The sequence below is a fragment of the Amblyomma mixtum genome, chromosome 7, assembly GCF_055824585.1.
Source record: "Amblyomma mixtum isolate Tamu chromosome 7, ASM5582458v1, whole genome shotgun sequence".
Classification (NCBI taxonomy): Eukaryota; Metazoa; Arthropoda; class Arachnida; order Ixodida; family Ixodidae; genus Amblyomma; species Amblyomma mixtum.
Genome location: NC_143018.1, coordinates 112,952,994 through 113,013,941, shown reverse-complemented (window position 1 = coordinate 113,013,941; position 60,948 = coordinate 112,952,994). Strand labels below are relative to the sequence as shown.

Below are 60,948 nucleotides of genomic sequence, written 5' to 3'. Positions count from 1 at the left end.
ATTCATGGCCCCCCCACACACCGAAATTTGACACTTGCACTATTCCAGTACTTTCAGACTTCACCCACACATTTACTCTAGTAAGCCAGTCACTTCTGGCTACGTGTGTGGCGACATTCAGTACATCAGAAAGCAATTTCACTCTACTGGCCAAACCACTATAGCAATCATCACGAGGGTACTTTGCAGCGGTTTACCTCTAGTCCGCAGTTCAGGAGCGTGATGCCAGAAGACGAACCACGCAGTTCTTTCCATGATGCTTGCAATAATGAGAACGCACACCAAATGGCAAAACGCCAACACAAGGCTGCCGTGGTGGTCGGCACCCACGTGTGGATCATCAACCAACAAGACCAGTGTTGACATTCATACTTTTACTGGCGCCAAAAAAAAAAAAAGTTTCTTTCGGGTCTAAATCTTGAGTTCACATAGATCAAAGAAGCACACACAAGTGACCTATTCAAACTTTACACAAGGGAAAGAAAAATAAAGAGGCAAGAGGACCAGATGTCAGTTTCCCGAAGGCAGAAATACTTTGCACTGGTTCTTTGGGCCACTCTCCTCTTTTTTCCCAAGCGTCGGATGAGACACAGACCGTGCTCGGCTTGTGCTCGGACCGCCTTCACACGACACACCAGCCTTCACCAAACCAGACCCAAGTCCAAGAAGGAATGTTTTTTTTTTAGCTTTTGCTTAACAGTTTGTTCCGCTGCCTCCAAAAAAAAATAAATCTTGCTCCATAGGCTTATGCCCACGCCAAGACATTTTAACATAGGAACTACAATCACAGGATACAGAGGAGGTAATAATAAACGGGGAGCAGGGTCGGGGCTTGGGGAAGTAAAAACAATACAGAAATACTTAAATTACATCAAGAAACATGCTTGCCACTGGCAGAAGAAAAAAAGGAAATAAAAATAAAACAAAACAGACAAGGCCCACCTTTGCGCAAGATGAGAACATTAGCGAGTGGCCAGTGAGCAAAAAGGACACATGCGGAGGGGGAAAAAAAAAAAACGCCGTCAAACCAGCGCACAAGTTAACACCTCCTAAACCACCCAAACCCTAATATCTCGGAGGAGTGCACACACAATGATGTGCACCTGGCTTTTTCAGAAACAAGTATAGGTTTAAAAAAAAAGAAAATGCGGGAGTCAGGCCGGCAGTGAATGTCAATCATTTGTGGTGTAAGCTATGTTCATTTCTCTCTCTCTCTCTCATTGCTTATGGTAAACGAGCGAGCCAGCTGCAAGCGCACGAGTGAGCCTACTCCTCGGACTGGGGCGAGAGCAGAGAGGCACGGGGGGGGGACCGTCCACTAAAGATGCACAAACAAGGCAGCGTGGGTCGACTCTCGCACCAAACACAGCAAAAAAACCGAGTGAAACGTAGCCCCTCGCCTTCCCTTGGGGGAAGGGGCTCCACTTTCACCCAACAAACAACAAAGTGGCGAACATGGTGCTCCAAGCACCCTCGCCAAAAGAACTAGACGCGGCGGTGGTGGTGGCCAAAGATAATAGTTCACAATCATGCCTGCAGAGGAGCTGCACGTGTGCCACTCTTTCAGATTCGAAAACCAGCACAACGGAAGGTGGTTCGTATAAGCGGGGGGGGAGGGGGGCGGAACTAAACGGACAAACAGCGGAGGAGGAAGCGCCCAACCGGGAACAAACGAGTCCAAGCGGTGACGACTGCAGTGGCGCAAACGGAGAAGGGGGGCAACAGTCTCCTTCCATCGGTGGTGCACTGCCCTACTACTCCTGCTCGTCGCCAAGGTCGTGCTTCACCTTGGAGAAGTCAAAGTCCTCGCCCGTGCCCCGGCGGAAGATGTCCAGCACATCCAGGCAGGTCGTCTCGAAGTGGGTCGTCGCATCGTACGACTGGGAGATGAAAATCTGGAACCAAAGGGCAGACAGGCACCGCTCTGCTGACAAACCCTGGCACACTACCAGTCGCACATGGATACGATTCATATTTCATCGAGAGCTGTTCCAACACGCCCTCTTTTTGCTCATAACCTCTGGCAGCCACACCCAGCCAAATTGGTGTGGCAGATAAAAAGTGCAGCACAATGGAAATAACCGAGGAGGGGTCTCACCTGGCTCTCAGCACCCAGATCCACCGGCCTGTACACGTCACTGACACTGCAGAACCTGCAAAGGGGAGGGAGGTCGCCACTTAGCCACACTGCACACGTCAAGCCTGTGCCCAGTATGCCTACCAAGACCGCATTTACAAATCAGGCACAGTGGTGGGCACATGAAGAAAGCAAGCACCTTGTGCATAGTGTCTATTGGTTCATGCGAGGTTAGGGATATGTAAAATACCGCAAGTGTTCTTCCCCACGTAACAATGTTGACCAAGACAATATGGCGGAGTTAGGTGTAAAAGAACTGTGAAGGCTAAGGGGTGTGGATGGAATGTACAACGCATATTTTGCGATAACCAAACAGAAAACTAGTCCCTCTTGCATGTTTTTCAGCTGGAAATGCAAGGCCTTGGGTGATGTTATGTGAAAAAGCACACTTGCGGAATTTTGCGTATTCCCTACTGCCACTGCAGCTAAGAAAGCCATACTCTCAGCATACCATACAGCAGCTCTCCTTCCTAGGATACTCAGTGAGAGCTGCGTGCCACCGCTAGTCACTTGGAACAGGTCTGTTCCAAGTTGCAAATTCAGCAAGTTTTCGATTTGTCCACTGACTACTGAATCTAAAGCAATACTGCCAAGAAAGCCATCACTCTCTCAAAACATGCAGATCTTGAAATACAGTAAAAGCTTGTTGATTTGAACGCCAAGACATCAGAAAAAATGTGCAAATTATACGCGTTTTGAATTACCGAACGACTCCGGAAAAACTGCCAACAATTGCTGGCAGCACTGTACACTTATTTGCTGAAAAACTGGGCGCGGATACTGTCGGGAGCATTGAACCAGAACTGCTCCAAGACCACATGGGCCTCCTGTATCCTTCCCAACGTGACGCAGTAGAGCTCTACTATTCCCGCGTCACACCCATAATCAGCGCATTGTGCGTGTGGGGAGGCATCATTGCATGAACAGTGAACAGCATTCTACAAGCGTGCAGTTTCAGTGCAGTTTCAGTGCAGTTTCAGTGCAGTTTCAGTGCAGTTTCAGTGCAGTGAAAGAACAAAACCACGCGCGGCCGCAAGCAGAGGAAACTGCGCCGAAGCGGCGAGGAAGGGGGTGGGGGATACAACAGAGACTAACACAAAGTACGCTGCAATCAGCCTCCAAAAACAGTGCTTAGCTGGGTTATGTTGGCTGGCTGATGAGCCGCCGTCACAGTGGCTTGATGTGAAGCTGAGAAAAGCAAAATCAAAACTAAACAGGCAGAGTGTTCTCGGATATGCGGCCACCTGTTCGTTGTCATGCCTGCCAACACGCATGTCACAAGAGTGTGAGTGATGTGCAGCGTGGAATTCAGGCTGTGAGTGGCACTATTACCATTTCTCTTGCTGTGCCGGTTATATGTTGGCCGGGGCTGAGCCCATACTTCGAATTATATCCGAATTTTTCAATTAACGGGGGCCGAATTAACGAGATTTTTCTTTACTGGTAAAGCCGGAAATGTGCACACCTTGAAATATTTGTACCTGCCAACCTGAAGGCTCTCAAATCTGCAAAACCTTCGCGACCGGAGTACAAGGGGGGGAGGCAGCCAGCACTATTTTAATGTCGCGTTGAGTCACTTCTTTCAGTATAAAATGAGATCACTGAATCTTCCTCACACGTGTCAGCGCAAGTAAGGAAACGCACAATCAACTAACAGCTCGTGACAGCACGGAATTGCAGCGTGCTGGACAAACCGATAATACAGACAGAATCCAAGGAGTGCGCATTGGATGAGATCCTTGAAAAAAAAAAAAGAAGTCCGTGGTTGGTTACGGTTTATGGGGTTTTACGTCCCAAAGCGACTCAGGCTATGTATGAGGGACGCCGTAGTGAAGGGCTCCAGAAATTTCGACCACCTGGGGTTCTTTAACGTGCACTGACATCGCACAGTAGACAGGCCTCTAGAATTTCTCTTCAACCGCTGCGGCCGGGATCGAACCCGCATCGTTCGGGCCAGCAGTAGTGATGCAAAACTATAGAAAAATTGACTATCGATAGTATCGATAGATTTTTTTAAACTATCGATAGTGCTACTAGCGATAGTACCGCTATCGATAGCAAGACAATCGATAGTGAAACTGCCGATGGTAAGACTATTGCGTAGGCCACGAAAACGGGCGAGTCCTGTCGTTACTCAGACCATCACCTCCATACCACACACTCAGGAAACCAAGTTTAGGATGCAGTGGGTACGCATGGTTGATTTTATAGAATAGATAGTACTATAAATAACAAGTAGTATTGACACGGCTATCGATAGTACTATCAACAGAATTATCGATAGTAATAACTATCGATAGTACTATTGATAGTTTTGCATCACCAGTCAGCAGCCGAGCACCATAACCACTGAGCCACCGCGGCGGCGTGAAGACACAATTTGTTCCAAACGGTGTGTAGCTTGACTGGGTGACTGAGAAGTGCAGCTGATAGCCGTCACCGCTCCAGATGGTGGCGAAGCTCAGAGAAAGAAACTACACAGTCAGACTATGGGCCTATTGCCTGTCAATTGTCACAACACCTGTAGTTGTGTGTGTTTGTCGGAGGGGCGACAGAAGCAATGTAACACGCAGTTCAGGCCTGGGGACCAATATTTGGGCGATCGAGAGCAGTGCACTCTCACCCGGTGGGCTGTACACTGCTGCAGAAAGCATGCCGCTGGCGATAACCACATTTTATTTTCTCCTTTGCGATGCAAATTCCTAGCACAGACATTGCTGCCTATTGCTACGGACTGACAGTGGTTCTAGAGAGGTCTAAACAGAAAGACGTGTCGCTGGCATAGCCGTACTGCGCACCGCAAAACATCTTTGAAGAGTCGGAGCAGCCAAATTTCTGGCGCATCGTGCAAATCGTTTTTTAGCTGCACATGACCTTTACTCTTCACGCAAGCGCACCTCATCTAAAGCCACCTCCTTTGATGCCGAAAAGCCTGGCTGCGTGCAGTCTCAGAACTAAGCTTCTCCGAATGCAAACAGGCGCTTTTATAACGCGTGGAGAAGAGAACCAAGTTTTGAAAGCTAGAGTAGCGGACGCGTTTATTAAGCAAACGCGCCAGTTGTGAGAGACTCAGTTACACGATGCCCTAATTACACAACAGTTTCACGCGATCCGCTGAAAGTCATATAATAGAGGTTCTACTGTACTCTTCTCTCATGGTGGTACAAAGTAGCAACGGCAACTGTGGTTTTTTTTCATACAAGTTATTTTCATGCAAGTAATATGAATCCAAATTTTTACATTTTACGGATAATTTGGGAGAGTTGGCAGGTATGAATATTGGTAAAGGTGAAAAGTCACCACATAAGCTACAACAGGCACTCCTGTGTGACCCTGTCGCAGGCATGCCAGCCACATTCGCCAGCCGCAAAGCTAGAATTCGCGGCAGGCACATGAGGTGAGGACAGAGTACAAGTCTCGGCGTCAACAGCCATGCACACTGAGAAGTAACATACGGAAAGGAGCGAGCATCGCCGACCTGTGCCCGATGCTACCCTATGCGGGCAGGGATGTAGTTCAAGGCAGGGCAGAGACTGTAGCAATGATTTATAGGAGGAGATCGGTAACAGCAACCAGGTAATAGTGGCAGGTGTGAAGGTGTAACTGTGCTAAAGAGCCAAAGGATGGAGGTGGTCCCCCGTGACACTGCATTCGAAGCATCCCTTAGCATGGAGAACGAGCCTAGCTGGGGTGATTCTGCAAGCATTCTATTTCCCTCACTGACAACGATAAGGACTGGTATTCCGTCAAAGTTCTCAGCTGACAGACAGACTGGGGCATACTATGCGTAAGCAGGGAAGGAATCCCCCACACTCACTTCTGGGTAATGGGTCCGAGCAGGTCGAGTCCCGGCTTGATCTCGGCCTCCGGGTTGTCTGTCTCCACGGTGGTGCTCACCATGGCGATGAACCAGCCCTTGGCCGCCACCTGGTGCGTGTGGGACACCAGGGACACATAGATGTCTGCACACAGGGGAGGGACACCGCTTTTATTCACGGGGACACACAAGAGAGCACACTGCACCCACACCCAAAAGAGTGTGTACTACAATGGGCAAAACGCGACCCAATGAGCCGGCAGCATTATCAAAGACCAACACATCCAGTGGTAGGTCCGACCTGCACCTCGCAAACCACAGCATACAAGAGATGCAACAGCCCCGAGCAACAGCCTACAACCCTTTGCAAGAAACAGCCCGAACAGTTCCCACAAAGGACGTCACCAAAGCACTGAGCAGCTAAGCCGACGGCTTGTTCTTCCCTTCGGCTGCCACTGCTTGGCTCTCTAGAGCTGCGGAAACAGGCTATCAGGGCAATGATTTCCCCACTGCTGCAGCTTGTGGGGATACACACGAATCCCCTGTCCCACAGTAACGGCCTCGCGAAATATTACCAGGCAACGTTATGCGTGTGCCGTTCAGCTTTGCAGAGGAGGGGCACACACACGCCATCCCCGCTGCCTTTCACGCCCCCACAGACCTTCCCTCTCTGAACTGGACACTTCCGCCCACAGCCTGAGATGAGCCCACTTCTCTAGACACTGTCTAGTCTTTTTGATCGGAGCCAATAGCACGCACGAATCAGATATTTATTTATTTATTTGAACATACTGCTAGCCTCACATTTGAGGCCGTCGCAGGAGTGGGACATCACATACACTAAAATAACACAGGTCAAGTAAGTGTCAACACAAAGGCGATCGTAGTCCAACAAGGCAATATGCAATATACAAAAGGTAAAAGAAAGTAGCAAAACAGGAGCAAGTAGCATATTTGAGGACTTCAGCACAGTAAAGAAAAAAAAAAAACTAAACAAGAAAAATAACACAGTAACAAAAATGCAGACAAGTTTTTAGGGAGCAAGAATTGAAACAATAGCTGCTGAAGAATGATACTGTCATGAGAAACGAGCAATAAGGTTAAAAAATAATAAGCGAGAGTCAGATAAGAAAGTCGGGATGTCATCGTCAGCAAGGAAAAAAAAAAAGAGTGCAAGAGTACAGCAAGAGTATATGCCCACTGCAGCACAATCGGGCAGGCAGGCAGGCATACAAAGACGCAGCGAGAGGCACGCCTGTCTTACGCCTAGACCGTGTCGATGCTCATGCCCATTAGTGGATTTACTCAACATGATGTCCGCTCGACTCTCCTCCTAGCTACCCTGGCTGGAGCAGCAGGCGGCATGCTTACCACCCCAAACGTCACTTTTCCACTTGCCTATGTGCTCCTGGCTCGGTCAGGTTCACTACCACAGCTGCGTCTAGCCCATTTTCTACGCTCCGCTCTCCACTCCGAATTCACTGCATACTTTCATCCCATTTTGTTGTTTAACTCTTTCCTTACCACGGGGAAATTGGCTGTTTTTTGTATGGTTTAGTTACGAATTCTTTGTGCAACAGCTACTAAATGTACAGTGCCATGCGGTACATAAAAGTGAAGGTAAATGAACGTGCTTTCAGGCAGTATTTATTTTTAAAAAATACAAAAATTGATTTCCATAAAAAAATATTCATGAACAAAAAAAATGCAAAAAGTTTGAGTAAAGAGTAATATCTCTGGCAAAAAATTTTTTACCGAAATTCCAAAATATACGAATTGTGGGTATATTAGTAGGCAACATTTCTTTATAAAATGATACCTATACACTTTGAGTTAGGAAAAATTACAAGACGCATAGTGAAATATTAAAGTTCTTGATTGGTCCTACTTAAATTTTTTTTTTCATGGAAAAGATTAACTTATAGCACAATACTATATACCAAAACGCGCGTGTTAAATGCACAGTACAAAAGCACATTACGAAAGAAATATAGTAATAACAAAATGGGTAATAAAAATTACCAACCACAAATAATTAATGAAATTAGAGGTCCCGGCTGATCGGCTGCGTCTTCCTCATCTGAGCTGAACTCAGACGACGCGACATCGATGTCCGAGTCATCTGTGCTCGATGAGTCTAAAAGATCACTTGCCGGGTCGTCGGGATCGATTAAAACTGCGATCTTTCGAGCGCGCGCGGTTTTGGATGTCGACGCCATCACTCCGCTCAAGTGCGCGTCAACCTTCGCACCCGCGCACCCTTTAAAAATCGCCGCCACGCGGTAAAAATGTGAACCGTGCAGAAATGGAAACTCTACTTTGTATACAATCACCGAGATGGCGCCACAAGTCCAGGGCGCAGTGGTATTTTTAAAATTCGCGCTCAAAAACTTCGCTCGCCGGCGATCGACACCTAGTGCCGTGGTAAGGAAAGAGTTAAGGGGGGAAACTGGTCTTGAAAAGAAAATTTTATTAATTTAGTCAGTTATGAAATTTTCAGGGCACATGCATTTTTGTGCACTGATTCTAGGTATGTCATTTAATTTCCTGTAAAACAATTCCTTGGGCACTAGTGGAATTTTTATGCAAGCATTTTGAGGAGTTTTGAAGAAAATTTGCTGCAGGAAACTTGCTGAAATGCATGCCATTGGGTTCTCTTGACACCAAGGAATACAATAAGGGTGAAATTGTCTTCCTGCCTATCATAGAACTTGAGTAATAGGGTACTGAAGCTGCCACTTCAAAAACAGGAATACACTCTTTCTCATTTCTGTAGCGACAACTTCAAAGCTCTATAACTCAAGTTCTATGATAGGCAGGAAGACAATTTCACCCTTATTGTATTCCTTGGTGTCAAGAGAACCCAATGGCCAACATTTCAGCGAGTTTCCTGCTGCAAATTTTCTTCAAAACTCTCCACAAAATACTAGTACAAAAATGTGTGTAAGTGCTCAAGGAATTGTCTTACATAAAATTAAATGAGATATTTAGAATCGGCACGCAAAAATACATATTCCCTGAGGATTTCGCAACTGACTTCATTAATAAAGTTTTTTTTTTAAGGGGAGACACTGCTCTTTAAACTAACTTTGACAATTTTTATCATACATTGATGAAATTAGCATATCTAATGTATTTTTATGTTGTGAACACAAATATGCAATCTATTTTTACCTATCTTTTTTAGATTTTGAAATACTCATTAATTTAGGACTAATTATTCTGCCCAGGTTTTGATTAAGTTCCTCATAAAATATTTATTAAAATTTGATGTCTATATGTTCTACAAAAGCCAGAGTGTGCAACCATAGCATAATTTAAATTTTTGGTTCACTGACATAGAAGTTACAGACCTGTGAAATACACCCATTAAAAATTTTGAATTTTTGAAAAATAGCCCCTCCATTTTAATTAAATTTGGAAAGAGAAATGTTACATTGTTTTTATTTTATTGCAGAGAGTAATTCAAAAGCTTTAAAATGCAACAAGAATTGTCCAAATCTGACCACCACATCTGGAGATATCTTGGGCAACAGTGTGTGCAGTGGTTAAAAAATCAGTTTTGAGAAAACAAGGAAAGAAGTTTGAAAACAGGTCCAGAGTTTATTTTCTGTAAATTCAGACTTGTAGTTCAAAGGATCTTATGCTAGAAGCCTCCAGGCACATAGTCTTCATCAATCTCTTTCCCTCGTTTTCTTTTCATTGCCTGCCGAAAGTTTTCAGCATCTGCATGCTTCCTGTCAGATGCTACTAGCCGACGCTGGTCCTTCTCGGCGCATCTTTGGCGCATCACACTGCTTCTGTTCACGTGCAGTTCCCTGAGGATGGCCTCACTGGCACGCTCTTTGCCAGCGTTAAACCTTGTGACAGCTTCTGCCACTGCACTCTCAACAGTATAAAGAGAGGCATGCCTGTGTTTTGGTACGAGTGACCATATCACCGAGTGTAGGCACTCGTTTGAGTTCTGCGTTTTGCCTCTCTGGCAGCGTTCAAGCAATTTCTCGTCAGAGAGGCGCGTATATATAGGCAGCAGTGCCTCTGCAACATAATCTGGCAGGCTGTATCTGTGCTTGGGTGGAGGTTCCTTCTTTGCCACGGCCTTATTGTAAGTGCACCAGCTTTCTTCACCTTTTGGGCAGAGCGAATGATTTGGCTTTGCGTCCGTGGAGGCTATGTGAAAGTAAGTTGCGAGGACAGCATTTTTCATAGCTTCAATGTTGCCCTGGTTTGCTTTCAATGCCCGTCCATAGTAAGTGGACAGTTTCGTGACAAGCTCACCTGTGAGCTTGCCCTTTCCACCAAGGCTCCTCTTGCCGTCTCCCTTGTTTTTTTGCAGTAGACTTCTCAGGGCAGTACCCATGCGTTTGTGAATATGGTTAATACAGTCTTCCTTCTCGATTTCCACAAAGCCATAAATTTGTTCTTCATGCAGGGTATTGAATGCACGACTATCACCATCGCACAACATGGTTGTGTACCGTAGTCCATGCTTATCCAGTGATCGGCCAAACAGTACTTTCGCAGCCTCCACTTCCATTTGGCCGGGCTTGCTCGAGCTGTTTTTTTGACACAGGTGGCCAGCTCGCCATGCTTCATAGCGAGGGTCACCTTCTTTCGGGCCCAGTTCGCATCCTAAACAAAAGTTCGAAAGAACTACAAAATCGAGCACATACCCGGTAAAGAGTTCAATAACTGTTCCCACACAGATGTGCGAGGAATGGCCTCTCGTTAGCCATGTTCCATCATAGGAAACTGCAATATTGCCGGGATTTCCGAAGTTTAGCTGACCGTACAAGGATTTCACGGCATCCGCACATTCGCTCATCACATGCGTGGCAGCATTCAGGGAGGCAGGGTTCAGCTTTCTCTTCACGTATTTTTGATACGTTTTTTGGTGCAAACCACGTCGCGAAATGTTTAGCGCCGAAAATATGTCATTGAGGACGGTTTGACCGTTTCCTGTGCTCGTAACGGCACGGGTCGCGAGCACGTTCACTTCAAACGGGTTGCACGTCGCGTTCCCACCTGCTCTCGGCGAGCTCCACCCGGCCTTGAGCTCTCCGCAAGAATCGCACTCGACAACGAGTTTGACTGCAATTCCGTACTCACGGCCCTTCTTTGACAGCGTCACAGGACTACGGCACACAGTGCACTGCACGCATTTGAGAAGCTCGTTCACGGCTGCGAGGCTTAGAACGGTGAACGCCGTCCCGTCTCCCGGCGCCTCGTCGATGCCTCCCAAAATAGATTGCTTGCGGCGGGTAGCGGACATCGCAGAAAGCCGTCGCTCTTCTTCTTGTGCGTGGAGATCAATTGCCATTTTTTCGGCTTCGGAAAGCATTGGCGTGTCGACGCGCACTGTTTTCGGCACCGCAACGGGCGCCGATGCAGCGCTTGCTCCCGCCGTCACCGCTCCCTCCGTAGCTGCGTCGCACTGACTCGTGGGAATCGTCGCTGCTGCTGGCGGGTCTGATGGCTCCTCGCGTGTCCGCGGCCGCCGTTTGCGCTTTTTGCCAAAGGCATGAGCGGTTCGAAACTTCCGTTTTCCTCCAGCCATCGCGAGGTAGACACGGCAGTAGCGCGGTGCTCCGCTCGAAATGGCGAACGACGCTTCTTTGTCCAGCAGACGCCGCTTCCCGGCGTCCAATCGGGAGGCAGGATTTGCTACACGTGATGCAAAAGCACCAATGGCGCTCGCTTGCTTGTATTTTTTTGCGGCGGGCTAGCTCCACTGTTGCCAGACGGAGAACTGTTTCCCGCTAAAAAATGGATAGCAGAAGAACGCAGCTTCAAAACGAAACCAAAATGGCCGCGCTCCGTTGAGCCGTTGCGACGGGGCGCGAGTTTGAATTTGTCCAATTTTGAGGGCTTTTTATGAGCGAACACTGTCGTTGTACTGACTTTAAAATTTAATAACATGATAAATACTTGTCAGAGGACCATAATATTTGAGAAACAGGCTCTTCAGAACCTGAAGATTCCGAAAAAAAATATTTCAGAAAACCGATTTTTTCGCGATTTTTCGATCTTAAAGAGCCGCGTCTCCCCTTAAGACCAGTGTCCCCCCTTAAAGGTGCACTGAAAAGGAATCTGAACTTGTCTTTTTGCCACGGGAACTCAATCTACACGTTCCGAGCATTCTTAGAAACTCCCGATTTATTGCCCTGTGTGGCCGATTTCCCTAATTAAATCGAATTAACGTCCGGCTCCTGCCTTTTTTTTTTAAATTCTCCCTCGTACGGTGGGCGGAGTCGACCAACGCGCGGAGTGCCTTTCACCCAGTCCCGCGGCGGCTTGCCGCTCTGCTATTGGCGGAGTAATACGTAGTAGTCCGTGGAAGCAAATAGTCCACTCGTATTTTATTTCTGCGGGCTTATTTTGCAGTTATATTATCTGCAAATGAAACTATCTATTCACGGAAACCTAAAAAACAAAATGAAGCGAAAGCAAAGCCTCCACGGAGCTGGCCAATGGGCACTCCATGCGTTGGTCGACTGTCACAAAATTCGGCGCATTTTAGGAACAAACAAAGAAAAACCGCCGCGCGCACGGCGTCTCGCCTGCGCGAGCCCAACGGGGGAGAGGGAAAGCCCCGCCGAGCGCGTGCCTCCCTCTCCACCGCCGCGTCGTGCGCCGAGGAAATGAGTCATCCCCGCCGAATTCTCTGGAACAGACGAGTCGGTTCTACGGCTGACGGGGGGAAAGGGCGTAGCCTTGCGTGCACTAAGACACGTCCCCCTCGCCCGTCGGCGCCACTCAAGAACACGCTCGAAACTTCGAGATGCGACCCCCGACCTCTGACCAATGGGGACGAGCGGCCGGTGAGAAGAGGAAAGGGAGACAGCACTGCCAATGCTGCGTGTATGTGCGCGCCTACTCGGGCGCGAACAACAAACAGACGGGAGAGCGAGCCTATAAAGAAGGACGTTGACCGCTATCAGTCAGTCCGGACCGCCGTTTAAGCTTCATCGAAGCGCGCCCGTTCGACTCCCGGGGAAACACCACTCGGCCAGCGTCGGACCAACGAGGCAACGGTCGCCAGTCTGCGGGACGGCATCGTCATGGAACTCTGGTCGTCGGACTGCCGCAGTGCCCGGTGAACAAATTGTGTTTTGTTTGTTTACCTCTCTCTCTTGTGTTAGTGCACTTTAGGTGCAATATTGCCTTTGTAAGTGTATTCTCTCTCGAGTTTAACTTTGCACGTGTTGCATTGTTCAATTAATCACTCTGTATGTGTTTGTACTAGTGATTGCGAAATCCTCTGTATCGACTCTTTGCTATATAAACCTTGTTTTGTTTTGTGAACTTCTGGCTCCGACCCATTCTCTGGCTTGCGACCAGCGAAAGCTGGGCACCGAACGCCCAAAAACCTCTTGTCACTTGGTGGCTGGTCTCCGCTGAGTTGCCACGCTGAGTCGAGGGCATCTCCTTTGAGTCCGAGACCGCTACCCCCACACGCTCTAAGGGCGTCTGGGAGCTTCCCACTTAAAAGTGCGCGAAGTCTGGGTGACAATATATTCTGGCGTCCACGACAGGACGTTTGGTGTTTGCAAGCGCAGAGAACGGAGAAAGAGTCGGAAGGAGTTTACGAATCGTAAACGAGTGTTAGCAGCAGAGCGATATTGTGAGGTGCCGCGCCGAAGCGGTTAGTGATGGTCACCGTGTAGAGGTATTCATTGCCTGGAATGTAGAGTTCGGTCTCCAAATATGAGCTTCAAGGAGCTAAAGGAGCTAGTAGAGGCCGGTCTCCAGATGGGGATGACCGGAGCCGAACTGCGAGAATGGGTGGACCAGGAAAGAGACAGAGCTGAGAAAGAAAGAGAGAGAGCTCGAGAAGAAAGAGAGAGAGAGAGACAGCGCGCTAGAGAAGCCGCTGAGAAAGAGAGGCAAAAGAAACGAGAAGAAGAACAGAGAGAACGTAAAAGGAGAGAGGAAGAGGCCGAAAGGGCTTTTGAAATAGAAATGGCAATCATTCAGAGGAAGATTGCTGAAATTCGGCGCTTGAACGACGTCAGGAAGCCTGTGGAGCTTACCCCCGTAGAGGCCGGGTGGAAGAGAGAGGAAGTTAATTCCTTGACAACCACGGAAGAGGTTGTAACTGGCTCCACTAGTGAGAATGAGGTTGTGGAACAGCCTGTTCCTGCAGCTGAAATCACAGAGAGGGAAGAACCGACCGGAGTGTCGCTTCCTCAGGAAGTTGAAAGTGTAGCTACTGCTGAGGTAGTATGCACTGAAGTAAAGGCCGACCTGACGCTGCAGTCCGAGGGGACCCTAGAGCAGCCGCCTGAGGACGAAGAAGCAGTTGAGATCTCTATGGAGGAGTCCGAGTGCTACACCTCTGAGTCCGGCAGTGAAGACCACGAGAAAGAGTGGTTAAATGGCACTGAGTGTGAAAGCTCAGACGTAGAAATACCCGAGGAAAGCGCACTCAGTGAAGACCCGGAAGCCGTTCCGAGTGAACCCTCGCGCAGCGAGGAGGGCTTTGCCTATGAAGAAGGCGAGGAAATTTGTGCCTCGGAGGAAGGAGACAGTGCAGTACAAGGAATGGAGCACCACTGCACTGAAACTAACGAGCTCAGGAAAGTATCAGAGAAAGCTGAGGAAGCAACACTGAGCGAAAGTGAGGAGAATGAGTCATCAACGGCTAATGAGCCATGCTCAGAATGCCCCTCACAAGGAAGGCTCCGAAAGAAAAGGAAAAAGGACTTGGAAGAAGAAAGCTCAGTGCTCGAAGAACAAGAGAAAGCTGAACGAGTGGCTTCATCACGAGAGAACAGCTCGGATGACGCAACTGGCAGTGAACCGGCCTTGACCCGAAGAAGAATTTGGAAGAAAGAAAAAAGAAAGAGAAATGAGTCGGACACCACCGAAGGAGGTGAAACCGAAAAGCAGAAGTTCTGGAGAAAATTCAGGAAGAGAACGGGAAGAGACAGAACCAAGCTGAAGACAGCCGCGCCGAATGCAAGCGAGCTGCACGAGCATCGCAGCAAAGTGAAAAAGAAGCTGAGACGAGCAAGCCCAGCGTTCAGCAACGACACCGTCTGGAGGCGAAAGCGCAAAGAAACGGGCGCACGCCAAGAAGGAAAGCACGAGAAGTGGAGCCGTCATGAGCGAACTGGCGTAAAATTTGTTCGCAACAGACACGCTAGCCACAGGAAAAGAGGAAGAGCTCAAAGCATGAACCAATGCACAGAGAGCAGCACGAATAGGAAGCTGGGCTACAACAGCGTTCGCAAGAGAAGCCTCAGCATGAGGCGGAAGAAGACTAGAACGCACGACAGGAAGAAAAGTCAGAGTCGCGTGCGTAAGAGAACTAAAAGCGTGACTGAAACCTTGAGCGAAACAATCCTGTTCCGAGCCCGCTCGGTAGGCCAAACTTGGAAGTTTAGGCGAAAGTGTGCCTTGTATTTGTGTGCTCCATGTTTGTAGCCTTGTGTTAATGTACTGCCCAATCGCGGCGTGTACTTATGTGCATTGTGAACATTGCACTGTGTTGTGTATGTGAAAACATCATGGTAGTGGTGTATGTATTTTCACATGTAGTTTGTGAGCGCATGCATGTGCGCGCGAATTGTACCGCCGAACTGCGGCGTGTTTTGGAGTGCAATCTGTCTATTGTACTGTGTTATGTATGTGAAAGCATCAAGGTATTGATGTATGTATTTTGGCATTCGCCACTGACTTTGTGAGCGCATGCATGTGCGCGCGAATTTTGTGTTTTGTGAATATTGTTACACAATATTCTTAAAGGAAGGGGCAGTGTCACAAAATTCGGCGCATTTTAGGAACAAACAAAGAAAAACCGCCGCACGCACGGCGTCTCGCCTGCGCGAGCCCAACGGGGGAGAGGGAAAGCCCCGCCGAGCGCGTGCCTCCCTCTCCACCGCCGCGGCGTGCGCCGAGGAAATGAGTCATCCCCGCCGAATTCTCTGGAACAGACGAGTCGGTTCTACGGCTGACGGGGGGAAAGGGCGTAGCCTTGCGTGCACTAAGACACGTCCCCCTCGCCCGTCGGCGCCACTCAAGAACACGCTCGAAACTTCGAGATGCGACCCCCGACCTCTGACCAATGGGGACGCGCGGCCGGTGAGAAGAGGAAAGGGAGACAGCACTGCCAATGCTGCGTGTATGTGCGCGCCTACTCGGGCGCGAACAACAAACAGACGGGAGAGCGAGCCTATAAAGAAGGACGTTGACCGCTATCAGTCAGTCCGGACCGCCGTTTAAGCTTAATCGAAGCGCGCCCGTTCGACTCCCGGGGAAACACCACTCGGCCAGCGTCGGACCAACGAGGCAACGGTCGCCAGTCTGCGGGACGGCATCGTCATGGAACTCTGGTCGTTGGACTGCCGCAGTGCCCGGTGAACAAATTGTGTTTTGTTTGTTTACCTCTCTCTCTTGTGTTAGTGCACTTTAGGTGCAATATTGCCTTTGTAAGTGTATTCTCTCTCGAGTTTAACTTTGCACGTGTTGCATTGTTCAATTAATTACTTTGTATGTGTTTGTACTAGTGATTGCGAAATCCTCTGTATCGACTCTTTGCTATATAAACCTTGTTTTGTTTTGTGAACTTCTGGCTCCGACCCATTCTCTGGCTTGCGACCAGCGAAAGCTGGGCATCGAACGCCCAAAAACCTCTTGTCACTTGGTGGCTGGTCTCCGCTGAGTTGCCACGCTGAGTCGAGGGCATCTCCTTTGAGTCCGAGACCGCTACCCCCACACGCTCTAAGGGTGTCTGGGAGCTTCCCACTTAAAAGTGCGCGAAGTCTGGGTGACATCGACTCCGCCCACCGTACGAGGGAGAATTAAAAAAAAAAAGGCGAGAGCCGGTCGTTAATTCGATTTAATTGCGGAAATCGGCCACACGGGGCAATAAGTCGCAGTTTCTAAGAATGCTCGGAACGTGTAGATCGAGTTCCCGCGGCAAAAAGACATGTTCAGAATCCTCTTCAGCGCACCTTTAAGCCATTAGCCGTACCGAGTTCTAATGCGAGGTGCATCCTGGGCACCCGGGGACACACGCAGTCGCGCAGAACAGAACCAGTGTCATGCATCTGTCGTTCACAAGTGGCGCTTCCTTTTTCTCCCCCCAGGCTCACCTGAGCAGCGGTTGACCTGCTTCTGGGGGATGATAATCTGGCAGGAGAGAGAGTCCTTGGTGTTGGGGATGGCATGGTTCAGCAGACAGATGCACCGCACCACCTGGCCAACCTGCACAGCAGCAGCACAAGCCATCAGAGACCGCCACCTACCAAGCAAGCTCGCCAACCTCCGGCGATAAAGAAAGTGCAGCTGAGGCAATCGAAATCCCGACTTTGACATCTTGTTGCCGCTCATATGCTAGGGTTCCACTGAAAAGCATGGAAGGTGTTGCAAACGTAGCAGACTCATTTCATTTTGTGGTATGAGCAATTTTCCCCGCTTCTGCGCAGCTAAAACCTCAGCACAGCTGCAATCAACGGCTGTGCCCTGGCCAAGACTGTGGCATGTTGAGCGTCCATGCCACTGACACCCCCACAGCAGAGATGATGGCAGGGCTACGGTACACATGCGGCTCATGCTCAGCCCCAATAAAAGTGGACTTTACCATCCAATCTCTAAAATTTGCTTTGTTTTGTACTGAGCTGCAAGTGATGGGACATCATCTGATCATATCAAAGGCTAAAGGGACCGACAGTTGACCAAAGCGTGCTAAGAGATAGGTTAGAAATTGTGTAGGTCACAGCGGCAGAACAGTTCAGTAAAATTATCATCGATAAGGCGATCATAAAAAAAAGTGGCCAATTACAGTCTGGTTGGGCGGAGCCAAATTATTTTGCGGCTCCTTACTCTTGCAGGCCCATAATCATCATGAAACCCAATCAGTTTCCAGCACCAGGGCATAAAAAAGGTCTATCTGCAGATTTAAAAAATAATCAGCTTTATTTTTTAAATGCTCCACGCTGTTGTGGGCCGAACTGCAGGCTCTGTCCTGAAGCAGCATGTGTGGTATCATGGCTTCTATAAACTTACACCTTGCTATGACACCTTGTGCATGGGCCACTTCTAAAGCAGCCAGTATGAAGACATTTGGTGCAATATTTACTATTTCGCGCCTAAACTGAGTCTTGTCTCCAGCTGTCTAGTCTAAACTGACCTCTAACTCAGTGAAACCGTTTTGGTATAGGGCACCTTGAACACCATGACTTAAAGGTGCACTGAAGAGGAATCTGAACTCGTCTTTTTGCCGTGGGAACTCGATCCACACGTTCCTAGCATTCTTAGAAACAGCAACTTATTGCCCTGTGTGGCCGATTTCCCCAATTAAAACGAATTAACGTCCAGCTCCCGCCTTTTTTTTTTTATTCTGCCTCGTACGGTGGGCGGAGTCGACCAACGCGTGGAGCGCCTTTCACCCAGTCCTGTGGAGACTTTGCTTTCGCTTTATTTTGTTTTTTAGGTTTCCATGAATAAATAGTTTCATTCACAGATAATATAGCCGCAAAATAAGCCTGAAGAAATAAAAATACGCGCGGACTATTTGCTACTACGGACTACTACGTATTACTCCGCCGATGGCAGAGCGGCAAGCCGCCGCGGGACCGGCTGCAAGGCACTCCACGCGTTGGTCGACTCCGCCCACTGTACGAGGCAGAATTAAAAAAAAAAAAAAGGCGGGAGCCGGACGTTAATTCGATTTAATTCGGGAAATCGGTCACACAGGGCAGTAAATCGCAGTTTCTAAGAAAGCTCGGAACGTGTAGATTGATTTCCCGTGGCAAAAAGACAAGTTCAGATTCCTCTTCAGTGCACCTTTAAGTTACGCCAGAAAAGATTTCAGTCCTTAAAATTTAGCTACTGGTCGGTCCCTCTGAGAATGTCTGGCACCTGTAGGAACCAGGCAGGCACACGGGGCAGTGTTGGCAACGTACCTTCTCCACCCTGTCGGGCACGTAGGAGGGGTCGCAGTAGACCTGCTTGCAGCGTGCCGTCTCATTGCCCGACCGCACGCCCACCACTCGGCCATTCTCCATGACAATCTCATCGATGGGCTTGTCCAGCATGTAGGTGCCACCGTAGATGGCGCTCAGCCTGCACACGCGCGGCAAAGAACCACGTCTACCGTCAGCCAAGTCTTGCTACGCCTGTTATGGGACAAAGGTGACTCCTATTGAATGCCAACAAGCTTGTCCTGTGTCAGCTGCGACTATCGTACACCTGCAAACCACCACTGACCACCTGCTCATTGCATTACGTCCTGCCGACACCCATTTCTTCCAATTCTTGAAGGTTACGGCTTCCGTGAGGTTACGCCTCAGTCCGGACAGATTGAGAGAAGGGTGTTCCAGGATATTTCGTAGGTCATTTTTACAGTGAGCACAGCTAGCAAAAGCCTAAAAATCACATAAGAACAAAAGGCATTTAGTGACGCCCCTTTCAAATTGGGGTAAACTGTATCCCATTACTATCGATTTACCACTTTCATGCCCCAAGGCAAGTACCATGCTGTCGAAACCGGGGCCTCAACTCAGTGCAACAGAGACAAGGAGGTGCGTATGTTCACTGCCCCGCAATATGCTCAAGTGGAGGACGAAAGCAGAACAGTGAGTGCTACCAAGATGGGACAATGCAAAGCTTTGCTCACTCCTCACGGTGCCCAGTCCATGCACGTCAATTTCAGCCGCATGCAGCAAGCACGAGCCCTCGGCATTATTTGCTCTCTTACCAAATGGTGAGGCCGCCACGCATAGCTTCGCCGACCACCACTATGCGTCATGTACTCAGGTATGCCGTATACCCACCTCTGCTCTACTGCAATACTGCTACAAAGAAGTGACTTCGTTATTCCGTGTTCCTCTACAGCCATCGATATGCGGTCTTATCACTGTTCCTATTACTATGCAAGACTCGATTTGAACGTCCTGAAAAAAATGATCACATGCGGATATTTCCGCGATGTTCAAGACAATTAATAATGTTTCAGATGTGTTTCCTAGACAGTTCTCTACCGTCTAAAATTAAGCCCAGATGAGAGTGGTGGCAATTTTGATCAGTGGCTACCAAGCATGCTTGCTACTACTGATGTCGGCAACTAGTTTCTCTTCGAAGGCACAAGTTTGCCCCATAAACACAAGCCTGAGGGTTCTCACACAGCTTCCACCCTCGCCGTTCAATGACGTTCTACGTCACATCAGCGGTAACTCAGGACGTGCCACGTCCGCTGCTTAAGAATGTGGGTGGCGCTGGTGAACACTCCCAAGGTTAGGTTATTTGTAAACATAAATACCCCCGAAAAAGCAGAAGGTTTGACAGCCGTCGCTGTAGCTCAGAGGTAGAGCACCGGACGCGTAATTCGGAGGTCGTGGGTTCGGATCCCACCGGCGGCATGTGGTTGTTTTTTCTTCTGCTTTTCTAATCGATTAGCTTTAAGCGATAACATATTCAGTAATATTATAAATTGATCAACACCACGAAATAAATAAATAAAAAAAAATCCCCTGTGCCCCTTAGTTTCTGTGGCTGTTGACTTCTCTCATCCTTTCCAGACTGCCTGTTCTCACCACTCTGCGGCAACTATGAACAGCAATGTTTGCGCCTGCCTTAGCGAAGACGAGGGACGGCAGCACCCACCTGGCGAAGCCTTGGGGCAGCTCGCCGAGGCCGTAGAGTGGGTAGAGGTAGGGCGACTTGCCGTACCGGGCCAGGGAGTCACTGTACAGCTTGATCCTGCGGATGAGCTCCCCGCATGGCCTCTGCAGGTAGTCGTCGTCCCGGTACAGGGCCAGGGCGTGCCCCGTGAAGTCAGCCGTGTCCTTGTCCAGGCCAAACTTCTCGTACAGCTGGGAGGCCGTCGTGCTCTGGTGGTCCACGTCCTTCCACGTCTTGGGGTCGTCAAAGGCGTAGTCCTGCACGGCCACCAGGAAGTTGCGGAAGCGCCGCTTCTCGAACATCCCCATCAGGCTGGACGCCAGGGCCTCCTTCTCGTCGGCTGGCACCTTGTGGATCTTGCCCGCCTTGTAGACGTAGCTGCCCTCCACCGACTTGAACTCGAGGTAGCGCGTGACGCCCGTGTGGATGAGCAGCTTGACCAGCTGCCCGTTGGCCATGAGGAACTTGGGGACCAGGTCCACGTTCCAGTCGCGCGACCGGCCGTACTCGTCCAGCTGGCTGGCCGGCAGGCTGAACTTGGTGAAGAGCTCCTCCAGGGGGGTGATGGAGGCCGACTCCCCCCCGTAGTACTTGTTGCGGTCCATGTGCAGCACCTTCTTGCCACTCACGGACAGCATGCCACTCAGGATGCACTCCTGCACAATGACCCCCAAGTGGGCAGCAGGCCACATTCTTTAGCCTACCCGCCTTCGCTATCCACACAAACTCAGAAAAAAAAAAAGACACAAGACAAAGACTCATCGTTTCTAAAATGATTCTGTTCAAAACGCCAGATGGCAGCGTGCCTGCATAACCCTTTAAGGCGCTTCGTACACAATTGTGTAGACAGCAAACTCACAGCGTTTTCTGAGAGGCTAGTGCACCTAGCAGTGATTTCATTGTTTCAGTTGAACTGAGTAGCCTTCTTGTCGCAAATAAGTTGGTTTTTTGTGCCATGTAGCGAACGCAGTAAATAATATTTTACTCAACAGTGGGCTATTTAGCACTTTGTCCACCACTTTTGTGCAGACAGATTTTGTTGCAAGTGAAAACATTGATTGTTTTTGCTCCATTTCGGGCGTAATGTGCATCTTTGAAACGCACAATGATTCCACGATTGCTAGGGTGCTTACCTGACATGTGAGAACATTTCCATGTTCCTATTTGTAACAAATCTGGCACTTTGTATGGAATTCTGCACATCGTTGTACAAACTTACCTGCTGGTCTTTCACGCTCAAAAACTAACAAACTTCCTTTCTAGAGGCCTGAATACACTACTTAGGTGAAAAAAATAACTGATTTCCATAAAACAAAAAATGGCGCCTGAAAGGGATAAAGTGGTCAGGCTGCCATGGACATAATTTCTGACCACGAGTGAAATTCGGACCAATCCCACTGGAATATGAACCATGCGTTACTTATGTACCAACTTTTGTTACCTTCACAGAAAAATTTAAGCGGCAAGTGACTGTACTGTGCGAGCTCATTTAGGTGACTGAGTCCCACACAATTACAGAATAATTTGCCTACACTATTTTCGTCAGTCTGCCAGAAAGAAATGGCTGATAGCCACCAGCACACATTTTACGAACTTGCTAAAACAGCTCTTCGGAAGTCTATTTACCCTGATTTGTGTTATGAACTTTTTCAGAAACCACGCAGCCATAACAGAATTTCTTAACACTTTAAGCATGAATTTGTACTAGTGACAGGCAATGCACAACTTTTAGGCCTTTCAATGTCCTCAGATGAGGCTGTGAGCGTTGTCCATGAAACTGATTTTTTTGTGACCTGTATGCCTTTCATAAGAGTTCCTCTAATGAAAGAATAAAATTGTTAGCTAAAGCCCCTCAAAGATTTGTCACATTGCTTGCTATGCAATACCAGCCAAGGCATGACAAGAATGAGGGAGGCGACCAATGCAGGAAGAAGCAACTTCCAATGCTCTCAAGTACGAGGAGGCTTGGAAGTTTCTGTAAGGCTATAAGTGAAAGCATACAACGGACTGACAGGATTCCCTTTTTTTTCTCATCTCACCGGTCACTGCAGCCTTGGTACTACAGCTTTACTGTCAGCAGCACTGTTTGCATTGGCAGCCATCGAACAAAATGGAAGTGGTTGGACATTCTTGGGATCGTTTATTTTGTGCTGCGAGCCTGCTACATGAGTATCACGTACACGACGCCTAGAATTAGAGTGCAGGCCCTTCCAGTCTGTCTCAGTTGGTAACGCCAACCCCACGAAACGATTTGCACTGTCCACAGAGTCGCATAATTGACAGAAGTTGAATTCACATCCTTTCTTCCAACATCTAACACCGTGTCACTACCAAAGCCTTGACGTTGTACTGCTTCAATCACAAAATATAAAACGCTTTTGTTCCGTTATTGCAGGCGCACTGTTCTGCATATCCTCGCCACTCAATTCCCACAACTCCTTGAACAATGAAATGCATTTTACAGGATTCACGCGTCGTCAATGGTGAAAAGCTGCTGTGCACTATCCCAATGTAGTACAGTGTGTGGGATACAGATAAGTGAACTGGCAGGGTGATTGTGCATCCGAAAGCTGGAAGCCAGAGCTTCTGCACGCAACAATACTTACACAGCAGGCGCTCGATCACACTCTGTTTTCATGCATTAAATGGACACTGAGGAGAAATTGAAGCTGGCTTGTATCGGCAGAATATCAGCTCCTGATTACAGAAACTCCACTCATACTGACAACAAAGCTCTTGTAACGTAGAAAAGAGCAACAACCAAAATACAGGTATCGCCGCCACAGGCCAAACTCGCAAGTACAAGCGTGGTGACGTCATAGGACAAAGCAGTGTTGCTAGAACCAATGGTTCCAGCAACACTAGAACACGAGAATCCACGAATCACTGAGGCGCAGCCAATGCATGCGCAAATCTCCTTGACGTCGCCAGATGGCGCCACGTGCCCGGCAGCTACGCGCGCGCCTGAAGCACCGGACCAATCAGCGCCTGCTCATGCGTTAGGGGGGCTCCCGGTATTCCGCTAGCGGTAACAAGGTACACAGTATGCTAAAGGTGTCTATTTGCGAGAACTTCGTTGACGATTTCGAGAACGGGGTCCATTGCAACGCTAGCAAAACGGCGGTGCAAACGTAAACGAAGCGACGGCCGCAATAGCCGATAGATGCCTTCAACGTGCGGCCGGCGGCAGCTTTCTTTTCGGTAGCTGCTGGGCCGCACTGCTGGCCGCCAGAAATCACGGAGTCTGCGTTACGTCATGTGCACGTCATGTTTCACGTCACTTACTCCTGTGTCGTCATAGGAGAATCCCAAGTTTGAATCAGAGCGGCGGGAAAAACTGTTTCAACTTCGAATCCAAATTTCTCAGAAATAAATGGATCTTTCGCTGCCGGTCAAGTGGCAACAAAGCCATGAAATGCCGAACTATCGGATTTTGCTTTAAAAAAAAATATCAATAGAGCTCTCCTCAGTGTCCCTTTAAAGATCCCCAAGCGGTCAAAATTACCCAGAGCCCTCCACTATGGCATCAGTCATAGCTCGAGTTCGCTTTGGGACAATAAACACGAATGAAACCAAAACCAACCACAGCAGATCACAAAACAAGATTGTGTGCACACAGCTTCCTGACCCACGGAAGCTACAGCATCCATGGCAAGGCGTCAACAGGAACGCCATTTCCATAACCAAAAATGAGTGAACGCCAAAATGACCGAACACGAAGGCTCAACCAAGTCACTTCCCAGCAGCACTGGCCGCAAACCTCAGCTAGCCCTGGGTGTATATGCACCGCGTAGAGCGAGCAGACACCAGCTATCTTCCTGTTCTTAATTAATATCCAGGATATCATAAACCACAGTTCTCTAATACATGCTTCCCTCTGCCAATATCTACACATTCCTTCAATCATTTTCCTTCTCATATCATTCCTCCCCTCAGTCTTGGTCACGCATACGTGCAGGCAACTTGTTAGCTGTCAGCTGAGCTTACAGCCGGGACCTAATATGCCATGAAAGGCTGAAGATTGGAGTTTCTCACAAACTAGAGGGGGTGCCTCAAATGACAATATGGCGGCATTATGGAGGACTGCTCCCAGAGCCGAGCTAGGCAAAATAGGGTTAGAATTTCACGCTAATGATAGCAACCTGTGCGGACCAAACAGCATTTTCTCCAGGGTGTAAAAGGAACAAACGAGAGAAATAAAATTGCTCCCTGCTGTACGGAAACGGCCGCTGTGAAAGTGCTGTAACAGATGCTTGATGCCTGCTCTGGAGAGAATCTAAAATCCACGGTATCTACGATGATGAATGGCGAATGATAAAACCGGAAGTCAGGTTAAGCAAGACCCAGCAATCGTCTGTCATGCTGCTTCGCAGAAAACAAGCTCGTTTGCCAGTCACTGGCGCAATAGCACGCTCGGCTGACCTGAATACCATTTCAAGCCTTTTGCATTTACCCTTGCAAGTTCCCGCGTCACACGCGAGTACTGGCAATGTACAACCACTATGCACTTTCCTACCGAGGGACAGTGGTAAGCTGGTTTCCGTAACCGGGGCGCACCGGCCCAATGCGCTGCAAGCCATTCTTGCCTAATAACTTTTCTTATTGCTAGGGTTTACAGTCCCCATTTAGCATAGATGTACCGTATTTTCCGGTGTATAAGACGCACCCTTGTATAAGACGCACCCACCATATATGAAGGCTCTCAATGAAAAAGTTGGTATATAAGACGCACCCGTGTATAAGACGCACCCCAATTTACCCACTTAGTCTAGTGAGGGTTAATTAAACACGCTTGCTCGACCATCGCGAAATGAACCATGGATGGACTCATCTGATCGCATAAAAGCTTCTTAGCTCCGTAGGCCCGCAGCCCGATTTCCGTTTTCGGTAGCATACTCGACCGCAGATAATTTGAACTTTGCGGTGTAGCTCTTGCGCAACTTCGGTGGCATACTGTAGTAAGACCGAGCACGACAGGTGTAGGTAGTGGAAAACACGCGCCGAAGTCACCAACACAGACGTAATACGTACATGGTTGCGAAGTTGCAAAGAATGACTTAAAAAAGAACGCCGGCCTGGCTTGTTTCGACAATGCCGAGAAGCGCAACTGTCGCCATCTTTTGGAATTTCACATTACTTTTGCTTGCGCCTCCGAAACGACCGCGTGTTTGCGATTCTGGAAGTCGTGATCTGTGATTGCCATTCACGGCACTCGAGATCTGTCGCAGCAAAATATGCTTGTGCTCACTTTGGTCGTATGGCGAACTACTTCTTGGGTGCAGACTGAGCCTGCACGAACCGGTACGTTAGCTTTTGCAATGTTGCCTGCTATGTATGAAACCGAGTATAGACATGCAATTACAAAACTGACTTTTCAATTCCTCACGAGGATACTGGCTTTCCGAGGCAGTGGTAGGAGTTGTATTTTCTTTAAACTATGCGGAACATACAGCGCCATTGCCAACATGTTCAATGGGAGACTAACGCTGCCTGCCACCCTATGCACATCTAGGCCTACCACAGACTTCCGAGGGTTCAGGTCTTCAATCATTCGCTGCAATCACTCCTCTTGAGTTATTCACGCACTGAACAACACCTAACAGCAGAGACTGTCCTCACGCCCAACACGTGCTTTCCAACTGCTATTTGCTCATTGGCAGCGTGGAGTACTACGGCCATTGTATGAGCAATTGTGAAGCAACAACTTCCAAGTCTATTTGCACGCTTCATCCATGCCCTCGTTACGCAATGCCTCCATGGCTGCTGCTGGTTCGTACAATGCAGACTACGTTGTATGCGGTCTACTAAGTACCCGTTACAAACTCCAACCTCCTGACTGCTCTGATTAGCTTAGCAATTAACTGAACAAACATGTACACAACGGATGACGAGCTAATCAGCCAACAGTCAGATACAGCTTATGTCTGCAGTGACCACAGCACACAATTCATTCGCGACAAAAAAGTAGTCCGTTGTTAGGGCTATTCTTGCTAGCTAAACAAAAAGCTAACTACCAGACAAAATAAAGTAGTCCATTGTAAAGCTATTCTTTTTAGTTGAACAAAAAGCCGACTACCAGACAAAATAACAAGCACAAGAAATTTTATGCCTTTGCCTTGCTTGATAGTCAACCATTAAAAAGCTGATTTCGTGTACAGCTGTCACTGGCCAGCGTAGTAATACAGAACACTGCACACCATGCTTCATTGTTACTAATTGCCGTTTTTTTTTTAAAGTTGTATCCTACCGTAATAGTTAATGCTTTTGGCCACCGTTCTCATGGGTTGGCATTATGTTAAACCTTTCCCACTCTTCTGGTGTGCTTCCAGCCATGAGCCACTGCATATAAACGTTCTACAGCGCCGTATCATGGGGGCTGCCATCTTTGATCATGTGACCACGCCGCCATTACACGCCTCCCGACTGCTCGGCGCACGCCTCGTGGTTCAATGCAGACAGGCAGTGTTTCGGCTGATATGGTTGTAAAGGAGTGCGAAGACGACCCTATGGTTTGGCCAAAGCTTTGAAGGTCATGCGAAAACCCTAATTTGATCACTTCAGGCGTCGAAACGTGATCAGGCTTCATGTAATGGCGCCGTGTTCTGGGAGCACATGTGGCGCCATCTGGTCTCAAACAGAAGAACTACACGCTGTGAACGATCTATACGGGGCTGCTGGATTTTCAGGCACATTATCTTTAGTCCAGTCTTCAGCAGTTCCGCAGCTGCCTGATCCACCTCGGTGGCTGTTCCCCTCTGCATCATTGGCATTGCCTTGGTGGCACTACTTTTAATTTAAGAGTTGAGATGACCTTACGCGAGGTAAAAATTAATATGAAATTCCGATCTCCTTAACCTATTTCATTTGAACTGCTAGCGACACAGCTGCCTCGGAAACCCATTATATAAAGTGGCATGGGCTAAGGCATTTTATATTCTTTTTCTTTTTAGTGAATTTCAATGAGTCTGTAACAGGTGTATAGTCCTGCAGTAGTCAATTTCGGCTTAACATTTTTTTTTCTGCTTAGATTCTCTACACATGGCACATAAACTACAGGAGCCAGGTATATAACTGATGCCCGAAAACTTACTGGTGCCCACAAAAGTTCTCGTAACACGAAAATTGCAACGCAAGTTTATTTCCAACCAGTTTCAGCATGCATCCACGAATTGACGGATGAGCTCTGCGCTTTCCTCCACGAACAACACGGTGCACTTTTTAATGAATGGCTGTGCATTTACGTGCCAAGAAAATTGAGGCTTTTCGTGATTTCGGCGCTCCGAAAACTTTTGTGGGCATCTGTATGTGCAAGCACAGCGTATGTGCCTTAAAACCTTGCAACCGAAAAAGCGTTGGGAATTTTATGGAATATTTGGCGATATGGGACAAAAAAGAAATGCTTTATATTCCGCAAACCACAAAATTTAATTTTTAATCATGCATAGTCAATGGAGTGGATACCAGAAATAACGGTACTTGTGTACAGGGTGGGACATTTTGTTTTGGGTGTCCCACCATATATTTGCGTAAACCTATCGAAACAAGTGTATGGAACATGACCATCACAAAAACTTTACTTAACTGCGTCCAGAGCACACTGCTCAATGCATAATGATGCACTTCAATGCGCACAATGAGAGTTAGGCCTTGTATATCTTTTCCAGGCTGTCTGCAAAGATGGTGATGAAATAAACTGATAAAATTAAGTTCCTGCTAATACTGCGTTTCATACACTTTTTGCTGTGGGTGTACACCTGCCTAACTTCCTCTGCTGCTTTTGAACTTTCGGCGTGCTAATTTTAAAGGAGTATAGACACCTAATTTTAGCAGCATATTATCTTGATGCAATGATACAGAAGACATCATTACGCATGGGTCACCATGTGGTATTTGCTTATGCCTGCTAAATAACTTGTAAACAAGTTTTTCTCGTGTGCTATTTTGGTTACAACAGTTCTGAGACGTCAAAGCTGCGTATAGGTCACGTAAGGCATGGAAAAATTGCAATATAATCGCTGCTCCTTCATTTGTTGTCATTCCGGCTCTTGAGGCAGGCTAGCTTTAGCGATGTAACGAATTAAAACAATGACTCAGCGATTATATTGCAATGTTTTCGTGCCTCACATAAAGCAAACATCACTGACACCACAGCCATCGTTTGGCCTTGAAACAAACAGCATGGGAGAGAAATTCGGTTACAAATTATTTAGCGGTTTTAGGCGAATACCATGCTGAAATCACGTATATTAACGCTTCATACGCATTGTTACAAAGAAGAAAACAAGCACACACAAATTAGATGTCTATGCTCCTTTAATACTTACTCTAATTCTACCTCATATATGGAGCCGAAAATTTCTTCCTGCCCTAGCATTTTTTTTAAAAAGATCTTTTGTTTTTGGGACAGCTTTTTCAGTGTCCTGTCCAGCTAGCTGACCTGACTTGAAATGAGTGCTTGCTCAGCTTGGCTTCCTTAGCCTTAGCAAAATATGTCTGCAAACAACCTGAACTGAAGTACTTTTTCGCATTGCTCTTCATATCTAATGGTTTATCGCGTTTTAACGTCCCAAGGTAGCTCAGGCTATGAGGGACGCCGAAGCGGAGGACTCCGGAAATTTCGACCACCTGCAACGTGCATCGACTTCGCACAGCACACGGGCGGGCCTCTAGAATTTCGCCTCCATCAAAATTCGACTGCCACGGCTGGGATCGAACCCACGTCTGTCGGATCTGCAGCTGAGCGCCATAACCACTGAGCCACCGCTGCAGCTTCTCCACCATTCTACGCCACACCTAGCCAAATATTTCTACATATAATTAAGTGCATTTCTTGTTCAGTTTCCTTGTTGGGGCTGTTCTGCGCAGACTTGCTACTTCTTTCTTTCTTTGTGGAAAAAGCTACCCAACCCCCCTATCCATCTTTTCTGCTACTTTCACCAATTGCTCGCCTGGCGCTATTTCCAGCACCTATGCCACACTGCTGTGCTCCCAGAAAAGCCAAGCACCAGCTTTTGGCTAGCATGAAAGATGCGTGTTTCACTCCCCCTTCAGCATACCAAACACATTAGCCGTGGAACTTGAGCCAAGCTGCTGTAGTGCCAATAAAAATGATTAGCTCCTTACTACCTGCTGCTTCCACATCTTCACACTGAAGTCACCTTGCTATACAGTACGCCAATATGGTGCCTTTGTGAAGTCTGTGCACCGTTTTCACCTCAACTTCTTCCTGCTTTGCCTTTTAATTTGTTTCGTTGGTGCCGTAAAATGCTTAGCTAGGAAGTCAGCACTGTGTGTGCTTATGCTCCGCTCAGGAAAAAATCTTTGGTTTGGTTTATTGGGGTTTAACGCCCCGAAGCAACTCGGGCTATGAGGGACGCCGTAGTGAAGGGCTCCGGAAATTTCGACCACCTGAGGTTCTTTAACGTGCACTGACATTGCACAGTACACAGGCCTCTAGAATTGCGCCTCCATCGAAATTCCGCCGCCGTGGCCGGGATCGAACCCGCGTCTTTCGGGTCAGCAGCCGAGCGCCGTAACCACTGAGCCACCGCGGCGGGGCCAAAAAATCTTTGCCAGACCATGCATCCCCCCTCCCCCCCATGGTCCCCCCCCCCTCTAAATGTGGTGTCAAGGGCCAGAATGCACTGTCCAGAACCCAGCCCTCAAAAAGTCACGGGCATTCGTAGGGGCTTCTCAAACAGAATGAAAAGCAGTGCTCAAAGCACGGAGGGGCTACATCATAACTTGTCCACAACGAAACAATCAATGCCCAATGTACGGCTGCCACAACTGATGAGAGTGATTTGCTGAAAATTTAGCAGGGGGGGGGGGCTAGTAACACAATCTGATACGCCTACAGTAGCCATGCCCTACCCTGTGCCTCTGTCTCGTTCTGAACACAGAAGCAATTCTCTGTGGACATTAAAAACAAACCTGCCTAACTCTCAGCTTTATCGAAAATTCCCAGATCAAGATTTGTTGGTTTCAAAGTTTTGCAGCATGAGCAGTGGTGGCTAGTAAAACAACCGCTGCTTTGGCCATGCAAACACCATGCAGGGCAGGTTTCGGACCTTTCACTGGAAGCAATGTCCACACCGATAAACAATTCAAAAGGTGCGACAACACGCGGCCACAGATAAGTGTGAACGGTCAAAACGCTGATAGCGTGAATAACACTTCCGCTATTTCCACCGAGACTCGACAGAAATTCGCCTACGAGTTTTAATACATGCTCGGCATTGTGTTCGAGGCAGAAGCGAGTGTCGAAAACCAATTGCAACGTCAGACAAGGTGACAACGCCGGGGCCGTGATTCGCGGCGTGTGGCACTTCCCAGCCACACGGCGACAAAGGCTCGCCCAAGGAGACCCGGAAAACCGCTGCAATGCTTGGCCGAGCTAATGGCACCGACGGATAGGCTACCCGGCATTGTTCGCCCAAACTGCACCGACCTCGCCGAGCGGGTGGAAAAAAAAAGAAAAAAAGATCGCGTCTCCAGAAACCGTTGTCGACCCGTTTCGCAAGCCACCTCGCGAGATCGACAAGCAGCCGCTCTCGTGTACGCCTTGTTTGTTTTTTCGAAGGCGGGCCTCCCGACTGGCGGCGGTCAACGTGCGAGTCGCACGGCTACGCGGCGCATGCACGAACACGTCGTTGGGCGGCGGGGACCGCTGTTGCGGGCCGGCCCCGGTCCTCGAGGTCCGGTCGATCGCGTGCCGGCGAGGGCCCTTCTGTCAAGAAAGGGTCACCCGGCGTGCCGAGGACCGCGCTCAGCTGACAGCTAGGGCCGGGCCCAGGGCAACACAAACGGGTTAGGCCTACACGACCAGACCCTGGCCGGGCCGCAGCTGCCTGCTATCCGCGCAGACCGGGATCCGCACGGACGGGCGCACAGCACTCGACGCCCAGAATGTCGGTCAAGCTACGTGGAGCTGTAGTGCGGCCCCGACCGGGAGGAGGCTGTTGCGAGGCGCCAGATCGGGCCTGTCAAACGGGCGACAACAACGCGACTCCCGAAAGCGGTTCGTCCCCGGCGCCAGACTCGAGCACAACTTGGGCAGTTCGCGAACATATCGCATAGCCTGCACGGTTCCTGCAGTCGGCGGCGAGCTCTGACAAACGGAGCTGCTGTAAGCCGGCTAGGCCTAACGAGCAGAGCCGGCGACTTGGAGGCACGAAAACACCCCACCCACCGAGGCTCCCGCAAACGGCGCTCACCTTGAGCCCGGTGCCTAGCACGATGGCGTCGTACTCTTCATCCATGGCTATCACGGGGGCCGGCGGCAGGCGCTGGACGAACGGTGAAATAAAATTAACCGAGCACTTAACCGACCGAGCAGCAGCCCCTCAGACGCGACGAGGGAGGTGGGAGACGGCTGTTCGAACAACAGCTGCGCTGAGTCGTTCCTCCGCGGGTAGGAAGAAAGTAGTGCGCGCCCTCCGTTTCTCGTGCGGGCTAATACTGGCCGAGGATCGCAGTGAAATGCACAGACACAGTGCGCAGTATGAATGCGTCACGTTGCCTAAGCAAGGCATAAACACTCACGAAACAGTGAGTTTTGTGTATCGCACTTCCTACGGGACAGCTGTGGTCGTTGTAGCACTGCGCCGCAACACAAGACGTCGCGTCATCTGTTTTTGTTACTTCGACGACTGAGCGAAACAAAAACAAAAAATAAAGAAATGAGGCTAAAGGTGATCAGTGTAGGGCAATCGGTCACCAAAAAAATATTATACTTATGAACGTGCAGCAAATTTGATGGCGAGTTCGCACCGTTCGCATGCTCTCGGCAAGCTTCGCTTTCACGCCAAACAAACCGAGCGTGCATTGACTGCACAGCACTCGGTGCCTTATGGCAAGGGTTGACGGTCCGCTTTCGCCCGCTGCTTGAACAGAAAAGCATCGACGAAATTGTAATCGTAAAAGTGCGCCTCGTGTATGGTGTTTGCGCCTTCTTGCAAGTTTCGTTCTGCTTGGCTACGGAAAGAACAACGAATACATACGGGCTCCAAGCAATATCGAAACTGAAACTGACGCATGCTTCGTCATGACGATGCCACTTTCCTTTGAACTTGCAGCATTACCAGCTCGTTGCACCTGTTCCGCAAAATTCTGCGTTAGCGAGCAGCACTGGAGCAAGCAGTTCAAGCTTATGCCGCTTAGCACTGGCTGCTTCTAGAACGAACAGCTGAGTACAGGCCTCGTCGTCGGCTCGCTACGTAGCTGCGTGCCGCCCACATCGACGTCCGCGAACATCCCGAACACTGCTAGAGGAAATAACCATGTGTTCTTAGCAAACACCCCCCCTTCCATCACCACCACACCAAATCGCCGTTTTAGAGGACAAGTTAGGTTGTTACATTTATATAATCGTGATTTACAAATATGCACTGAAATGCTCCCCGTCGAGCTTCGACCACTCAAGACCACAGCCTTTGACGCCAGTTACAGCTAAAGGTACAGCTGCCCACTCCTATCGCGAAAGCACTGCTACCGTTTAGTTAAAGGGACCGAACACTGAATATTAAGCACATAATTCTTTTCGACACAACGGAAATGTTGCTGCGTAAGGTGTTTGACTGCGCAACGATTTTGTTCGAAGCGGTACTGTTATAGCGGGACAATCTTTAGGGCCAAGCAACCCTGAGCTACCATGTGTCACGTGTTGGCGGCTTCCCCGCCAGTCTGTACCCTGCCACCAGCAATAAAGGACGTAACATATAATTGGCGACGAGGTAAAAATGGCAACTGCGCTGGGCACGATTGAGGAATTCGTTCCAACAGAGGCGACGTCTTGGCCCTTGTATTTGGAGCGCCTCGAATTTTTCTTTCAAGCAAACGACATCGACGGTAACGAGAAGAAGCGAGCAACGCTCTGCAGCGTTTGCGGCCCAGCAACGTATGCCATCGTTCGCTCCCTTTGTTCTCCGGATGCGCCGTCGGCCGTGGCCTACGATGAGATCGTCAGGCGTCTCTCAAACCACTTCTCGCCGCGACCGTCGGTGACAGTACAGCGTTTCAAGTTTGGCACACGTCAACAGCAGCCCGGTGAGTCAATTGCCGACTACATCGCAGAATTGCGACGTCTCTCGGAACACTGCGATTTCGGTGCGTCGCTCGATGACATGTTGCGCGACCGGCTAGTGTGCGGGGTGCGAAGCGAGACCCTTCAGCGTCGGTTGCTGGCGGAGCCGGAGCTTACGTTTGCTACAGCTCGGGAGAAAGCCATTGCAATGGAATCTGCGCAGCGACAGACCGAGCAAATTCGCGGCAGTGCCGCATCGTGTGAAGTTGGCAGCGTGAGCGGGCAGCGTTTCGACCCGTGTGTTGCGAAGGTCTCTGCGCCAGTGACAGCCAAGGAGGGTACCCATAAGCAGGCTCGTTCGCCTGGGAGCACAAGCGTATGTTTCCGCTGCAAGGGTGCGCATTCGCCAAGCAGTTGCCCATTCATGAATATGCAGTGCCACTTCTGCAAGCAACGAGGGCACATAGTGAGAGCATGCAGGAGGAAGGCGGCAGCTCGCGCTTCGGCTGAACCCAACTCTCAGAACAAAAAACGGGCCAGTGGAGGCCGTCACAAGAATGCTGCGTCGGACGTTTACGACGTGTTCGTGCTGTCTGGTGAAGAGCCAGCCGTGAGAGTGGAAGTGCGCGTCAACGGAAGTCCCCTAGAGATGGAGGTGGACTCTGGTGCAGTGTGTTCAGTCATCAACGACCGGACTATGCAGAAACTGCGAATATCGAAAAGGGCGTTGCGCCCAAGTAATCTTCATCTCCGAGCTTACAATAACAAGGAACTACGAGTGTTGGGTGAACTGACCGTGAAGGTGGAATTCAAGGGGCAGGAACATCGCCTGCGATTGGTGGTGGTTAAGGGTGCTAGTATCGGACTTCTCGGTCGGGACTGGTTCAAGTCTTTGGGAATAAGTCTGAGTGGTGTTCACAGTGTGTACGAGCCGAGTCGAACTGGCAGTAGGGGAACAACAGCCTTGCTCAAGAAGTATTCTTCAGTCTTTGAGCCTGGACTTGGGACAAGTAAAGGGCCTCCTGTACGCATAGAGGTGAACCCGGCAGCTCCGCCGCGATTTCTGAAGCCACGACAAGTACCGTTTGCATTGAGACCGAAGGTGGACGAAGCACTGGACAAGTTGGTGAGCCAAGGCATTTTCCAGCCTGTGCGGCACTCGAAGTGGGCAACACCTGTCGTTCCAGTTGTCAAAAAAGATGGATCGATAAGGATCTGTGGGGACTACAAGAGCACAGTCAATCGTGTAGTGCAGTGGGAGACGTATCCCCTGCCGACACCGGAGCAGCTGTTTGCCAGGCTGGCAGGTTGCTCGAAGTTTTCAAGGCTAGACCTCGGACAGGCGTATCAACAGAAGACTGTTGATGAAGAAACAGCTGACTTGTTGACGGTTACAACACATCGGGGACTGTTCCGCGTAACCCGTCTTCAATTTGGCGTGGCAGTGGCAGTGGCTATCTTTCAGAGGTACATGGAAGAACTGTTGCATGGAATTGATGGTGTTCTTGTGTTCTTGGATGACATCTTGATCGGTGGAAAGGATGAGGTGCAGCACAATGCTCGTTTACAAGAAGTGCTCAAAAGAATTCATGAAGACGGTCTGCGACTAAAGTTTGACAAATGTCAATTTGGTGTTGAGGAAGTGTGTTACTTGGGATTCCGTGTGAACTCTGCAGGTGTGCAGCCGACAGAAGACAAGGTGCGTGCTATTCACAAGGCCCCAGAGCCGACATGCAAAAAGGAACTTCAAGCCTTTTTAGGAGCTCTGAACTTTTACAACAAGTTTCTTAAAGGAGCAGCTCATGCCTTGGAGCCACTGTACCGGCTGTTGGACAAGGGTCGCGAGTGGCGTTGGATGGAAGCTGAGGCGGAAGCATTTCGCCAGGCGAAAGATCTGCTACAGTCATCACATGTTCTGGTGCACTATGATGTCAACAAACCCCTAGTGCTGGCCTGTGACGCATCCCCGTACGGACTGGGTGCTGTGTTGAGTCATGTGTGCGAAGATGGCAGCGAGAGACCGGTTGCATATGCGTCGAGAACTATGAGTGCGGCAGAACGGAATTATGCCCAGACAGACCGAGAAGCGCTCGCCATCGGCTTTGGCATAAAGAAGTATCATCAGTTTCTATATGGGAGACATTTCAAAATTGTGACAGACCACAAACCTCTCTTAGGACTGTTGCACCATGCCAAGCCCATTCCCCAGGTGCTATCACCACGGATGCTGCGTTGGACCCTCATGTTATCGGCTTATGACTATGAAATTGAGTATCGACCAGCGGAGAAGCTTTCCAATGCTGATGCATTCAGTCGTTTACCACTGAGAGCCAGTAGGGCAGAGGAAGAGGAGCAGCGTCTTGGGGAAGTAGGGATGCTGGAAATGGCGCCGGAAGTAGCATGGAACTCTAGGAAGGTGGCAAGATTCACGTCAAGGGATAAGCTGTTGGCTAGAGTCTGCAATTGGGTGCAGCATGGGTGGCCAGAGGGTAAGCTGCCAGAAGAGTTTGCAGCGTTTGTGAGCCGCAAGCATGAACTGTCGGTGTACCAAGGTTGTTTGCTGTGGGGCAGTCGTGTGGTCATTCCAGAGCCAGCTCGACCGTATGTCATGGACATTCTTCACACAGCTCATCCAGGAATTGTCAAGATGAAGGGGCTTGCCAGAGGAGCCGTGTGGTGGCCAGGAATTGACAGAGATGTTGAGCAGAAAGTGAGAGACTGTGCACGTTGTCAGGAATCCAGGTCTGCGCCAGCAGCTGCAAAGATTCACCCTTGGGAATTCACCAAGCGTCCTTGGACAAGACTACACATCGATTTTGCTGGGCCCTTCCAAGGCAAAGTTTTCCTCATTGTGGTGGACTCTCACTCAAAGTGGTTGGAAGTGTGCCGGATGAATTCCATGTCGACAGCTACAGTTTGTGCGAAGCTTCGTTTCCTTTTTGCTACCCATGGCATTCCAGAAACTGTTGTTTCTGATAATGGCACTGCCTTTTGTTCGGAGGAGTTCAGAGACTTCATGTGCCGGAATCAAATCCGACATGTGACCGTTGCCCCATATCACCCTTCTTCGAATGGTCAAGCAGAACGCATGGTGCGCGAAACCAAGGGAGTACTCAAGCGAATGGTTGGAGGCGATATCGACACACGTCTGGCTAGGTTTTTAATGACCCAGCATATCCTGCCTCATGCTACAACAGGCAAGAGCCCGGCCGAATTGCTAATGGGCAGGAAACTTTCAACTGTGTTAGAGCGTCTGCATCCTGACCTGCAGTCCAGTGTGCAGCAGAAACAAGAGCAGGTGATGCAGCGCCGTAGCCAGGCAGTGCGACTGTTTGATGTGGGGGATCGAGTGTTTGTGCGCAACTATCTCTATGGGCCCAAGTGGTTGCCGGGCATTGTGGATGCTGTCACAGGACCAGTGTCGTACTTGGTCGTCACCAAGGACGGTCGTCGATGGAGACGTCATGTTGACCAACTCAGAAGTCGTTCTGCCAGCTACGCATTGGACAGTTTCGCTTCTGGGATGTGTGAAGAGGAGGAACCGCTGGTTGCTTCCCCGGCAGGGTGTTCCGGGCTTGGCATTCCTTCAAGCCTAGAGGACCCTGGAAGACGGGACCAAGGAGAAAGACTGGAGGAGGCTGCAGCGCCCAGTACCGAATCTGCTTCCTGTGGTGAGGACCGTGAAGCGAGTGCTTCCCTTCAAGTCCAGCGACCACAGCGCCAACGCAGCCGCCCTGCGTATCTGAAGGACTTCGTGACGTAGGGGGGAGGAGTGTTATAGCGGGACAATCTTTAGGGCCAAGCAACCCTGAGCTACCATGTGTCACGTGTTGGCGGCTTCCCCGCCAGTCTGTACCCTGCCACCAGCAATAAAGGACGTAACAGGTACACAGATTTTTACCGAATATTTTTCGATCAGTGCATGCGCCCGTTTTTTTTATACTTGCCTTTTTGTAACCCGATTCCGGAAAACATGATCAGCGAGCGCGACCACGACTGCAAATCCGCAATAATTATGTACTAAAAACTCGAGGGTCTTCTTAACAAACTGTCACAGAAGACAATGCGATAGCATTTAGTTTCTTACTATATAGTGCCCACAGTGGGTGTCTAATGTTATTCTCGTGATTTTCCCGCTGAAGCTGGTTGGAACCGGTTCCATTATTGGTTTGGTTTATTGGGGTTTAACGTCCCAAAGCAACTTAGGCTATGAGGGACGCCGTAGTGGAGGGCTCCGGAAATTTCGACCGCCTGGGGTTCTTTAACGTGCACTGACATCGCACAGCACACGGACCTCTAGAATTTCGCCTTCATCGAAATTCAGCCGCCGCGGCCGGGATCGAACCCGCGTCTTTCGGGTCAGCAGCCGAGCGCCGTAACCACTGAACCACCGCGGTGGGGCAGGTTCCATTATTCCCGTATGGTACGCATGAGTCATCTTCTAGAATGTTCGAGTACCTTCTTGGATTAACATATAACCAGACCCAGCAATCCACCTTAACCACCCACTAATTCTCAATAATTCACTTTAATCAATTTTCTGTGGTGGGCCTACTTCCATAAATTTGAGGGCTCTTTGGAATATGCAAACTTTCAGATTTTGTGGGTCCTCAGATTTTCAGATTTGGCGGTGCCCTACGATTGGGAACTTCGTGGTAGGGAAGCCGGACATTTTTTGTGACACAACCACTTAAATGCTATCACATTAATATAAATCCCTCTCCTATGGCACAGCTCTTATGGCACAGTGATGCAAGCCTCATTGACAAGTTTTAGTGGACCGTTATTGCTGCTCCATTCATTGTGATAATGATGATGTCGCCATACCCTTTAGAACTGGTAAGTAATCGCATATGCTCAGACCATCCACGAAAAAAAGAAAGGGGGGTGATATAGGAATACAACAGAAAAAATAAAAGGAACGGAAAGGCCGCCGCGGTGGTTCAGTGGTTATGGTGCTCGGCTGCTGACCCGAAAGACGCGAGTTCGATACCGGCCGCGGCGGTTGAATTTCTTTGGAGGAGAAATTCTAGAGGCCCGTGTACTGTGCGGTGTCAGTGCACGTTAAAGAACCCCAGGTGGTCGAAATTTCCGGAGCCCTCCACTACGGCGACTCTCATAGCCTTAGTCGCTTTGGGACGTTAAACCCCATAAACCAACCAAACCAACCAAAAGGAACGGAAAGGGGCTAAAGATACCAATTACAGATACTACACATACTACAGATACCTAATTTTAGTGGCGTGTTTTCTTTCAGATGATGCGTAAAACATTAAAATAGGTGGATCTCCCCGTTGCATTCGCCCAGCTACGACGCCTAAATTAGAACTGAATTTCTACCGTCATGCTCTTTCGATTTCATCAGCCGAACGATGTCTGTGTCGTGAACCACGAAAACACCTGCAATATCAACGCTGATACGTAGTTTTAATTCACTACAACACTTATACCAACCTGCTTCTAGAGCTGAAATGACATGGCAAGAAACGACGTATCAGCAGTTACATTGCCGTTTTTTTTTGCCTCAAAATTTAATCGACCTGATTGGTGGCCTCGGCCTTTGTTTGCTTGCGTACACGTCGGCGGCCAACTATATGCCAGGCGTTTTCCAGTGGTCAGCTGTTTGCCTTTTACCAACCATTGGCCGTTGTGGCAGTTGGCCAGCCATTGCCGAACACTAGCCAGAATTTGTTCGGCCGAGCACATCGGCTACGAACTGAAGACCGGCAACTTTTTTTTTTATTCGAGATATTTGCCATTAGGCGTATTGTAAAAGGGAAAGAAAGTTATAAGAAGGAGTGTAAACAAGCCTCGCTTACCAGCAATCAGCCAATTGCACTTGAGTCGACGCTTGGTTATTGCAGCCTCGGTGTTTGTTTCGTTCAGGAGGCCGAGCGTGATGATGACAGTGATGAAGCTTAGTAAAATGTGTGTTTAGGCTAGTTAGTAATTCATGCTTGATACAAAATGTGTAGAAACCACTCCCCAAGGACGGGCGAAGTCGACATACAAGCGCTTGCCTATCGCCTTCACTCGTCCTTGTGGTTTGTGTCAGTAATGACCATGCTAAGGGCCATGTCATTCGAAACGAGTCTGCACCATGTATGATGCACGGGCCAAACGAAAAAAAAAAACGAAAAAAAAACGGTAAAATGGGAAGAGGATGAGAAAAGCCCGTGGGTAAAAGCCGTTCCCATTAGCTTGAGAGGAAGAGGGCTTGGCTTCAACTTTTGTGCACATGTTCACTGCACAAACTACCGCTGGCATACAACCTTCAGCCACTCCACAAGACGTCCCTTGGTCGCCACTACCAGTCCGGACTAGCGTTGCCTCCTGGGGCACCCCCAACATCAGCGGTATTATGGCGCCCTCCAGTGGTGGCGTTGAGAGGCCTGCGCATTGGTGGACGATGTGTTCCATCATTTCGCACGCGTCGCCGCACACCTTGCATAACACGCACAACAGAGTCTGGTCATATCTGCTGCGGTGCTCCAGAGCCCGGTGGGCGCCTGCCTGTGTCTCGAAGAGGAGGCTACTGCCGACAGTGCTGCGCAAGTGAAGACGGAGCTCATACAGTTCATGCTGCAGGTAGCATGCCACTGTGGGCTTGGTCCGCGCGGCTGTGGGCCATAGTATCAGCAGCAGCGACTCGGCGCCGCACGTCGACTGTCCAGCGTGACGCGGAGTGCTTATCGATATGCTCACTGAAGTACCCGTGCTTCTTCTTTAGGTGGTAGAGCAGCGCTCACTTATAACGGCCGCAGCTATAACGAACGCTCGCTTATTACAAACCAGGATGGTGCAAACGTCAAAATGAGTATTGCGCATTAAATCTGAGCAGTCAGTGGCAGCGATGACGCAGAGGTTGAATCTCCGTCTCGCGTGCAAGAGGACCGTGGTTCGAATCCCGATGCTGCGAAATTCACCATCGGTTAAAAAAAAAAAAAAACTCTGCCTCTCCCGTAACCGAGAGTAGAGTAAGCATGAAATGTTTACGGGCATAATGCGAAGCGCACGCGGACACGACGAGACGCAGGCCTGACAAGAATGTATATGCAGCGCGATCGAAACTGTCCGAAGTGCGTAGAGGCGAAAGCGTTTTCAGTACCACTTTGCGTATGTGACACTGGTGATGTTACCACTGGATTACGTCACACATAATTCATGACGAAGTAATGACAAATTACTGATTAGTGTGTAATGACTGATTAATGACTAAATACTAATAAACTGCTAATTAATGACGCTTAAGCTTCGCCTTTAGGAGTGGAACGCGACAGCGTGTTGTAGCGCTGCCAGGCAGTCCGCGGAACGCCCCTTTCTCTTTAACATAACCCTCATACCCCTCGCCCGGAAATTGGCAACTATTCCCCACCTGAAGCACACTCTTTATGCCGACGATATCACCCTGTGGACCACCCACGGCAGTGACGGCGACATAGAGAACACCTTACAGGAAGCAGCCACCCTCACCCAAAATTACGCACGGACCATCGGACTGTCTTGCTCCCCAGAGAAGTCCGAACTGCTCCTCATCCGGCGTAAGAACCGCCGCTGTCCCCGCTCCCCCATTGCCATTGAATTGAATGGTTACCCGGTACCTGAGGTTGGCACCCTCCGTGTATTGGGCCTGCACATCCAGAACGATGGCAAAAACACCACTACCCTCAAGAAACTCAAGCAGGTTGCAGGCGCGATATCGCACCTCATCCGCAGGGTTTCGGGACATCATAGAGGCATGAAGGAGCGCGACCAATGTCGCCTCATTCATGCCTTTCTCCTCAGCCGTGTACTGTACACTACCCCATACTTACAACTATCCAAACATGACATAAACGCTTTGGATGCTTTGATTCGCAAGGCATTCAAGGTAGCACTTCGTCTTCCCCTCAACACACCCACAAACAGATTACTAGGCCTGGGCCTCCACAACACGATCGGGGAACTGGTGGAGGCCCACCGACAGGCCCAATACATCAGGCTCACAAAAACTTCCACAGGTCGGTATATCCTGGACTCCCTGGGAATCAAAATACCGGCCAACGACCCAACCCTCCTCGCCATCCCACGATCCCTTCACCGAGAGCTTCTCATCAGGCCGCTCCCGAGAAATATGCACCCGTCCCACCATGAGCAGCGCCGCAGAGCCCGTGCGAAGGCACTCCATCGAGCGTACGGCCTCCAGCCGGATGCCGTATGGGTGGACGCTGCCTGCACGGGTGCTGAAGCGACAGCAGCTGCGGTGGACTCCTCTTCATCCACCCTCCTCACACTACCTCTCCCTCCAGACACGTCCCCAGAGGCTGCAGAGGAAGCCGCCATCGCACTTGCTATAACCCGCACGGAAGCCCGGTATATTTTAACTGACTCTAAAACTGCGATTCTAAATTTTGCTCGAGGCCGAGTTCATGTCCCTGCTTTTGGCATACTGGACTCGCCCGATGCACCCCCGCCCCGCCAAGTGGAGCTGATATGGGTGCCTGCGCACTCCGGGAATCCCGGAAACGAGGCCGCCAACCTTTTAGCCCGAGGTTCTTTAAACCGGGCTCAGGTGGCCTCGGATCGGGGATTCACGAAGGATCGCATGCACTCATTCAGTGAGCTGACCCAGGCATACAGAGCCTCTCGCCAGCTCTACCCTCCGCCCCACCCCTCCCTAGATAACAGACACGCAACACTCTGGCGCAGATTACAGACACACACTCTCCCCTCGCCCCTTACCCTAACCCACTATTATCCCTCCTTCCCCACTCCTGCATGCGCCCTATGCCCAGAACCCTTCGCTTCTTCCCTCCACATCCTTTCCCTCTGCCCGGCGGACCCTCCCCCGCGGGACCTAGAGAACCTAAAGACCTGGGAGGACTGGGAGACCCTGCTGCGCTCGGAGGACCCGGCCGTGCAGACCATCGCCACCGGCCGTGCTGCCAGTGTTATGGACCTCAGGAACATAAACACTTCAGTGCAGTGGGGTCGTGCGGGGACCCTGGGGCGTGCCCCGAATTCCTTTGTAAATAAAGTTTTCTCTCTCTCTCTCTCTCTCCCACCACCCGTTCGGCGTGATGCCTCGTCCTTTGAACGCGACGCTTTTTGAGGAAAGGAAATTACGCAGTAATTCTCTGCCATCTCGGTGGACACCCGAGCCGCACCTTACAGGAAGGTAGGAACGCCACCACCCATTCGGCGCGATGCCTTGCCCTTTGAACGCAACGTTTTTTGAGGACAGGAAATTTGTGGCATGTATGTGTTTTTTGCACATGTTATTAGAAATCGGAAATTATAATTCCGTGCATTATCAAACGCACAGCGCGAATGATATCTTGATAAACATTGAGAAGGCACTGGCAGCAGTTATTTTTTGTGACTCGTTTGGAGACCAACCGGCGCTTGCATGCCGGTCGCGTAGGAGGGCTTAGAGAGTCTCGTTAAATCTCGTTAAGTCTCGTACGGTGCCCGGATGTTCTCGTTTCAGAGCCCGGATGACTGGAATTCAGTGCCCGGATGATGGCTCTCGGTCTCGGCGTGACGTCACCACACTGCCGACAACGGGAGCTAAAATTGCCATTTGAACGCAAGGTTTTAAGCATGAAATGCTTTTAGCTCCCGTTGTCGGCAGTGTGGTGACTTCACGCCGAGACCGAGAGCCATCATCCGGGCACTGAAATCCACTCATCTGGGCACTGAATTCCAGTCATCCGGGCTCTGAAACGAGAACATCCGGGCACCGTACGAGACTTGACGAGATTTAACGAGACTCTCTAAGCCCTCCTACGCGACCGGCATGCAAGCGCCGGTTGGTCTCCAAACGAGACAAAAAATAACTGCTGCCAGTGCCTTCTCAATGTTTATCAAGATATCAATGGAGCTGTGGGTTTGATAATGCACGGAATTATAATTTCCGATTTCTAATAACGCGTGCAAAAAGCACATAAATGCCACGTTACACTTCGTTGTCATACGTGATCTCTTAGGGGCTTCGCGCATCGAAGCAAAGCCGCGCAGGCGCACAGGGGCCCGGGGGAGAAGCGCTGCGTTCAAAGGGCAAGGCATCGCGCCGGACGGGTGGTGGCGTTCCTCCCTTCCTTTACGGTGCGGTTCGGGTGTCCACCGAGATGGCAGAGAATTACTGCGTCATTTCCTTGCCGCTATTTTCCTTGTCGGAAGTTTCGTTCGAAAAGTGTTCAAGATGAAATCCGTAAGAGCCGGCAGTCCTCTTCCATTCCCGGAAAAGCCGACCGCTGGAAGACTGGCTGCCGCCTTATTCACACGAAAGTCGAAGACAGTCAGTAAAGTGTCAGTGAAGTGTCGCGCCTATTGCCACCACTCATAAAACAGAATGCGGCGCATTCTTCTCGAGTGTTCGCAAGACGGACGGAGGAAGTCGAAAGGTCCTTGAAATTGAGGTGGTATAGCAGGTGATATAGCCAAGACGCAACTCTCGTGTTACAAACACTTATAAGAATTAACAGAACCATGGTTGCCGTATAAGTACATAAAGGAACTCTAGACGAGGAATAAAGCCCATTGTAGAAGAAATGCGTTGCAGAAGTAAAGCGAGTTGGGCAAGCTATTGGTGATCCATTACAATGAGCAGCGCAAGAATACAAAGACGAAAAAAAGGGCACACTACAAGCCTCTGGACTCATTTAGGAAAAATGGAGTCGATGTAATTCCGATGGCGCTCGTGCCAATAGGCGGCGGAATGCTGAAAATGAAGAATCCTAAAACAATACAGCAGCAACTCGAGATTTTAACGAAACACTACCTACACACCTCAAGAGTGCGATGTTTCGGGAGGCAAGGCATTGTTTGCGAATAAGCACGCATTAGTTGTGTGTCTGATTTGATCCAGGGCACTGCGTTCACTTCTATTCCTGCCAAGGCTTTCATTCCTGAACATCTAGAGTACACGAAGGGCACTGTGAGTGCAGTGGATCCGTCATATAGCCCTCAAGAAATTTGGAGGAATTCCAGGGTGCAGCGGGGGTTATTTCTGTGTTCCGCTGCTCTCGCGCGGTGGCTGGTGTGCGTGCTGCAACGGAGTCAGTTACAACAACTTTGGCTGGTCGCATATGTCCCTTACAGTTGAAAATTTCGCCAATTTTATTTATTTATTTATTTATTTCTTTATTTATTTATTGATACTGCAGGCTAATAAACTGGCCCTAGCAGGAGGGGCAATACAGTAAAAAGTGTGACAGTGCAAAACAACAATAAACACTAACGAAAAATAATGCTGGGTGTAGCAGTGTTACTCAATGAATACATCCTGGCACCAGCACAATAACTAACAAAACATGAAGAGTGGCACATGTGAATTAACAAACAGGCGGGCAATTTTTACTCAAAACAACAGAACTGTTTTTGTGGAGAAACAAAAAAGGCATCACAGAGTGAAGAAGTTAGGAAACAGCAGATTGCGAACAGTGGTTTTGTTTTCCAGCTCTTCTGCAAAGTTTTGTGACTGCAATATCTCGACAGGTATCGAATTCCATTCGTGTATAGTACGCGGAAAGAAACTATTCATATGGGATTTTGTTTTAGAAAATATTGGCGTAAGTGAAAGGTTATGTCTGTGTCTTGTCTGGCGTGAACTTAGAGGTTTTACGCAATGAGGCCGCTGAAGTGCGCTTTTTCTATTTATAATGTTGTCTATCGCGTGGACTCGCTGTATTATCGGCCCCTGCAATATGCCAACTGTTAGCGATTTGGAAATAGTGGTATAGAGCCTGTAAGTCGGCGAATAGATGCCGGGTGCGTGGTGAAGGCCACTCTTCCGACAGCTGCACTGCTGGAAAGCCCAACTGTTGTGTATGCAGTAACGAACACACCGCTCATAATGCCAGCTGCGAAAAACGGCCTCAGGAGAGAAAATTGTAAGAATTAATTCAACAGAATCGCTTCTCCAGAGCAGACGCCCATGCACTCCTTGACGCCAGCCTTGTGCGTTCCGCTGCTCCTTACCTCGAGGTCAAATTGTCTGCCTCAGTCGTGACATCAGTTGAAAAAGCTATAGCCCCTTATAAAAATGGTCTATAGACTTCTTATTGATTCTATTGACTTCCAATAGATATTGCTTTTTGTCTATTCATACTCTATAGAAAAAAGTCTACTAAAAGTGTATGGTTATAAATCTATAGATTGTCTATAGACTGTCTATGACATTTATATTGCATATATACTGTTCTCTAGTATTTATCTATAGACAGTCTGTAGACTTTATAGACAGAAGTCTATAGACACTCCATATACTGTCTAAAACTTTTTTGTAAGGTCAGTTGTGGCCAGGCTTATGCTCAGCGGCATTACTCAGACGCTGTCTGATATTGTTGCTAGTCAGGCAGCTTGTCCTTCTCAGCCTATGTTTCCAGCATCAGTTTCACTCCAAACCTGTGATGAAAGTTGAAATGAAACGTCACCAGCCCTACTGCCATCTCATGTGCCGCCTCTCGACAGCGTCCCTGTCCGCCTTTCTCGAAACAGTGTTTCCATTAATGGTGAGGAAACGACATGCCCCACGCAGAAGCGTTGCTTCTACCTCCCCCTTTAAGTACTCCCTTCTCAAGGTCAAAACTAAAAAAGGGCCTTCGAAAGTCTCTTAACTGGAAAGTCAGCCAAATGGAAATAGACGCAACTGTTACAGATGGCGAAAATTGTATTGCGAGCGCCTTTAATCGCTATTTCTACACCGTGTTCACACGTGCCTTTTGCAGAGAATTCAATAGAGTAGAATATCATTCCCGCATGCCTGATGCTGTTATAACGGAGTGCGGCATTATTAACCTGCTGTTACAGCTACAGACGAAAAAAAAAAACACCTGGGTCCAGCGGTTTATGAAAAGTTTTTCTAAAGAGATATGCGCAACAACTACTTCCGGTCCTTCACAAATTTTTCTCTGTACCGATAGAAACAGCGTCCTTGCCTACCGACTGGCTTTGTGCGCCGGTGGCTCCAGTTAAAAAAAAAAGAAACACTCGGGAATACGCTTTTAGTAAACATGTACAGAACCATATCACTGACCAGCTGTTGCTGCTAAGTGATGGAGCGTATTGTTAACAAAGCAGCCATAACTTGTTTGGTAAACAACACGCTGTTAAGTGATAACGAACACGGCTTTAGGAAGGGAATATCAACACTCTCCGGCTTCCATCAGGCCTACCACGACGAGAAGAAACTTTGCTGTGTCGCCTCTGGCTTGGTGTAGCTTTCACCAACCATTACTCATTCTTAATCGCTATGGCTGATAGCCCTGCATGTGCCATCTGTGGGCATGACGAGACTATAAACCACATTCTTTGTGACTGCCCTGCCTACAGCGCCGAAAGGCAGTCTCTCAGCCGTGCGCTGGAGCGCATAGATACACGCCCACTGACGGAAGTGAAGATTCTCGGCCACTGGCCGCGGCGATCGTCGGCGATGAAGGCCTCCAAGGCACTGCTCCGCTTCTTGCGAACTTCTGGCCTGCACGATAGGCTGTGACTTCAACGAACACTGACGTTTTAGAGTGACTTCAATTTTCTGTTACTCTCCTTTCTCTTTCATTTTTGTATTCTCTCACTCATTTCCCCCCGTGTAGGGTAGCAAACCGATTATTCTTCCGGTTAACCTCCCTGCCTTTCCTCTTCTACCTTCTCCTCCTTCCTAAAGCCGCGTTGGTTATCACACAATAGCTTTTTCTTTACCAAACAAGTTATGGCTGCTTTGTTTGCAGCACTTTGCAGCAACCGTTGGTCAGTGATATGGGTCTGTACATCTTTACTAAAAGCCTATTTCCATTTTATAAAATGGAGTGCACTACAGGACAACTGATTTCGTTTTAACCCCAATATAGGCGTATTCGTGTTTGCACTGAACAGTTACACAACTACTTGAAATTACACATCACTTCGAAACTGCCATTAACTCTTATTTGCAGGCAGATGCAGTTTCCATTGACTTCGCAAAAGCATTTGATTCTGTCCCACACTGCAAGTTAATCGAAAATGTCTTTCTCGGAATTCATAGAAAAATGGTTTCTTGGATCTCGGCCTACCGCTCGAACCGTTCTCAGCACGTCGAATTAAAAAATGGCAAATCCAATACCATCGACGTTTACTCTGGTGTACCCCAATGATCCGTACGTATCAGAGCCTACACTTTTCCTAATATATATCAAGGATGTTTTTCCTTGGGTCATTCCAACTGCTGCGTTAAAACTGCTTGCTGACGACTGCGTTGAGTGCACAAATGTTCATTCTGAAGATGACGAACATAATCTGAACTTAGCGTTGTATAAGAATGCCTTCTGGCGCAACACTTGGAGCATGAGAAAAAAATTCACTAAAATATCATCAGTCACTATAACAAGGAAAAAGCCACTGATTTTACTTATCTGTTATAAGGATCTGCTGTGATGAGTAAAAAAAAATGCCGACGATTACGTTACTTCCTAATGCGAAATTTGAGCTCAGCTCATCAGCTGTTTTATGCCGCCGCGGTGGCTCAGTGGTTATGGTGCTCGGCTGCTGACCCGAAAGACGCGGGTTCGATCCCGGCCGCGGCGGTTGAATTTCTTTGGAGGAGAAATTCTAGAGGCCGTGTACTGTGCGATGTCAGTGCACGTTAAAGAACCCCTGGTGGTCGAAATTTCCGGAGCCCTCCATTACGGCGTCTCTCATAGCCTTAGTCGCTTTGGGACGTTAAACCCCATAAACCAAACCAACCAATCATCAGCTGTTTCATCTTTTCGATATATTGAGGCGAAGAATTCGAGCGAGACGTGCATGTACAATTACAGACAACTTGTTATTTCTCACACATATTCCTTCTTCAACAAACAGTCCACAAACAGTTCTTGACTGTCATGAAGGAAGCTTTATGGACGGAGAAATAGATGTATATAGGCTCGACTTGCTGCACCAATGCCTGGTCCTCAAAGACGAGGTCTGCGCAAGTATTTCGCGAGGTTGTCACAGCTGTGGGAGCCGTTACGCGCTCCACACGGGAGCGGTGCCTTCTCCGCAACAAGAAGGCCGCAACTAAACCCAAACTGATGGCACCAATAGCGCACTCTTCTCGTCGGCTCCCGGCTACCGCAATTGGCGCGAAAAACTCGAAAACTCGCTATGCGACAATATGACTATCCCTTCTAATGTTCTTTACACCGCAGCTCAAACGGATGAGAAAAATATCATTTTTCTGCTAGTTTTGGTGCGTCTGAATTAAAGCGGGGTAACGGACCTCGAAATTTAAATACGCTTTTAGCGGGTTGCATTGCGTACTGCCTATTTATGCTGCTGAGGTGTGCACGCATACGGGGAAGCCTTTGGCGGTTTTCGAGGCCACTGATCTGTTTTTTTTTTTTTGCCTGCAAATCGTTTCTATTAGTCCTCTACTATGCCTGTAATTGAGTGCAATGCTTCATTGTAATAAGTTCTATCATTTGTTTGTGGCTGTTTTGTTTTTTGAAGAAAAAGCTGTGATAAAAAAAAAAAACAGATCAGTGGCCTCGAAAATCGCCGAAGTCGAAAAAGCTTCCCCATATGCGTTCACTCAAGCACATAAAGAGGCAGTACGCAACTTTTCCAGGAAAAAGCTTATTTAAATCTCGTCAAATACTTTCTCAAATAAATGAATGCTATATATAGGAGTCGGTTATATTCTACGCATTTCTCTATCAATTGATTGATAGTATGAATACGGCCTATTGTCGAGTAGCCTTTATGAAAGCCTGGTTGATCATTTGGTTGATTGAAGTCTAAGATTATTACCTTCGCGATTACCTCATAAATACTTTGTATCCAACAGACAGTAAGCTGATTGGCGTGTAATTTTTCAATACTTTGACGTCTCCTTTCTTACGAATTAAGATAATGTTAACGTTTTTCCAAGCTTCTGGTACGCTCGAGGTCACAAGACATTGCCTATACAGAGTGGCTAGTTTTTCTAGGATAATCTCCCCTCCGTCATTCAATAAATCTGCTGTTACCTGATCCACACCAGCTGCTTTCCCTCTTTTCATTGTTCCTAAGTCTAAGACCACGTGAGTCGCCGCAGCTGCAGCCGCCACGCTAGGGTGGAAGCCGGAGTCACCCGTACCCAACTACATCAATTTCGCGGGCCACCGCGTGACGTGTGATTACAAAGGCATGCAGCGCGTTTGCCGGCGTTGTGGGTCCACTGCGCACTTCAGGGCACAGTGCACGGCTCCTTTCTGCGCCCGCTGTGGGGTCTATGGGCACCAAGGCCGTGTTGCCATGCCGCCGTGCTGCCGTGCCGTGTTGCGTGCTGCCATGTCGACGTTGTGGTGATCCACACGCTACCATGGCGTGCGCCATCAAGCCCTCGTACTCGGACGGTGCGGCCCGCCTTGCGCCCCCGCAGGCCGCACAGGGAGCCGCTGAAGCCATCAAGGAGCCCGGTGCATCCAATGACGACGCCGTTACGGGTGCTTCCTCTGCGTCTCAGCGTCACTGCGTTGGAGAACCGGAGTCTGCTCTTGATGCGTCCAGTACTGCACCAAGCGAGCAGACAGCAAAGGTGCCTGCTGCGTCAGCCTCAGTCTCTCCGAGCGTCCCTGATGACACTGGGGCCGAGCCTACTGTGGCCGTAGAAATCTCTGATGCTGAGAACGTGCCACTCTCAGAGCCCGTGCTACATCCCGCGGCCAGCGTTGCGGTTTTGAGCAGGGACGCCAACATAGCTGAGGTCGACGGTGACGACAGCAGCTTGCCGTCCTCAGCCTCTTCAGTCGACCTTGCTATTGACGAGACTGTCATCACGCCTGAGGAGGACCTGATGCCGCCGTCGCCGTCTTCGTCATCGCTTGGACAGGAGCAAAGATCACCTCCAGACGCTGACCCTGTGCAGTCGCCGTCCTCTTCTACATCGAGGATCAGCGCCAGCACTTCTAGCGCACAGTCGTCAGATATTGAAATCGCCGCTTTGAGTTCCAGCTTAAAGCGTCCACATGCGTCGACTACGGACTCGGACAATTCTGCCGGTCGGCCAAGGAGGCCTCGGGCCTCCTCTGGTCCGACCCTCCGCAAAAAGTGAGGTTGTTTAGCGCCGTTCGCGGCGCGCTTTGTATTGATTACACATCACGACTGTTCAGGTTTCATTTTTCATTTCCAAAATGACTAACCTTCAGATTATTACTCTTAACGTGCAGGGGTTCCGCAGTGTTTTAAAGCAGGCAGCGGTGGTCGCATTCGCTCGTTCCTCGGGTTGCGATATCCTCTGCCTGCAAGAAACCAATTTTTTTTCGCCTCAGTGACGTGTTGAAATTCAAGCAGGTTTGGCATCGATGCCTTCTTTTCGTACGCCAGCACGCGTTCTAGCGGCGTAGGCGTTTTTATTTGCTTACTCTTGCGAGATCATCATGTTATCTACGATGCGCTTGGACGCGTGCTGGCGTTCGACTGCACGTTTAACGCACTTCACCTGAGAAATCTTCGCATTTATGCTCTTGCGCATTCTAATTTGGTAAACACATTCTTTAAAGATTTAGATGTGTATTTTGTTGGAGGGTGTAATGTTGCGATGTTCGGCGATTTCAACTGCGTGCCAATACGTCATTCCAAGAACAGTAAAGTTACTCCTCTACAATTCACTTTTCTACTCCTATTTAAACTACTGCCATCTAGTGTGGGGCACAGCTACGGTTAGCTGTCTTCAGCGTATCTACATTTTTCAGAAAAAGTTCCTTCGTCATGTTTACAATGTCCCCTGGGACTCGCCAAGCAAAGATCTCTTTCTACAAAGTGGTGTGCTAAAAATACACAACTTGGATAAATATCGCTGGAGTGTCCGGTTTAAACTCGAAACACGTAGAAATGTAAACCACATACGTAAACTTGCCGAACTACATACCCGAGATGCAAGCTACAAAACAAAGTATGCGGAGACATGGATAGTCCCGACCCCACGGTTAAACTCGGGTAGAGAACGCCTGCAGTTCACTCTTCCGTCCCTGCTAAACGCGTATATATATAATAATTTTGACCTTTTCAGTTCGTCAAACAGATCTTTGCGTGCTTTGTATGCTAGCATGTAGGATTTTTGTTTTGTGCTTTTTTTTTCTTCTTTTTTTTTCTTTGCTGCCATTACCTGTGTCTACCCAATGTGAATATTGTGTCAATATTGTATAATGTTCTTTCGTTTTCTCTTGTACCTGCTCATTATTGTATACTTGTTATCACGCTTTGCAACTGCCTTTTGTATTAAAAGCCTTGCTGTCAAGCTGCTGCCAAGCGAAAGGGGGCTGCGGCTTAGTCAAGCTGTCTCTCAGCTTTTTCTGCGCCTCCGCTGTCTGTATCTTTACAAGGCAGAAATAAAGAATTTGATTTGATTTGATTTGCTCGATACGGTCGCTGATGTGCAGGGCCCTGGTATACGGGTAGGCCAGGCTGGAATGCGCGCGAATTGCGCCGCCTAGTCAGCCATTTCATGCTCACGGGCGCTTATGAGCTCCTCTATGGCAACGTCTTTGTGCGGACTTCGCGTCGCGGGTTATCGTCGAGTAGGTTAGACAGGGCGTACGTCCCGACGAGCCTTTCGCGGATAGTGTGTGCAGCTAATGTAGTGACGCTACCATCCTCGCCGGTGCACATATCAGACCACCGCCCTTTTCTTCTATCACTCGCGGTTCCGGCGGCTGCAGGATCTCCTCAGAGACCATGGCGGTTGGATGTACGCATACTTCACGACGCCAGCGCTAAAGAAGGGCTCACGCGGGTCTTGCGTTTTTCGGTTGTGGAGGCGGTGCCTGGTGACTGAGACCGTCTGAAAGAACAGTGGCGTCACCATTGCGACGCATCTGGTAGAGCCCCTAGTGCTCGCGTGTCAGATGAGGTGCGTGTGGTGACGGCGAAGCTGTGCACCCCGTCGCCTTCGTCGCTTATGTGCGCATGGAAAGAGCAGCTTTCGGAGCGCCTACAGCGCCTTTTACGTGCCTCCTCTTTGACAGCGGCTGCATGGCGTGTCGACGCAGTCCAACTGCTCATCCCGAGGTGCTTCGGTTGGCGCGCCAAGAGCTGTTGTACCCTCAAGGTGCCCCTACCTTTACATCTTCCGCCGGGGCTAAGTCCCAACCAGGTGGCAAGAATTTCAGTGCGTTTTTTAGTCATTTCAGGGGTATTGCTCAGTCGCTCCTTCTAGTTGAGCGCAATGTCGTTTCCGCAAACCCATTTTTAGCAGGCTTGCCGCAGGTTTCCACTGAACTCCATGAAGGCCTTATGGCTCTGCCAACAACAGATGAAATCAAGGAGGCGTTGGACTCCATGAAACGAGGCTCAGTGCCTGGGCCAGACGGCCTTCCTGTGGAATTCTGTTTACAATTCTGGGATATTGTAGGCACCATTTTCTCGGAAGTATTAAAAATATGCTTCACTCAGCACGTCTTTCCTGAATCATTCAAAAGAGGCCGCATTGTCCTTATTCCTAAAAAGTCTCCTTTCTCGACATGTCCGGCAGATTGGCGCCCTATCACCTTACTAAATTCAGATTACAAAGTATTAGCAAAATTACTCGTTTGTCGTCTACGGGCTCTCCTCCCGTCACCTATTTCCTTCCACCAGGTTTGCTTCATCTCAGGCTCTGAAATACACAGTTTATCTTCTGTAAGGCGAGACATCCTAGCGTATACTTTACGGCGGCACGCACAGGGTCGTCTTGTTTCTCTTGATCAATAGAAAGCGTTCGACTTTTTAGAGCACGAGTATATTTACGGGACGCTGGATGCTTTCGGTTTCCCAGCTTCTTTCGTGCTTCTTTTAAAGAGATGTACAGGTATATTTCAAGCACTCTGTTCCTCGATGGCCAGGAAAGTACCGCATTTGATGTTCGCCGCGGCGTCCGTCAAGGTTGTCCGCTCTCCCCCCTTTTGTTTGTCTTAGCATTAGAGCCTTTCGTCTTGGCCGTCAATCGCCACTCCCTTATTAGAGGTCTGGCTTTGCCAGGAAGCGAAGCGGTACGCGTCACTGCTTATGGAGGCGACATCACTCTGTACTTAGCTGATGAACGCAGCCTGCTTGAAACTAAATGTTTTTCGTAAGTACGCCTCCTTGTCTGGGGCTGCTCTTAATTACTCGAAGAGTTGTTATTAAGCATGAAATGCTTTTAGCCCCCGTTGTCGGCAGTGTGGTGACGTCACGCCGAGACCGAGATCCACTCATCCGGGCATTGAAATCCACTCATCCGGGCATTGAAATCCAGTCATCCGGGCATTGAAATCCAGTCATCCGGGCTCTGAAACGAGAGCATCCGGGCACCGTACGAGACTTAACGAGAATTAACGAGACTCTGTAAGCCCTCCTACGCGACCGGCATGCAAGCGCCGGTTGGTCTCCAAAGGAGTCACAAAAAATAACTACTGCCAGTGCCTTCTCAATGTTTATCAAGATATCAGTCGCTGTGCGTTTGATAATGCACGGAATTATAATTTCCGATTTCTAATAACGCGTGCAAAAAGCACATAAATGCCACGATACACTTGGTTGTCGTACGTGATCTCTTAGGGGCTTCGCGCATCGAAGCAAAGCCGCGCAGGCGGACAGGGGCCCGGGGGAGAAGCGCTGCGTTCAAAGGGCAAGGCATCGCGCCGAACGGGTGGTGGCGTTCCTCCCTTCCTTTACGGTGCGGTTCGGGTGTCCACCGAGATGGCAGAGAATTACTCCACCATTTCCTTTCCTCAAAAAACCTTGCGTTCAAATGGCAAGGCATCACGCTGAACGGGTGGTGGCGTTCCTCCCTTCCTGTACGGTGCGGGTCGGGTGTCCACCGAGACAATATTGACCGAGATGACATTAGGCCCGTAAACATTTCATGCTTACTCTACTCTCGGTTACGGGAGAGGCAGAGAATTTTTTTATTGTGGGGTCTACCCAGACTCGTATTACATCTGCAATACCTTTGCAGTGGTGCGCGCGGATGCGCATTTTAGGTGTGACCTACGACTGTGCTGGAATATGGGATGGTGTGTGGTCTTCGGTCGTCGAAGACATTACAGCTCGTGTGCGAAGGGCGCAGACATTCGACCTGCCTCTGCTTGAGAGGCGCTAACTGGTTCAGCCCGTCATGCTCGGTGCCTTCTGATGCCTCTGCTGCACTTTTAAACCACCCTTCTGTGTCATAAGACGTGTGGAGACTACAGTTTTTTCTCTTTTTTTTTTCGTCAGGCGGAACTGAGCTTCTGGCCCGTGCTGTTCTTGGACAACCATTGGAGAGAGGAGGTTTTGCCTTTCCAAATTTGTCCGTCACATCCTCGGTGTTAGCTTTGAAGAGTATTTTGCGTATCCTGCTAGGACACGCGTCCCCGGCGCGAATCCTGACTCGGTACTTTTTGGGCCCTTCTTTACGCTTTTTGGATCCGGCGGCCCCTGTTAATCATGGACCCCAGTCAGAGCAACCTACCACTTTCTATGCTTCGTGAGTGACCTTTTACAGGCATGTAAGAGCAGTAGCATTTGATGTCAACATCGTCGCAGACCGTGTGGTGGACATTATGGGCTCGCTATTGTTGCCTGTTGTGCCGGCGTCTCGCCGCTCACCTATGCGCCGCGTTCAGTGGGCGCGCTTAGCGTCGACACCTCTCCCAGACCATATACGCGACTTTGTCTGGAAACTTGGCTGGGCAGTGCTCCTTACTTGCGATCGGTTAGAGCGTTGGGATGTGTTACGCTCGAGTGCCTGTCCGAACTGCCCGCTCCCGAAATCTAATCGCCACGCTACAGTCACCTATGCTGTAGCGCGTGTCTTTTGGCGAGCGGTTCATGCAGAATTCCGTGGGCAGGCCATTTCGTGCTTCGTCTCCCGCGGCCGCTTCCCCAGCGGTCGTTTTGCTCGCCTGTTAATAGTTGCAGGTCTTTTTAGTTTATGGCCCAGTCGATGCGCCGCGGTCGCTGGTGGCTTTCGACGCCGCGCTGTGTGGCCAATTCTCGGCCGTCTCTGACGGGAGCTGATCAGTTTTTGTCCGAGGAACTCTTTTTCTTGGGTAAGGAAGAGTTTCTCAGGCAATGGTCATGCCCATTCATTTCTGTAAATAACGGTCGTCTTCTCCTTGTTTTTAGGCCAAAGTGGCGCTAAGGTCTACTTTTTAGTGTTTCAATGTGAAATTACTGCTTTTTCGCTCTTCTTTAAATAGGTATATATGCTATCCTGGTTTACATCGCCCGCGAGCAATTCCTGTTAGTTACTTAGAGATGTTTATGGTACCCCTTTAATTGGTTCTCCATACATGCTTAACGTCATGTGTTCTTGTAAATGTCAATGTTTCTGGTAACCTTGGCCGTGTGTGCATACGTAAATAAAATTTTTTCTAAACACAAAGTTGTAACCACCACCACCTTGACCGGATCACTGCCCACGTTCTGTTAATTGTCCACTCCAGTGCAAGCCCTATTCACCTGGCTCGCGATGGAATGTCCGGCATTGATGGTATCCGATGGCAGGGTCGGCCATTTTAGAGCTCTTATGCGCCCGTTTCTGCGTTTCGCGGCGTCGCCGTCGTCGTTGTCCGTTGTGACCAGGAGAGGGTAAAAGAGCAATCTCCTCCCCTCCTTAGCTAGAAAAAAAAAATAGCGCCGCACGGACGGCTATCGTCGGCGTTCGTCGTAAAACGGGGGAGAAGGAACCTCTGGACAGCGACTACCCTTGTGTGTTTGGCTGCCCCCTCTCCCACCGCTGGCCGACGCGGCACGCGGGGGATTGCCGTCGATTGTTCTAGACTATCCGAGTCGTTTCTACGTGATGTTGACGGAGAGGGTGTAGCCTTGTGTGCACTAAGAGATTCCCTCCACCTTTTCACTCGAGCGACGGCGGCGGCGCCACGACCGAAAGTTCCAGATGCTCCTCGAAGCCACTCCCGGCCTTTGACCAATGAGCACGCACGCCCAGCGCGAGAAGGAGAAGGAGACTGCACAGCCGACACTGTGTGCATGTGCACGCCTGCTTTGGCGCGAACAACAGACAGACGTGGAGTGAGCCTATATAAGAAGGGCTTTGACCACCCGATCCACCGTTTAAGCTTCAGTGAACAAATTGTGTTTTTGTTTGCCTCCCTCTCTTGTCGTTGTGTTTAAGTGCAATAATTATTTTGTATTGTAATCTGTCTCAAGTGTAACCTTGCACGAGTTGCATTGTTTTGTTAATCACTTTGTATGTGCTCCTACTAGTGATTGTAAAATCCTCTGTAACGTCCTATTGCTGTATAAATTTTGTTTAGTGAACCTTTGGCTCCGACCCATTCTCTGGCTTGCGACCGGCGAAAGCTGGGCACCAAACGACCAAAAATCTCTTTTCACTAGGTAGCTCCTCTTCGCTGAGCTTGCCACGCTGAGTCGAGGGCATCTTCTTTGTGTTCGAGACCGCTACCCCCCCACGCTCGAGACCGCTACCCCCCACCGCTACCCCCACACGAGCGAAAAGCTGAAACAGCTGATGAGCTGCGCTGAAATATCGCATTAGGAGGTAACGTAATCGTCGCTAATTTTGTTTCCTTCATATCGACAAGCTCTCACAGACCAATCGCTCACAGTCTCTACGTCTAACCTTCGTTTGCTTGGCTATCTTTTGCTCACTTGAGTATTCCTACACACTGAAAATGGTCAGAATCTGCACAGACTCAAACACCGATTGAAAACACTCGTTCAGATAAACTGCGTTTACTGCAAAAACAGGTTTGGTTTGGTTTATGGGGTTTAACGTCCCAAAACGACTAAGGCTATGAGAGACGCCGTAGTGGAGGGCTCCGGAAATTTCGACCACCTGGGGTTCGTTAACGTGCACTGACATCGCACAGTACACGGGCCTCAAGAATTTCTCCTCCAAAGAAATTCAACCGCCGCAGCCGGGATCGAAAAAACAGACCAGCCAAAAAGGGAATAACGAACTTTCGTTCCCGATTTTTTTTTGCCTTCTAAATCAAACGATTCAGCAATAACCGCTGAAAACCCTAGCTGCCGGTTCGAGTAACCTGGCCGCTAGACAGTAAACTAAATTCGCCTCCCTAGCCTGCCTCTAACTTAAAGGGCCCGAACACTGACCAAAACCTGTCATGAGATCATGGAGGAAATGAAAAGATCGTGCCTCAAACTGTAAAATTTGAGCAATGCAATATCAAAGAAACGGGGATTCATAATTTTGATTTCATGTTCATAATTGCATAAAAAGCCATCGTGCGCCGAAATCTGAGCTAGCTGGTTCATGTTCAAAACTTTTACCAGCTCTGCGACAGGGTACAAGGAACAAGAAGAGACGGAAAGACAGGCGCTACTAACAACTGACAGTTGTTAGCAGCGCTTGTTCCTTGTACCCTGTCGCAGCCTGCGAGGCGTTGCAGGCGTTTAATCAAGCGGAGACAAATGTAATGGAGCTTTCGCTCTGTCTAACTAGATTTAGAAGAGCTAATCCACCACCAATTTTTTTTGACGTGCGGCAGCTCACGCGCGTTTTTGCATTTCGCCCCCTCCGAAAGGCGGCCCTCGAGGCCAGAAGTGAACCCGCAACCTTGGAATCAGCAGCCGAGCTCCACAGCCACTGAGGCATTATTTTTCGTTATTGTACCATTGACCCGTCGCGAGGGGTTTTATTTAGTACCTGTTGTATGAGGCAATGAACGGTTAGGAAAGTAAACGTTGCACTACCCACTGCGGTGGCTCGGTGTTTAGTGCACTCGGCTAGTTATTCGGCGTACCCAGATTTGAACCCGGCGCCGTTTCGATGGAGGCGAAACGCAAAAGGCACCAGTGTGATGTGCGATGTCAGTGTACGTTAAATATCCTAGTTGATCCAAATAATTCTGTAGCCCTCCACTCCATCTGTTTCTCTCTTCTTTGACTCAACCTTTCTCCCTTCCCTTACAGCGTGGTCGAGGTCTCCATCGAGAAGTGAGACTGTTGCTGCGCCATTTCCTTTCCTCAAAAACCACCACCACAACGTTGTTATGTCGGTTCGCTAATGTTTCACCCATTTGTGATAAATGAAGCACAGAAAGGGAAGGTATTCTCCATTGGTGCGCAAAGGAGTGTACACAACTAATTTTATTGCGCGTTTTCTTCTTTCAAATGATACCCTAGATATTAGAATACCTGGATCACCGTGTAGTATTCGTCTACGGCCGCGGAATAATTTAGAAAAGAATTTATTCTCCCATGTTGTTTTGGTTTCAGTTTCATCAATCGAAACCTTACTGTGACGCGCAGTTGAACTTTAGGTCACGTGAGACGCGGAAATACTGATATAAACGCTGATACGTTGTTCTGACTCACTGATGCACATAAACCAGCCTCCTTCAAGAGCTAGAGCTACAACAAATGCCGTAATAGCTGTTATATTGCCGTATTTTGTTGTCCCTCGAGTAACCTAAATTCAACTACACATCACCGAAATCATTTTGTTGATGAAGCTGAAGCTGCGTCAAGAAGGAATTAAAATATAAATTATTTATTGGTCGTAGGCGAATAACACTTTGCTCCATGTGCACCAATTCTGAAAGCATCGTTTGAAAGAATTAAACACGCAAACAAAAATTTGGTGTCTGTACTCCTTTATTGAGTTAGATCAGTGGGAACAATTTGATTTAAACCATACGCAAACATGTAAAAGCGGAGGAGTAATAACTGAAGATATCACATAAGTCTCACGTACGATGCTCTAGAGTTGGCGCTAGTACATAATACAGAAGCGTCAATTACGTTTCTTTCCAGACACGAGACTTCATTCCATTTTGTTGTCGCATATACTGGGTGCAATTTTCCCACTTTCCAGCGCAGACACCTCCGGATGGGTAAACCTACGCGCTAGACCATCTCATTTTGTCTGAAACAAAGAGTATGCCGGGTTTCATAAAAAAGTGGGGCTGAACCGAGCCCCGAACTGGTTTGGAACGGTTCCTTTGAATCGTTCCGGTCCAGGTTCAGTCCCGAGATGGCTAAAAAAATATTCTTTCGGTTCCGGTTCCGGGTGAAAATTCGGGTTCGGTTCCGATTTCGGGTTCGGTCCCGGTTTGACACCATGATTTCTACGGCTACGTCGCTGCTTTCACACTGGCCACTTGCGAGGCCCGTAATGGCGCCGAGTTCCGACCGTGCCTGTGGCGCCATCTGGTCTCAAGCGGAAGACCTGCGCGCTGTGAACGGCCTATACTATACTTTGGTCCACGAGGTGTGAATCACTGTGCCGTAACAACTTTTATATAGAAAATGAAATGGACGCTACTCTATATACTAAAAATATCTTATCACGCTCTGGAAGGTGAGATTTATATTACTTTTTGTTACAGCACGTTTGGCTACGTATAATCGCCATTGCGCTTGCTGATCATGGTTTCCAGCATGGGGATACCGACAAACGGGGCATTCACTGATTTAAAAATTCTCTGTAAAAATTTCCTACTGCGTTTCCAAAAACTCTTGCGGAATAAAGCCCCTTAGAGAGCAAGATTTCCGTTGTGCCGAAAAAGAAATTCGGTGTTCTGTCCCTCTAACTAGCTGCACTGAGCCAATCAACATTGCTTTCAAAAATTCATGGGGCACTTTGTTGACCTAAGCCTTAAGATGTTAAGCTTCGCCTCTAAGAGTGGAACGCGACAGCGTCTTGCAACGCTGCCAGGGACTCCACAGAACGCCATCAGCTGTTCGGCTCTACGCCTTGCTCGTCGGTAAATTGGTTTTTGAGGAAAGGAAATGTATCTGTCTCGCATATCTCGAAACAGGAAGGGAGGAAGATGAGAGTAAAGGAAGACACCGTATTCGCTAGACGCGCCTTTGTTCACTCCAAACCATCGAGCTGGCATGGCGGAGTGGTTAGCGTGCTCGTCTCGCACTCCGGGGACCCTGGTTCGATTCCCCAACTCGACCAATTTCCTACTCGGTTTTATTTATTTATCTGGTCCGACAAGAAAGGTTAATTAGGCTAATTCGTTAATTAAGCAATTAATTAAACTTGTGGTATCGTCATCACCCGAGTGACGGTGTGCTAATTAGGTGGCACTTCGGCCACATATCACGGGTTCGGGCCAGAGCAAGCTGAGGGCACTGCCAGCGTTTGGTGCGCGCCTGCGCTCTCGCTCCGAAGGAAATTGGCGCAGTTATTTGAGAGCACAAGTGTTTATTACACAGTAAGCTGCATTACATAACACTGCACTAATCCCCAGACCTCCGCCGCCGCCGCGGTGGCTCAGTGGTTAAGGTGCTCGGCTGCTGACCCAAAAGACGCGGGTGCGATCCCGGCCGCGGCGGCTGGAATTTCTTCGGAGGAGAAATTCCAGCCGCCGCGGCTGGAATTCTCCGCGGCGAAACAAACAAACAAACAAACAAACAAACAAACAAACAAACAAACAAACAAACAAACAAACAAACAAACAAACA

At 49.0% G+C, this 60,948-nt stretch overlaps 2 protein-coding genes across 2 annotated transcripts; both read right to left on the bottom strand.

The window, feature by feature from the left end:
- Positions 1–359: 359 nt before the first annotated feature.
- Positions 360–31,973, bottom strand: Gdi (GDP dissociation inhibitor). The gene is made up of 7 exons (XM_089553403.1): positions 31,799–31,973; positions 20,565–21,238; positions 18,866–19,025; positions 17,054–17,165; positions 5,955–6,099; positions 2,099–2,153; positions 360–1,895 (listed from the first exon to the last, which is right to left on the bottom strand). Exons 1-7 carry the CDS (start codon positions 31,841–31,843, stop codon positions 1,755–1,757), a joined length of 1,332 nt encoding a protein of 443 aa, XP_089409529.1. The 5' UTR covers positions 31,844–31,973; the 3' UTR covers positions 360–1,754.
- On the bottom strand, positions 9,019–12,001 carry LOC149337242 (uncharacterized). The gene has a single exon (XM_089553402.1). The coding sequence runs from the start codon at positions 11,509–11,511 to the stop codon at positions 9,601–9,603; it is 1,911 nt and encodes a 636-aa protein (XP_089409528.1). The 5' UTR covers positions 11,512–12,001; the 3' UTR covers positions 9,019–9,600.
- Positions 31,974–60,948: the final 28,975 nt, after the last annotated feature.

Coding starts and splice junctions, on each gene's coding strand:
- LOC149337242 (XM_089553402.1), bottom strand. CDS start 11,511: ATGGCTGGAGGAAAACGGAAGTTTCGAACCGCTCATGCCTTTGGCAAA.
- Gdi (XM_089553403.1), bottom strand. CDS start 31,843: ATGGATGAAGAGTACGACGCCATCGTGCTAGGCACCGGGCTCAAG. Junction 17,166..18,865: donor TGCCCGACAGGGTGGAGAAG/GTACGTTGCCAA, acceptor GCTGCTGTGCAG/GTTGGCCAGGTGGTGCGGTG. Junction 6,100..17,053: donor GCAGGTCAACCGCTGCTCAG/GTGAGCCTGGGG, acceptor CCCTGTGTGCAG/ACATCTATGTGTCCCTGGTG.